The following is a 72,089-nucleotide window of genomic DNA, read 5'->3' as shown; positions in this document are numbered from 1 at the left end:
AAGGGTTGTTAAGTTAAAAAGGTGAATTACAAATTCACCTCAATTACTCTTCAAAACAGCCTAAAAACTCAAATTACTAAACTTTATTTAGTAATTATCAAAGTTTTTGTGTCCCATAAGCCAACAACCAAACTTTGGGAGGACCCACATCTATAAATAGAAGGTTTCCCTTCCACTCAACCCATCCTTCTTTTGTAAATTGTTGGAACCTAGTATAGACTTCTGTCTACACCCCTCTCCCTTGGTGCATGTCTCAGTTCTTCTTCATACAGCTAGACATCCATTAGCTTGAGGCACCCTTCCTAATAGTTGTCACCATCATTCATATCTTTTTTAGGAGCTAGCTAGCCCTGCATTTGGTGCAACCAGTTACCACCCTATTCAACCTGAGCCTTAAATGCCAACGAGTCACCACAAGAGCAACACATTGTTGTATTTACTACAACCTACTATCACCCAGCCCATTCTATCAACCCAAGAGTAGTTGCATCATGTCTACTCTACATTTTTAGTTGATGCCCTATCATTTTCCTCACATATAGGCTACCTTGTTTGCCAGTGCCTCATTCATCCTGATTGAGACACTCAAATTTTCATTTGTAGCAGCCAATCACTTTTGGAAGCTACCTACTACTTCCAATTCATCCCTGCCCTGGTCCTTTCTAGGACATGGATTCTTGCAAAGTGTCTTTACAACATTGTATGCATTCATTCATGCTTCATTATCTCTAAGTTACTCTTCACCTCTGAGTTCTACTATTATCACTTTGTGTTTTATTGGAAACTTGTGTTTAACTTCAATGCTTGAGTAATGTATTCAATACGCCTAAAGGTACTTTCCTTTTCCTTGGCACTCAAAAGAGAACGACATCAACATTGTCACTTTTGGAGTTAAACTAGCAAGATTTGTGGGCTAGCATCTGTATAATAAACAATGCATCTTTGCATTTCCATGTCCAATTCTGGGTTCAAAATCAAGAAAGTGCCATGCAAAAGTGGCCTCACATTGGCTGTTTTATTGTGGGCCTAATGAAATGCAATGCCACAAAGTAGCTACACTTCACTAACCTTTGCATTAATTCCACACAAAGTTAGCTCACAAAATTGCCATGAAAAAGTGATCTCACATCATTATCATTTTTGTGTGGAGCTAGTGAAGCATGCCACCACCACTATGTAGCTATACCTCACTCACTTCACATGTTTTGCAAATGATGCATGGTCCCTTGCCCACAAAACAATAAACCAATATGTGTGTCACATTACACACCACATCACTAGATTTACATTGACCATAAATGTGAGGCAAGACAACATCTTTTGAACTATGACCTTTCCACAAAAAAGCATATACAAAAGAGAAACAGAAATTATCAGATTCACTTCTACCCAATCTTTTGGAATCCTTTTAGTAGTGATACACATATCGAATATCGAGTTAACAATGATACAAATAGAATCACTACATGTAAGTTTTATATCATATCTCCATATACACGTAAGAAAGTGTGGGAAGGCACTCAATTACATGTGGAAAGACTCATGCATTTTATTGTATGGAGGAATGGGGCAAAGCTTCTTATACAGCATTGGCTAAGGCAAGGAAACATGGTGATAACCCATGAGGGATTCACTAGTAGTAATAAGGAGATGTCACCTATGTGCAAGAAATATATGAAAATACCCCTTATCTACCCCCTATTTATGTGACCTTACCTTATAAAATGTACATTCCTTCCCTTAAATAACCCCCCTCCCTTACACTCACATGGTACCATATGATAAACCCTAGTGGACCCCCTGGGTGATAACCATACTCTATACTAATTGTCTTACAAAAAGTGAGGTGTTTCTAAAGGAAAAGTTTTTTTTAAAAAGTAACTTTAAAAGGAGAGAAAAATATGGAATAAACACATGATAGTATTCTTTGAAGAGCTTCTCTATAAAATATGGTTGTTTGTGAGATAAACACATGATAGCATTTTTTGTAGAACTTCCCTTTAAACATATGACAAACAAAAGAACAATAAGGAAAACATTGTGCAATTATCAAATTTCCCACATGGGTGCATGTGAAGGATCAAAATTTGACTTGAAGAGGGTATCCTTAATGTGGCTACTTGGAAAGCAATTGGATGCTCAAGTTTCCTCTCAATGATAAGGTTTTTCTTTCGAAGGTTATGACAAGATCCATCTTTAACAAGGGAAGTTAAAAAAGGGGAAGATTTTAGATATTAAGTTCCAAGATGGGAATGAGGAAACATTGCCACATATCTTTTTGGAAAATGTATATATAGCACAATGCGTTCTCAAATCAAATAGAATGTCATAACTATGAGCAATAAGGAGGCAATAAGCCATAACAAACTATCTTTTAAATGTTTGGTAGCATGGACCCTAGCAATAATTATAAGTTTCTTGCTTTGAAATCTATTTGGGAGGCCATGATTAGTTTAGTTTTTAATGGGGGAAAGAAAGATTTTATCTCAGATGGAAATCGCCTAGATGGCTCTATGGTGTTGGGACATGTTTTGTGGACTAGGTGACTAGGGGCATGGGATCTGGATAGCATTTCCATCTATATAAACTAATCATGATCCATAATGTAACTTTGTATATTTATTAATTCAACTATCTTATCGCATTGAAGATATGGTTTTTTTCTACCATTTTGTTTTCCTAGCAAAACTTTTATGCGATGAGGTGCCTTAATATTTCAACCCAAGCATCTTAATGTGTAAATGTTAGACCTATACATTGGCATATCAAAAGTCTTTGAAAAGTAGTATGTTTGAATGTTTGAGAAACACACATTCCATGGAACTCATTATGTCTCTTTATGAAAGAATTGTATATAATGCATCATAATCAAATTGAAATCTTTTAAAATAGAATGTCAAAATTCAAACATAGCAATGGAAAAGTGGGCTTTGGGATTTGAAACACATACTAACATTGAGTTACAATGGGGTCCCAAATGTGAGAAAAGAAGATTAGGTTCTTATAGAGATATGAAAATGGGAGAAGAAGATTGAATCATAAGTGCTCTCAAGCCCAAGTTCTTGATAGTGTAACTTGTCAAACTAATCAACATGTGACTTTTCCATCTTTTAACATTTAAACATATAGTCAAAGATATAGAGAGTCATGTTTGATATATTTGGTAATTGCCATCATTTACAATGCCTCATCCCCCCTCACTCCAAAAAACTTGTCGAGATTGTTGAGAAAAACAAATTAATTATTCTCCATGAAGACCTTGCTCATGCTATCAATGCAACATTTTACATTGACTGTAGTTGAGTTGTCCTCTTGTTCCCTCTTGTTTATATGAGATTCTCCCCAAGCTAGTGTCCATGGCCACTATAGTTCCATTGACCATTAGGTCTAGATATTTTTGTTTTTCTATAGCCATAGATATGGGTCCAAGGGTAAAGGCTTTGTATTAGGAGGATCTTTCAACAACCCTTCCAGTTCTCCTTTATCACATACTATAACGGGAGGGGAGTCCTCATCTTCATTGAGCAATAAGACAAATATGGTTGTCCTAGAGAGGAAGTCAATGCCATGCTAATCATATTTTCCCCTGAGAAAAATGTTGTTGTAAATACATGTATATGTTAGATTCTTTGTGTTGTGAAGTGTTGTTTGTATCAAGGCCAAAATGTTTACACATGTGAGTTGGATATTTTTCATATTCATGTGCCCCACATCTTTGTGTGTATGTGCTATGTAACCATATTGTTTCACTATTTAAGACATGCAAGTTTGGGAGTTTGCATATTGTATGTGTATATATACACATACACACATATACATGCAAATGTGCACATGCATATGCATGCACACAATAAAAAGATCCACCTCCTTTTTTGGGTAGGAAAGTTGATTACTTTTCTTACATATACAATCAAATTTTGAAAATGAAAAATTGATATCTATTTAAACTTCTTTTAAATTTCCTTCTATAGTAAAACTATATCAAGGCTATTTGTCGTACTCTATCATGGTACCTTCACCAAGTAGGGATGCTTTGACTCTCTAGATCTCTAGTATATAGTGGCCCAAATAGCTCTGAGGTTTATTGTAACTCACATGTCCTATGCCATGCAACAATACATGTACAAGGGTCTAATAATGAATCTAACCTTGGTGAGGCTCATGAAAAGATCTTTGTAGTACTGCATCTTTGAGGGAAGAGGGGTGAGGGTTACCACCAAGCATCTGTGCATGTGTCTCTAATGTAGGTCTTGCTCGATGATTTTTTTCCCCTCTGTCCATATGGGAGTCCATGTCATATTGGAAAGGAGAGACAACTTGTCATGTTGATAACATATTTTGCAAGTAGCTGCTACCTGGAAGTACAATGAGCTCTCACACTCCTCATGGGGCATCTAATGGTAAGCCACTAGTGTTCTCCATGGTAACCTCTCAAGTTTCATGCTCTAAACTCTATAAAAGTGAGTGATCTAAAAGAGATTCTATACCTCCATGGGCTGTAATACAAACTCTACTACAAGAGTTTCATGTGGCACTCATCATTTGCTACATATCATTCGTGATACAACAAAATAATTTGGGGCCGCTCTATTTGTGTCCAAACTCATGTGGCTAGGCTTGATGCTAGTAAGTACATAAGAGATGGAGGGTATTAAATATCCATTACCCAGTATATGCCTCTTGTATATATGTCTAGTGAGAGAGTCTCTCTACAAGCACCAATGATGCATATTCTCTAGTGTGGCATTCCCATGCCACATGCACCAACAAAAAGTGACTTTTTGTGGTACTAAAATGACTTTCGAGTAAACAAAGGTGCTCACCACCTCCACTTGGCTACCCATCCAAAGTGAAAGATGATCTCCTACAAATATGAACCAATGTGTGAAAAATGAGAATCTTGGTTTTCCCAAGATTCATTATCAATCCTTTGTCTAGGAAAAACTATGCAAGGCCTCTAGGTATTTGGCCCTCTTGTGTCTCTAAGATTTAAAAAATGTCATTTGCATACAATATGATCTTGACATGGATACCTATGATGTTGAATCCATCCCCTCCTCCTCCTCCTCCTCCTTTAATGATGTATTCAATGTTCTCATCAGTGTATAGCCCAAATAGTGTAGGTGATAGTTAGCAACCTTGCTTAACACCAATGGGAGGAAGCATCACATTGAATTCGGACCCCTTTTGGGGAAAGTGGCATAGTGCAATGTACATGTACCATCTTGATGATAGCTTCATCCAAACCCACATGTATCGTACTTTGTGTCACATAACATGATGGAAACTCTTTCATATAGCTCTTACTGGAAGGGCACTACCAACCCCCTAATCCAAATGTAGTGCTTTGATTTTTGGTGTCCTAGGCTAACTCCCACATGTATCCTTTAATCCTAGGAAGTCCCCTCTCCTAGTGTAGGTGTGTCTTAGTGAGTAGGATCATGTCTCTCTCTGCCATAACTTCTTTCACTCATCCTAGGTGTGACCATAATGAACCATCACAACTCAATATTGCAATGCTAATGTCTATCTCATAGGCCACATGTCCATAGTTCATGGACTTGCCATCAATGATGACCCAACCACCTCTAGAAATAGCCTTCTTTCCCTCCTTGAATGCCTATATGATTTGAGGTATACATGCCTTATGACTTCCACCTACATCCATGTGAGATCATCATCTAAGTAAATGGGATCCCCTTCTCTCATACCCCATAGAATCACCCTTCTTTTCGTGAAGGATGTCCTCTCTTCATTTTTGAATTGAACTATAAGGGATATTTTTTTCTCACCTCCTTTTCCACTCTTCATGCCTTTTTAAATGGAAGTGGGTCCTTCTTCTTGTATCCCAATAGCATACAAAGACTTTTTCCATCATCCTCAAGGGAGATCTCACTTGTTTCTTCCATGCCCTTGATATGTACATTGAGGTATCAGGCTTACCTCAGCCTCTCCTCCTCAATTTTACGAGTTATTATCAAGTAATTTTCCTTATGTTTGTCTTCTTTCACCTCCTTTTTCACATGTTTCTTAACCACCTCCACCCTAGCCTTGTTCCTTGGCTTCAAGGTTACCTTTCAAATTCTTGGTCATTTCTTTCCTCAATGCAATAATGGCATCCATTATATTCCCCTCTCTTTGGGATATTTCTTTAGTGTGGAAACTTCCTCTTTTAGTTGTTGAATATCTATTGTAATTGTAGCCCCTATAGGTTGCCCCTTACTTAGTGCTTGATTTTTCATCTTCATGATTTCAACCTTGAGCTACTCCACCTCTAATGAGAGTGTTGCCCTCCTTGGCTTCAATGCCTCTATCTCCATGTTCATGTTTAGTCAATCCTTTTCCATAACTTAAATATTTCCTTCAAGTATATGTACCTTCTCATTAAGGTTGCATTGAACTATTGTGATGCTATTGTCCATTGTCCTCTTGTATTCTCAAAGCTTGTCCTTACATCATTCTTTCGATTTATGAATATTATCATCCAATCTATTGTGTCCTTATTTTGTTTTCCTGATTGTAGTCTCTCCTCATGGTGTCATGCTACTTGTAGAGCAACGATAGGATAGTTTAGGGTGAGGTCCAGGTGGGATCAAATAGGCCCAGGGTGGGAGGTGAGTAGATAGAAGGCAAGACAAGGGGTGGATAGGGTGGGAGAGGGCATGAAGCCAAGGGCAAGAGGGGATGTGCAACAAGGTGGGGGGCAGACGGTGGGAGAGGATAGGTTGCTAGCTAAGGTCAGTGTTGTGGGAGGGTGGGGATGGGGAGGGGAAGAGAGTGTGTGTTAAAGGCAATAGCAATTAGCATCCTTTAAAGCTAGAGCCTCCAAATGGCACATTAATGAGCCAATGGGTGATGAGCAATGAAGACTATCTGGCATGACACATGGGCAGAAACGTTAAAGTAGTCTCGAGTCAAGGTTTGGGGTGATGCATCCTTGTTGCTTTGGGATCTTTCCGGTTCCTCCACATCAGCAACTTGTTTTCCTTTACTAGTGAGGAGGGGACACTTGGCCATGTTTGATGTTCCTGAGTGTCCATTTTTCAAGGATCTAAAGTATGGGTAGTTTGGTTGGAGGCAGAACAATTTCCAAATTAGTATTTTTCATCTTTTAGATTGTATAGATTCCTTGATAAATTTTCTTCAAAAATTAGAAGATTTTATATAACACTTTACTAATTTAATTGACCTTGCATTTGTCTTTCGAATACTATTTACTAGATTTCTTAATATTTTATGACGAATGTCACTTTCTATACCAGCTAGATCAAATTGATTATCAAACATTAATCAAATATTCTAAAATAACTCTCTTTCCAAATCGTCCACTTGATGAATCAAACATTTTTTTCTTTTTAAATTATGAATAGACTTTAATCGATTGAGTAAAGATATATTAGACAATTGAAGGTAACTAGGGTTTCTATAGGTTTCCTCCAAGTAGATAAGACACAAAGCTCGATCCATTAGTAATAAATTGAAGACCTCTTCCCAAGTCACAAAAGAATACTTTTGTTTTGTCAAAAATTTGAATTTGTCTATTTGCTACATGATAGTTATGTAGGTACCCATGCAAATGGACAAATGAAAATCCATAGTAATAAATATATAAATATGATCTTATTATCATAAAAGTCATGGCAATAACCTTTAAAGATTTGTCATATCTCTCACTTTATCTTCTAATTAGACCCAAGGCTTGCTCTACTAGTTCAAGGGTTAGTTTGACCTTAATGGTTTTGGGATTCTCTTCATTAACAATGTGCACTATGGAAGTTATTGTATCCAACTTAAGCTCTAATGAAGGTTGGGTAGAACGGTTTTATGTATCTTGATATGGATCTAGGTTGTGTAGGGTTCTATGACAAGTCTAGGTTCATTTCTTATCTCTTGATTTGGCTTGTTGATAGTGTGGTATGCTTTTTCTTGTTTTTAACCCTTCATGTGGTCAAATCATTGTTTAGGATGCCCATGTGCCCACTTATGGCTAATAGAAACCCTAAGACAATATTGTGTCACTTTCCCACGATATGGATCTTCAACAACCCATTTTTCCTAGGCTCGATTTCTGATAACACTTTGTGGGAATGAGAGAAATTTAAATCCACCCTAGGGAATGCCATACTTAGACCTCAAGAGTTGAAGGTTGCAACCAAGTTATAGCTTCTAAACCCTTGTTTTGTTGGGTTGCAACCAACCATTAAGGTAAATGGACTTAGAGAATAGTCACATAACATAAGATCATACAAGTAGTTGAATGTAAGCGTGTTATAGCTTAAAATCTCATCACAAGTGTCAAACATTATGTTTATTTCGCTGCTAAAATATGTGTCTTCAATAATTTGCAATATCAATGTGTTAACTTAAACAGTTGCCAATATTGAACATGTCATGGTTTTTGGACTTGTCCATGTGCAAGAAAATGGATCATTGTTGGATGTGGATTTAGGTTGATATGCAACTGAATTGATAAAAAAACTAAATATATTTGCTTTGGGCTAACATGACTAGCTTAAGAGTAAGAATTTGACATTTTAATATATATATATATATATATATATATATATATATATATATATATATATATATATATATATATATATATATATATATAAGATGACAACACAAACATTATGAAAAAAATACTTTTGGTGAAATTGATATTATCAAACTCATATGTATAATCAAATGCAATAAAATCATATATTTATAACCTATAAAAATATTTTAAAATATAATTATCATTAATTATTGACTTAAAATAAAAGGTTCCTTATGATCATTATTTTTTAAATTTAATATAAATGTTTCTAAATGTTTTTTAATCAAAACATTTATTGATTTATGATTATTAACCTATATTATCTCACATCCACTCTATATATAAAATAATATCAATTTTCATGATTGAGCATAAAACTACTCCTTTGATATATATAGCTTTGTCTTTTGTAAAGGTTCTTAAAAAAATGCATTTTTAGCATATTAACCTAGTGGTCATAGAAGATCTTGTTTTCATTATGATGTAAATTGTTTATTTGGTCAATCCTATAATTAAATCAATCCAATACATATTAGACTTCAGCAAGAAGTTATATAATTAAAAGCTCTCAGACACGTGTCTTTTTGATACACAAACTTAAGAGATAACTCAATTATATGAAGCTACCAACAAAGTGTGTCATATATATATATATATATATATATATATATATATATATATATATATATATATATATATATATATATATATATATATATATATATATATATATATATATATATATCTCTTTCACACACACACACACACACACACATACATGTACACCTATATATATCTCTCCAAAACTCAAAAGTCCAAAAGTAAACAAAGACACTTAATTGTAGTAGTGGACATGACATTTTTTCATTTGGGCCACCATGCCAAACTCTAACTCAAATCTAATAAACATAATGGCAAGGCTATATTTATTACATAATGAACTTGTAAACTTTGCAAGTGTCACGAGGTAACATAGTGAACAAATAATGAGCATTGCATTCATTTGGGGTCATACTCTCCTACAAGTCAAGGTTTAAGGTATTTTCTTTTGATTAAGAAAGACAAGAGAGGGAATTCTCTCACTAAGAAAAACAAGAGACGGAATCCCCTAGAAGTGAGGAGAGAAGTGATTTTCTCTTTCTAAGGTCTAAAATGACACAAGCTTTTGTGTGAAATTCAATCTTAAGGTTGAGGCTCAAGGCTATCTAATGAACTCTCCTTATCTATGACTGAAGGTGGTTGCATGGACCACAAGTTAAGAGTAGAGTTTTAAAAGCTATTTTTTAGAAAATGCATTTTAAAAATATCTCACAATAGATAAATGATCTCTAAAAATGGGCCACGTGGGTTATCGGAAACAATGAGATCTACAACTTTCGTGTCGGACGTTTTTTCATGCAAACAACGCACAAAGAGATATTTCAAAATTAGTGTTGTAGAGTGGAACAACCACATATTGTATGAAGATCAATTCAAGTCTCTCTCCAAGAACAGAAGCTCTTGAAAGCCTATAAAAGAGAAGGCTTTCCTTGGGTGTAAGGGAGAGGTGAAGGAAGAGTCATTTTGCATGTATCTAAGAGGAGAAGAGAAGGTGCAAGTGTTGTAGAAGCCTTGCTGAAATCAAGTGCCGCGGAAGCTTTGCTGAAATCAAGTTCCAAGAGAAGAAGAGAAGGTGCAAGTGTTGCGGAAGCTCTTTTGAAATCAAGTTTCAAGAGGAGAATAGAAGGTGCGAGTGTTGGGGAAGCTCTACTGAAATCAAGCGCTAAGAGGAGAGCCCTACACATATTGTGTAGGAGAGAAGGAAACCCAAGAAGGATCAAAAGGTGCCAACTTCCAAGTTGTGCAAGTGTTAGCTGGTAGTATATCACGCAAGAACTGGCTTATGTGTAATAGAGGAGCTTGCTCCTTGTCAATAATAAAACTCCACAAGGGGGGGGATTGGCCCATCTTCCAGTCTCTAGTGTGTTGCCAATTTCTTTACCTCTCTCTCTACATCTTTTTTTTCTCTCAACTATTCTCCCTCTGTGCCAACATAATATTTGCCATATATATTTTAAATACATAAGAAAGTTGAGTGTGTATCTCAGATTCTATAATAGTGGTATCAGAGCAGGTCTCTTTGCTTTTCTCAAAGTAAAGGCGATCCTTGTAAGAAGAAGGTAAAGATAGCAACTGATGAAGCACCTACAAGTAAGCAATTATAGACTCAATTGATAGAGTATCGTAGCTTGTTGGAGATTCGTGAAGTACGTCAATTGATTGACAGCTTAAGGGCAAGGGAAGAAGCTACTTATGAAGGACCGAATCCTCCAAAAGATGGTGATACTGGAGGAAGCACCATTGCACCAGTTGATGGTGAAGATGCAAAGCATCCAATTGCTGAGAAGATTCCTAGAAGGAAGAAGGATTCTCAGGTCAAGAAGAGCAAAAAGACCTCACCTCGAGTGAGGCAGATAAAGAGGAATTCATCTCCCTCAGCAACCAACTACTCCCTTGATTACTCAAGTTCCTCCTCCTCATCTTCTAGTTTCTACTCTCTTGGTTCTAAGCCTCATGAAATCCACAAACGGACAAAGAGGGACTATAAGAGGAGCAAGCTTAAGAAGACTAAGACTTTCAAGTTCCTCCTCCTCCTCTTCATCTTCTTATTTCTACTCTCTTGGTTCTAAGCCTCGTGCAATCCGCAAATGGACAAAGAGAGACCATAAGAGGAGCAAGCTGAAGAAGACTAAGACTTTCAAGTCTGGGGATAAGGACATAAATTTTGACTCGTAATTCTATAAGAGAGATCATACTAAGGCGTTAGCCTTTGTCAGGAAATTTGAAGTTGCTTTTTTTAATGGTAATTTCTCAAAACATTCCAAGCTAAGGCATGTAGGCATGCACTTGAAAGACACCGCTAGCAATTGGTGGTTGACTCTCATTTTGGAGGGAAGGAAACTTATGACTTGGAAAAAGTTCAAGAAGAAGTTTTTTGCTCAGTTCTTGCCTCCTAATTTTGAGAATGATGTCAAGAAGGAGTGGGATTGGCTAGGCCAGAAAGAGCATGAAAAGGTCACTAGTTAAGTAGATAAGTTTTGGTCTACTCTTCTTAAGGTTACTCCTTTCATAGAGATCAACGATGAAGAGAAGAAAAGGAAGTTTAAAGCTGGTCTACTCCCTCATTTACACAGAACCATGAAGGTGTATCCACATGAAACCTTATCTCGCATGATGGAGTTTGCCATCATAGTTGAAAGTTTGCATACACTTGGTATATCTTGAAAGTTGGAGATGAGTTCTTATAGAGCTAGACAAGAGCAGCTCTATGATCAACCAAGAGACATGACTAATCAAAGAAGACCTACCTTTACCCATGACCAATATTCAATGCCAAAGGGTAACAAGAAGAAGTGCAAGTATCTCTCACCGTCTGAGATACAAAAGTACAAAGAGGAAGGAAGGTGCTTTCTTTGTGGTGAGTTAGGCCATATGCAGCCTGATTGTCCTCACAAAAGGAAGGAAGCAAATGTGGTTAAAGATCCTCCTCCACCATCCTCAAACTCTATTCTGGATGTGCAAGCTAACACTCATTCAAATGAGAAGAAAAGACAACTCTTAAAGGGTTGGGGAACACTCAACAATCAATGAGTTTTGATACTCTTTGATCCAAGGTCCACATATAATTTTGTGTCATCAGATACTATTGAAAGGCTACAAATTCCACCGGATTGATTAGGAACACCAATTGGATCAGGTTCGTCATTTGAAGGACTTACAACCAATTCTACTCCTATTCAAGGGAAGTTGAATCTTAGAATTGGGGATTACCGCGACCAAGAATCTTTTCTACTTGCACCCATAGGTAACTATGATGTTATCTTAGGCATGCCTTGGCATTACAAGATTAGACGTCTTCCTGATTTTGTTAAGAAGACCCTTGCATTTCAATTCAAGGGTTGGAACATAGTATGCATTGCTGATGTTGGAGATTGGCCTATGCCAATGGTTAGTCATGTTAGCATTTCTAAAGAAATGAAAAAAGCTATTTTTGCGTAAATGATTTTTGTGAGAGAGTCAAAAGAAACTAATGATTCAAGGGCACTTGGTACCTCTAATGAACACACAATACCAACTAATGCTTCTAAGTCTCAGACTTTAAAAGAACCCCTCTCTTTAATTGATCAAGCCAGACATGATTTTGCTAAACAATATGAAGATTGTTTTAATGATTCACTCCCAGGAGAGTTATCTCCTAAGCGCCCAGAAGATCACACAATTGATCTTATCCCAGGCAGTTCACCACATAACCAACCGCCTTACCGAGTAAGTGTAAATCAGCAAGAGGAGATCCTAACACAAGTAAACAAATTGTTGGAAAAAGGGTTAGTTCAACCTAGCTCTTCTCCATACTGCTCTCCAATCTTACTTGTTCAAAAGAAAGACGATTCTTTCCGTATGTGCATAGACTACAGATCTTTGAACAAGCTCACAATGAAAAATCATTTTCCTATCCCAAGGATAGATGATATCTTGGATAAGTTGCAAGGGGCTAGTATCTTTAGTCGCATTGATCTCAAGAGTGTCTATCACCAGATATGGATAGCACTTGAAGATGTTCATAAGACCGCTCTTCGTACGACATTTGGACTATACAAGTTCTTAGTCATGCCATTTGGTTTGACTAATACACCCGCCACATTCAATTGAATGATGGAGAGAATTTTCAGATCTCACTCAAAGTTCACAGGTGTCTTCTTTGATGACATTCTAATATTTTCACGGTCTGAAGAAGAGCATAGAAAACATATATCTATTGTTTTTGAAGAGCTTCGCAAGCATAGACTACAGGTCAATGCTAAGAAGAGTGAATTTCTCCTTTCAAAAATTCATTATTTAGGCCATATTGTTTCTCACAATCTGGTGAGAATGGATCCTGAGAAGATTCGAGCCATTGTTGAATGGCCTACACCTACTTCTGTACATGAAGTTAGAAGTTTCTTGGCTCTATGTTCATACTATAGGAGGTTCATACGAGGTTTTGCATATGTTGCATCTCCTCTACATGAGCTTCCTAAGAAGCGAATGCCTTTTTGTTGGGGATCAAGGCAACTAGAATCCTTTGAAAGAATTAAGTTTCTTGTGACTCAAGAACTAGTTCACATAGTTCCGAATCTTCAAAAACCTTTTGAAGTTCACTGCGATGCTTCTGGGGATTGCATTGGAGCTATACTTAACCAAGAGCATCATGTAGTAGCATTTGAGAGCTGACACCTCAAGGACCATGAGCTACATGCTTCAATATACGAGAAAGAGCTTATGGTGGTGGTACATGCTCTTCAAGTATGGAAACACTATTTACTTGGTGCAGATTTTGTTATTAAAACAGATCACCAAAGTCTAAGATACTTCCTCACTCAGAAGAAGCTCTCAGAGAAACAAATGCGTTGGGAAAATTTCTTATCTATGTTTCATTTTCAAATCCTTCACAAATCTGGAACTAAGAATGTGGTAGCAGATGCTCTATCACGATGACTCGAGTGAATGCAATCACAAATGTTTACCATAATGAGTTCATGGATTTACCTAAAATGTATGCAACTGATTCCGACTTCTCAACCATATGGGATCAGCTTAACTCAAGGTCAGTCGATTACACTTTACTCGATTCGAGATGGTTATTTGTATCATCATCAGGCAATTTGTGTAGCATTACCATTGCGACACAAGGTAATGGATGAAGCACATGCATCCCCATATGCTAGACATAGGGGTATTCTACCCACTACTCAAGCATTGGAAAGATATTTCTTTTGGCCCACTCTTAGAGTTGTCATTGAAAGATATGCTTGCGAGTGCAAGATATGCCAGGTAGGCATAAACCACCTAGTCTAGTGAAGCCATTACCTATTCCCAATTGGCCTTGGGAAAGTATAGCCATGGACTTTATCATGGATCTTCCTCGCGCACAAGCAAGCAATGATGCAATCTAGACTATCATTGATAGATTCAGTAAGCAAGCTCACTTTATACCTATGCGAAAGACAATCAAAGCCAATCATATGGCTAAGCTATTCATTGCTTATATTTTCAAGCATCATGGCATGCCTATGTCCATTATAAGTGATCGAGATCCCCGCATGACCAGCCTCTTTTGGCAAGCTCTCTTCGAGAACCTCGGGAATAAGTTAAAGTTTTCATCATCTTATCATCCTCAAACGAATGGGCAGAGTGAAAGTGCTAATTTTACTATTTTTGACCTTTTGAAATCCTATGTCTCTGATAATCAAAGAGAATGGAAAAGGTATTTGCCTCTAGTAGAGTTTGCATACAATAATACAATGCACTCTAGTACTGGTAAGGCACCCTTTGAGATCATCTATGGTAAGCCTCATTTACCACCCATTCTGCTTACGAAGGATAAGATATTTGCAGCAAATGAGTTTGTTAGAGACATTGATACAACTTTCACTCAAGTAGAAGATGCTATCCAAAGAACACAAGAGAAGCATAAATGCGAAGCAAATAAGCATCGTCGTAAGTTAGATCTCAAGTTGGGACTTTATGTTCTTCTTAAGTTTGCGAAGGCTCACTTGAGAAAGGAAAAATGCCAAAAGGGTAAAGTGGTTAAACTTTCTAATCGCTATTATGGCCCTTTAAAGATCATAGATAAGATTAATGATTTGACTTTTTGTTTGGATCTACCAAGTCATTGGAACATTCATAATGCTTTCCATATAAGTTTGCTACGTCCCTATATTGGAGAACCTCCAATGGAACCAATCAATGAAGATTTACCTGACATAGAAGAAACAGAAGAGTTCCTTGTGCCTAAAAGAATTTTACACCATTAGGACAATACTCTAAGGTCAGGTAAGGTATTACGGAAGTATCTGGTTAAGTTTAAGAATTATCGACCCCATTGGACGCTTAGTTTATGATTGAGAGAGAACTACAAGACTTTCCAAATCTTCTTAAGGACTATGTATCCCCTCTATAGTTGAGGTCAACTGTTTAGAAGCCAGAGGGATGTCACTAAATTGATTGCTTATTATGCATTCTCTATTTAATAAATTCATGTCAATAAATTAATGACTCACTTTTCTTTAAGTGTTGATGATGATCTAGCATGGCCATGAGACCATTTAGAGACTTGTATTCCTAGTGCATCACTTAATGGGGTGATCAGAACACTGTGACGAGGATATATAGTATAGGCAGTACAAGTTATGAAGGGGGAAAGAAGTGTCTACCAAGTGTGAGAGTGTACACAAGAACCAAGGAGTTATACATAAATGAAAATGGATTGAGTTCTAAGAAGAGGAAGTGCATTAGCATTGTGTATATGTATATATGCGTGCATCTAGGGACGCCTGGGAATGTTTACTTATGTGTAATGAGCATTGCATTCATTTGGGGTCATCCTCTCCCCTACAAGTCAAGGTTTAAGGTCTTTTCTTTTGATTAAGAAAGACAAGAGAGGGAATTCTCTCACTAAGAAAGATGAGAGACGTGATCTTTTGGAAGTGAGGAGAGAAGTGATTTTCTCTTTCTAAGGTCTAAAATGGCACAAGCTTTTGTGTGGAATTCAATCTTAAGGCTAAGACCGAAGGCAATTTAATGAACTCTCCTTATCTATGACTGAAGGTGGTTACATGGACCACAAGTTAAGAGTATAGTTTAAAAAGCTATTTTTTGGAAAATCCATTTTAAAAATATCTCGCAATAGATAAATGATCTCTAAAAATGAGCCGTGAGGGTTATGGGAAACAACTAGATCTACAACTTTTGTGTCGGATGTTTTTTCATCCAAACAACGCACAAAGAGATATCTCAAAATTAGTGTCGCAGAGTGGAACAACCACACCTTGCGTGAAGATCAACTCAACTCTCTCTCCAAGAAGAGAAGCTCTTGAAAGCCTATAAAAGAGGAGGCTCTTCTTGGGTGTAAGGGAGAGGTGAAGGAAGCATCACTTTGTATGTATCCAAGAGAAGAAGAGAAGGTGCAAGTGCTGCGGAAGCATCACTTTGCATGTATCCAAGAGTGGAACAACCACATCTTTGCGTGAAGGAAGCATTACTTTGCATGTATCCAAGAGGTAAAGGAAGCATCACTTTGCATGTATCCAAGATTGGAACAACCACATCTTGCGTGAAGATAAACTCAACTCTTTCTCCAAGAAGAGAAGCTTTTGAAAGCCTATAAAAGAGGAGGCTCTCCTTGGGTGTAAGGGAGAGGTGAAGGAAGCCTCACTTTGCATGTATCCAAGAGGAGAAGAGAATGTGCAAGTGCTGCCGAAGCCCTGTTGAAATCAAGCGTTGCGGAAGCTATGCTGAAATTAATTTCCAAGAGGAGAAGAGAAGGTGCAAGTGCTGCAGAAGCTCTATTGAAATCAAGCACCAAGAGGAGAGCCCTACACATATTGTGTAGGAGAGAAGGAGACTCAAGAAGGATCAAAAGGTGCCAACTTCCAAGTTGTGCAAGTGTTAGCCTGTTGTATATCGTGTAAGGAACCATGATCTTGTTTCCAAGATCTACAAGTAAGAACTGGCTTATGTGTAGCAGTGGAGCTTGCTCCTTGTCAATAATATAACTTCACAAGAGGGGGACTGTTAGCCCATCTTCCAGTCCCTAGTGTGTTGCCAATTTCTCTACCTCTCTCTCTACATCTTTCTTTTCTCTCATCTATTCTCCCTCTGTGCCAATATAATATTCGCCATACATATTTTAAATATATAAGAAATTCAAGCATGTATCTCGAATTCTATAACACCAAACATATTCAGGTTCACTACCATTTCATCAGAGAAATGATTCTTAGAGAGCAAATTGACTTGATTCATGTGAAGACTGAAAACCAAATAGCAGACATATTTACCAAGTCTCTTGGTAAAGAAAAGTTAATATACTTCAGATAGCTACTTGGAGTTTATCAAATGGTTTGAGCTTGAGGGGGGGGTGTTAGAATATCAAGCTCCCGTTAGTCTATCTTTATGTGTGTGACTGACATTAGCTAGATACAGTTGTACATGTGTGTGACATTCAATAAGTCGGTGTAGTCAGTGACTTAACCACAGTTAGTTTTGGTTAGTCATACCTATGTGTGTAAGTCTCTTTCAATGAGTATGATGGAAGAATAATGGAAGAAGAACAATAATGAGCCAAGGCTCATATTTTGCTCCACTCTGTCTCTCTCCCTCTCTTTCAATATACATGTGGTAGGGCTGCCACAATGTTCTTCTCTGTAATCGTTGCTATTAGCGTCGCAAATGTACTGCACGCCTCACTATTTGATGCAAATAGCAACACCGATAGCAACGGTTTTATGGCTAATACTGACGTGTTTAGCGATGACGGGGGTAATTTTTTTTGTAAACATTTTCGTCGCTTTGAATGCCGATATGAAGCCTATATCTTGTAGTGTGTGCAGATCCAAATTGTACTCTTGAATTTAAAATTTGACTTGTGTTTGTAGGCTAAAATAGATGGAAATAAACTTTAGCTTCATTACTTGAATAATAAATATACTCTAAACATATCAACTATTGAAAAAACTACAACATTGAAAGCTATATTATATTGGCCAAAATAATCATTATTTATAGACTCAACTCTCTCATCTTAAATGATTAAACATAGAAACAAGATATGTTGTAGCAACTTCAGCAAACAAAACTTTCACACTTTCATCCTATAAAAGTATTGCACCTACCTCTTCTTTAGACAAACCAATACTCGCACAATATGAGCCACTTATAGATAATCCAACCCACATATTACTGCCTTTCTCAAGAAAATATACAAGGAAATAATTATTAGCAAAAAAAAATACATGCAAAACAACCCCACATCCACAATATGGGATCTCAAAGTATATATTCTGAAAAACGACAATAAATTGTTCTATATGAACCTAATGAGCCATATGTGAACAAGCATATCAACACCACAAACAAAAACACTAATAATTTCCATACATGGATATGACCACAACATGGTGCATACAACATATCAAGCTAACTCAAATTCTCCATTACTTGGACAAGCCCTTGCCAACTAATCCTAGTTTGAGTGCTGATCGTTGGTTCAAGCTACAAGCTACCACACAACCAAACAACACTTCAAGCTTCACAACACACTTACTAAGAACTAGGTCACACCAAGCACCCCCCAAAAGGGCAATACCCGCGCGCTCGTCCACGCACTTGTGAGGTTCTCAAAGATGCGAGCCTTTATTTGCTAGAGAGTTCAGCTTGTATTTATTTATTTAATTCTGGCTTGTATTTATTTATTTAATTTTGGTTTGTTTAATATTTTTAGTCCTTAGTCTGTGCAGCAGCTTGTGTCGTGAGGTAGTGAGGAAGCCCGGCGAGCAAAGCGGCGAGTGACTGCGAGGTGGCGAAGGTCAGGACGGCACCACGGCCAGCCGCTTGGCCGAGAGCAGTTCCTATGGCGCCAGCGCCGGCGGAGGCTGCCCCTGAGAGAGCGACCTCGATCACAAACCTGGTGGCCGACACGTCGCCAACATCCTCCCGGAGCTTCCGGTCCTGAATGAGCTTGGCGACGGCCTCCTGCAGGAGCAGGCCCGCGGCTTTTCCCAGGGCACCACCGATCATGGCACCGGCGGGGCCCCCGGCCGCAAGCCCCACAGCGGAGGCTATGGTGGTGACGATGGCGTTGAGATTGATGGCGAGGGCGGCGGTGCCCTCGTCCGTCTTGCCGGCCATGTAGTAGATGCCTGCCACCACCAGGCCCACGCCGGGGACCCCTTCCAGGACCTTCGCCCCGCCGTCGATGTGGGAGCACGCCCCCTCCACCACCGCGTTCGCCACCTTGGCGGCCTCCTCGCCGAACGTCTTCGCCGCGTCCGACACCCACCCGGCCGCCCCCTTTATCCAGTCCCACGCGTCGTCCCACCACGACGCGTAGCACACCATGGACGCCAGCGTTGACGAGCTGTGGAGCGCCCTCACAAACTCCTGCCCGCGCCTCTCCTTCAGAGCCTGCGTCACGTCCGCCGGGGAGCTCATGCCGCTCACCTCCGCCAGGAAGCGCAGGGCGGACATGTCGCTACTGTTGCCGGCCAGCGGCGGTGGGAGGATATCCTGGGCTGGCAGCACGCGCTGCCGGAAGGCATGCAAGGACGCCGTTGACGACGGCGACAACCCGGACTTCGGGCCGTCGCCGCCGCTTGTCACCTTCTGCATGAAGACGACGTCCGGACCGCTCACCAGCCCATACAATGCCTTCATGCTTGCGCCAGCATTAGCGTTGAAGAACTGCAGCTTCTGATCCTTGTAGCTGATGTCGGTTGCTTGCAGGTGCGCTGCTCCGGCCGCAAATAGGCAAGTTAGCTGCGGGAAAACCTCCACAAAATAACCCGCGTTAGTCTGCCCGACCGACGCTGTCAACAGCTTCTCCACGTGATTAACACTCCCTTCACCGAATTCCTTCAAGGTTAAGGACATCGAAGGTAATGCTGCCAATGTGAGGGAAGCCATCTTCTTCTCTCGCAGGCACTATCCCAGCCACCAAGTCTAGCAGTCAGTCGTTCAGAATGTATGCGATCGTCTTTCGATAATCGAAGTTCTGCATAACTTCTGTGTTTATAGCCAGTGCGCAACGAAAAGCCGGAGATGTAGAGGTCGTTATCGGTCCCCCGGCCGATGTGGAAAGGCCGATTGGGGGGGACCCATATGTATCTCTATCCCGATTCCCCAGCCGTGTGAAAATGGTGGCCACCGACCTATACGTATGAGAGCGTCATGTGGGCCGTACACGATCGCAGGACATTAGCAGATCGAATCATCACTTTCGTGAGTCCTCTTGAGTAGTGAACACTCAACAAGTCCTCTTGCGTAGTGAACACTCGAGAGTCGAGAGTGTGAACACCATGGACTCTAAAGAGATGCCATCACTTAACGGATCGGACCTTGACGGATTAACGGGTGCACATCCGCCCTAGAATTGTCGGATGTTGTCCGATTTATGGGCACACATATTGATAAGGTTGCGTTATGTAGCGTGACTGAGAGTCCACCTATTTGAACCAAAATCGAAATAGGGGCATATGTCTATCAGAATGCACATGCTCATCTCCAAATCTATTACGTAAACCAAAATACACGTTTAATGACATTTGGGATCTGAACCATGACCCCGACACAATGTCAACTAATAAGGGCCTTCGCTACCTAAACTACACATATGCTATCATATGAGGAATGATTGAGGATAATCCTCTCACACAACCCCAAAGACATAAGAGAAAAGGAGCACTAGTCTAAGTTTGTGGCATGATACTACCCTCTAATTACTTAAAATCTCTCTAGAACAATTTGAGTAGCTTCCTCTAAGATTCAAAAGAACATAACAATTTAAAACTTATTTCCCCTACACCACTACCCCGCCACCCACACAAAGGATCACAATTTTCTATCTTTTAGAAAATTCATATAACATCTCTTTTAGAAAGAGACAAACACTATATATGATGAACCATCAAGGTATAAAGAACATCTCCATAACCTACTGACTACAAGGTGAAATGATGCCATGTTGAATCTTAAAAGTAATGATATTGAGAAGTGCCTTTTCTTGTAACTATAAAAACCAAATTCCACTAGCTCAATCTCCCTAGTTTCCACGAATTGTTTGATGAGTTGCCTTGATGTAGAAGTTAACTTGATCAATAGACTTGTTGCAGCCAACAAATCATACCACCTCTTCACAAAACTATTGTCATAGCAATCTGATTTGCCACATATGGAAATGAAATGTTTTCTTAGTTCTTTATAACCCTCACTATAAGCAACAATGTCTCCTCACTTCTCAATCACACTAACTCCTTAACTGTGTAGCCACTTTTCTTTTCTACCTAGTTGGATCAGAGCATGAGGCCAGCAAAGATATCAATGGAAGCGGTTCTCAACCAATGCTACTACTTCTACAAATCTATTGTCCATTGATCTCCCCAAACAAGAGCTTCATGACACATTCCAACAGCCTTAAATTTTTTTGATAATGTCTTGAAGATTACACATAGACTCCTCTAAAGCATGGAATGACCCTATTATAGTCAGCACTATCTTTTGACATCATGACAATCAAATACCTTATTCACTCGCCACCCCTGATGATACTCTCCAACCCTGCATAAAATGTAACACTTTGCTTATGTTGATCCTCATTGGCATCCTCCACAAAACAAGCTGCAAATACCCATTGTTTTGTAGGAAAAATCCAAGAGAAAGGGGCTCCATGTTGATAGATGCCAACCTATTTGGCGTTGAACCTTCTCTTCTCTACTCCTCTCCTAATCAATGCTACCCCATCATGGCGACACAATGAGCAAGTCCCCCTTAATCAATCGGGGAGATACGTAAAAAAAACACACAGACGCCAAAAGGATCTTGAACACCCAAACAACTCTAGCCTTCTCATCCTGCTCATCAACCCCCTCCTAAAATCATAGGCTCATGCCCTTCTTGAGATCGAACACCAATGCTCAGATAACTCACCGCAATTCTTTCATGATGATATACTCATAGCTCAAAAAGATTTTTCCTTGAGAATGCCTAGTCAATAGTCATGCATTGTTTGTCGTTCCCCCTAGCTACCTTGTTCCACTTGCTTTTGAAGACTCATCAAAGCCTTAGCTTTTCAAACCACTAAGCTTTTCCTTACAGCTTTTCTATGCATTGTTCTTTAGCCTTAATTTTCCTTTTTAATATCTTATGCATATTGTAATTGCAATAGTTCTTTTAGAATGAGGCCTAAAGCATTGGGTATGCTTTTGTACCTAATGATCTTTTAGACATTCGAGCATGTCTATGTTGGGATTAGTCAGATTATCCAACATTAGTACGGTCTATGTAGTGCCCACCATATTCCAAAATCAAACTTGAGACCATTAAAGCTCTCACGCTATGCCAATGTAAACTCACACTATTCTCTAGAAGAAGTTTTCAGACTTATTTAGGGTGGATCGGGATTTCACAAAAACCTACAATAATTCTTACTAACACATAAAGCAAGCAAGTGCTCTCATATGCCCACACAAGCAAACATGTAAGTACATAGCCTAGATAGGCAATACACACAATAGAGGATCACACAAATGACCAAACATTTAAAAAGAAACTAATCATATACTAAAACACATGCAAATAACACAAGCAATTGACTCATTTTTTGAAAAACATGCCTCAAAGGAAGGTGTTGTTGGGGCTAAAGGTGCCTAGCCACCCATGTATTAGTTACACTAAAAGTATGCACACAGTGTATTCCTTACCCGCACACTTGTACACTTTAGGTGGCAAGCACCCATCATTGTAACTTTATTCTTTATTCTTTCAGTTACATTTGAATAAAGGGAAGGTCGGTCACACATTGTAACTATTGGAGTTCCCACATCTTATGTCTCTCTCTCTTGCTCTTACTCCTTCTACCATAGCTCTTGCTTTTGCTCTATGACGTTTCCACTTCAGGGCTCACACCCTTCAACTAGTTTCAAAGCCTTCTTCTCCACGATCTTGATATGCCATCATTGCTTTAGGTTCCATTCGAGCTGCCTATAGCATGGATTCACCATTGGCTACCATTGCTTCATCTCTTAAGGTTTTTATCATTTATCTATTGCTTTGGCACTTATCATGGCTTTTTAGAGCTTAGTCAAGGGATCGCTAAGCCTGTGTTGAGATCATCTGAGAGCTCATTTTTAGCTCAATAATTTAGTTAGCAGAGTAGCCATAGCCATAACTTCATGCCTCAACCATTGATTGAGTCCATACCAAGGCTTCACTTGGTAGTTCTTGTGTTCCCCTATCCTCCCAAACTCTGAAGCAGCACCATGTGGAGCTTCATCATCTCACAAAAATAAACTTGTGTGGAGTTTCAACATGGCGCATGTTTCTTGTTTGGTTACCATATTAACAACTCTCATTGGCTTTTAAGGCTCATTTATAGCCTTCCTACTCACTTGACTACTTAAGCATTGATCTTTGGACCTGACTTAACTTGGATCAACTCATACTTTAGCTTCATTGGATATACAGTTTATAGGCTATAATACAAGACAACCCCTTGTCATTGATGCCTCTTGCTCAGTGGTAATGCATATATGATGCCCATTCATGCTTGGTTGATGCCCATACATTTGGAGACGCTCACCCATTGGAGATAATTTTAGAGCTGATTTGAGTATTACTCTTGCTCAATTTCATAGAAATTTGGCTTCTATAATAAGCAAGGCCGATAACTAAATTTTGAAGCCATTGTTTGAGCGTAAAAGTGGTGTGGGAGGTGTAAAATAGCAAATTTTCGTGGAAAATGAATCAAGAGAAGATCAAGGAGCTAAAGTTTATCTAGAAAAATTTTGACATCGAGAATCCAATACAAGTCTCCTTTTGTCAATTGGAGGGCATTTGACCCCCTATTTAATGGTTGCAAGATATGGTGATGTGTGAATCATCTATCACATCTTGGAGCCAAAAAGTGCATAACGGATGCCAAATTGCTAGATTTTGATGCCACAAAGCTAGTTGTCTAGTCAGATCAGAATTTGGAGGTTGTTTACCTCTCCAACGAGGCCAAAACCACTTATTAGAAAGTGTGAACGGGCGAAACTCCGAACCATTTAATTTAATGTTTAATGTTTTAGCCTTAAAATCTTAATTAAAACCTGCAATGAGTATGAAGAGGGAGGGGTCACAGTTTTTTGATACCCCCTTGATTTGCATCAAGATACCTCTTTGTGCTGGGGAAATTTATTTGTGATGGAAGACAAGGTTTCAATCTACAAGTGTGGGGTTCTCTGTTTTGGCCATATGCATGCAATACATGATGCAAGGAATGGAACTCTCAGTTTTCAGTATTTCTCTCTCGTCTTTGCACCTTTCTCCCATGTCAATTCTATGTGAGAGAGGGGGTAGATTGAGATGACAGTTTTGAAATGTGTGATGATGTTAAAGTGTTATTGAGCATAAATTGAAGGTTGAGGATGCATTGGAAAACATAGAAGAGTATCACTGGCTTCATGACTTTGAAATGCGTGTGGATTTGTATGAAATTAATCACATAAGTGCTCGATTTTGATGTTCATGATGATTCTTTCGTGCATATTATGGTTTAAAATGATTGAATATGATTTTTATTACTTGAAAAATAAGAATTATTAGTTGATTATTAGTGTTCATATAATTAAAATAAAAACCAAGAAAATTCGCAATGCGGGATTTGCGGGATTTGAAAAGAATTGAGGGTTTTATGAGTTTTCATGGTTTTTATGGTGTTCATATGGGATCAAATAGGATATAATATTGGTTCTTAATTCATACAAACTCCACATGTTTGAAAATTAAAAAAATCAGCAATAAGTAATAAGATAAATCATTTAAAAATCAAAAGAAATGAGAAAAAATAGATTTTATGCATAGAAAAATTATGAATATATTCGTGAATGAATGTTGGGGCTAGGGCATGAGGTTTAGCCTTAGCTTATCTGCGTTCCTTATGACATAATGCGTACTAATTGCTTTGTACATAAGAAAACCACATAAAAAATACTATTTACACCTACCACAATCAACAAAACTTTAAATGGCAAGGGGAAGGGTTGTGGAAAGTTGAGACTAATGTGGAATGTTGATTTTATGTATAATTTGACATAGAAAAATCGTTTGATTTAAGATTTTAAAAGGGACAATAGCACGCCGGATTGTTTGGAGTTGCCCTGGCAAATGACAAACTATATTAGGATGAAGTCATGAAAAGAATTGTTCGTGCACATCCACACTATTTGATCTATAAGTTTACTTGCTTCTGCAGTCTATGCATTCACTTTGCATCCACACTTTCATGCACGGTATTAAGTGTATTATCTCCTAGATGCATAGCACTTGTTTTCAAGCAATTGCTGCACATTGAGTGTGAGGTTTTCCTAAGCTGTAGGCCTAGTATTCTTGGGGGATTTATGTAGCAAGGATTATATGATCTCCTTAAACGTATATTAAAACAGAGGACTATCTTGCGTATGTGCTTTATCTTGAAACAACGTACCTTAGGGATAATCGTTAGGATGATGTAGGAGAGGTGTGGTGGGGCCACAACAATAGGCCTAGGAGTGCTCCCTTCGTTTGTGTTAGGAGGTGCTAGGTATTGTTATGTTTAGATATTCCAATTGCTTGGAGTTCTAAAGGGCAACATGTTGGACTAAGATTCAGAGATTATATCTACAAAATTATTCTTTGGATAAATTAATTTATAGTGTCTATATGCTCGCGGCCACGAGGCCATTGGGTTGTTTAGGTGAGGTTAGGAGGCTTGGCTAAATCCCTAGAGCTACTATCGAGTCCATTTTTAGTCTTGACAGATGGAGCTATTAATAAGTAGTGGTTTTTGAATCTTGGTTAATTAGAAACTAGTTGTAGAGGCAATCAACTGCCGAGACCCACAGACCACTTATTGTTTTAAGCATTCCAAGCCAATCACTAATGGATACCTCTCACATAGCCGACGCGCTATCCATCTCTACAAGTGTAGTGAGCTTACCTGCATGCTTGATCAAGTTGCCTCCTTTCTCGAGCACTCCGGTAGCTCCATGATCCAAGTGCAAGCTTCAAGAAAGCTCCATCCTCAAGCTCCATGCTCCAAGCTTCATTGTCGTGAGCAAGACAAGAGAAGAGAATAAGAGAGCAAAAGATGGATAGCTTCTCCACCACGGTCCCTCACCCTCACACATTCACTTTCTCACACTCTCACACTCCCTCTCTCAAGCACAAGCTCAAGCAAGCAAGAAGAAGAATAAGAATAAGAGAAGAGCTACTTTTGGCCACACACAAGAATAAGCTTCTCATTTACTTTTCAACTTTATATACAAAAACCTAAATCCCTTTTGGGTGATCATCCTCTTATTCCTTTTTTTACATGGCCGGCTGTGGCCTAGGCCCTTTTTCCCATTGTCCTCCTATCTTCCTAGCTTCCTTCCTACTACCCATCTACCTTTACAATTTGCATAGGTGAGAGCCCAACACTCTTAAAATAAATCATGGTGCGTCTTACGCTTTTTACAAAAGTGTTGATATGTGCTTTTTCATGTGCACCTTTTTTCTTTATTAAGGACTTTTCTACACTTCTTGTGTTTCTAGATTCTTCTTGGCGTGCCTTCATCTTCCGTTTTACTTTTTCCTTGGCCTTGTCTTCTGCTTTAGATTTTCTAGATTTTCCACCTTGTTCGTCTGAGGGTTAATATTACCCCCTCTCCTAGACGAGTGCTAGTCCCATGGCATTCACTGACATAGGTAGCAGGCTTTGGCATGCACCAAAGACATGGTTGAAAGTCTCGTGGAAGGGACATTTGTGGTTGCCTTGGAGGAGTTCTGGTGGTGGGGCATATGAAGGTTGTTGGGGCCACGTTGTTGGTGTGGGTGGTTGGTGGTAGGGTTGTTGGAGTTGTGGATAGATCTATTCATTGTTGGGAATCACACTGGTGGTTGACACAAGTGGTGATTTGTGGGGATTCTGCATAGGATGGTGTGCTTGTATGAAGGGAATGGATAAGAGTTCAGAGTTGAGTGTTGATGAAGAGCTAACGACACTTTTGTTGGAGTCTTCAATACTTGCAATTGAAAACCTTGTAGATGTGGTTTCTCCCTGGGGGTAGTGCTAGTCTTCTTATTGTGCCCAAGACATAGTTGGATTAGTTTGAAAGGATGGCAGGAATGTATCTGCATATGTACATACCTATGCTCACAAGATAGAATTCTTTGGAGTGACTCAATATGTATGCAGCCGGTATTTTTTACGTGTTACTATTCATGAACTGAAAGTACGGATTATTGAATTATGCTTCCAGGATGCAAACTGGGTAGCCTTCAGGAAGACACTCAGGGAAGAATTTTAAATTGAGGACACTAGTTTGATTATGCACAAGACTTTTCAACAGTGGGTTTTACAACCCAATAAGGGCCTTATGGCTACGAAATTGTTAAGAGAATTTGAAAGTCCATTTGAGTAGCTGGATCTTGCAAACTAGAAAGCTCTTGTAAGTCAAAAAATTGAATTGTTTCTACAGGCAGCTGATCTTGAGCTTCAAGAGAAGCTTGATGATTTGCTGGAGGATCAGACTACAGAGACAGGTTTGAAAACAGAGTGGAGACATGTCAAGGAAGCTATTACTGCACTTGTGAAGAAGTATAGAAGAAGAGAAAGATTGCATGTCTCTAGCTTGCCCATTGTTATGGGCAAGACAGTTGAAGTATCCAGTAAGCCACCCGCTTCTGTGGCTAACCCTATGGTTGTACTTGCTATTGTTCCCTCTGTTAGGGAAGATGTCTTGGATGAATTGGTCAAAGAGATGCGGGATCTTCAATTGAAGGTTGCAAAATTGGACAAAAAAGGATAAGAGGAAAGGGGACAGGTAGCAGCCCCTAAGCCTGGAAAAAGATGTATGTGGTGTGACAATTTGCAGCACGAGAGAAAGAATTGTATTGCCTATCAGGAGGCCTTAGCACAACAGCTTATCTTTTGGAAAGATGGAAAGATCCATGCACAAGAAACATGATTGCCTCTTGCTTTGAATTTTGTAAAGGGAGCTGATATGTAGAAGTTGTTGGAAGACTTGGCTGTCCAAAATGCTTATGCATTGGTACATGCTTCTACTTTTGGTCTACAGTTGGATAGAATGCATGGCCAAGTGATGGTTGGTCCAAAGGTGAAATATGGACTTATGATTTACATGCAGTTGAAAAGAGAAAGGTCACTGATAGTGAAATGTCTCATGTAGGGCAAGACATTTGTGGCATAACTGGTTAGGAATCACTGGTAGATGCATATTCAATATATGTATATTTAGCAAAGGTACAAAACACGGATGTAATTGTGGAAGAAAAACGAAAAAGAGAAGAAGATATTGCAAGGACATCTAAAAGAATGACAAGAAGAAGTATGGATCAGCCTAAGGCTCCAAATCAGCCACCTCTTAAGCATGTTATGGAAGAGGTCAGTCAAGAGCAAAAACAGGATAACAAACAAGAGGGCAAAAAGAAGAGCGAGCAGCTAGGATATAAGTTGCAATCTGACATTAAGAAAGACACAGATCTTAAGAAGGTTCTTGAAGAACGGATCTTAAACAGTTGGGTGGAATTCACCTTGGGAGAGGTGCTTCACATTGCCAAGCAAGAATTTCATTATGAGATCATTGACATAATTAAGAGGAAGCGTCAGTTTCTTGGTGATACCACTAGTGCATTGCTACAATTTGAAGAGGAAACTCGTTTGTTGGGTATTCGGGCTGAATATGAGCATGAAGTAAGTACTGGATTATCTATGCAGGATGCTACTAATCAGTGACATCATGTGGAAAATAGAAAAAAGTGGCTGAAAATGCATTGTCTTGTAGCAATATGCATGGTGGAGTAAGGCAAATGCAACAATATGGAGAAGAGACTCTAAGATTTATTCCTCGAAGTCACTACACAAGAAATTATTGGGCTAGAGCTACCACTGAAACGGTAGTGAAAATAGGGGAATGTGAAACTCCTTGTGTTGCTTTACTTGACCATGGGTCTGAGATAAATGTCATTGAGCAAGGATTGTATGAAAATAGTGCATGGCTTGTGGACACTGATCATGGTTGGTGTATGAGGGCTACAAATAATTCTTCAAGGGAGCTCTATACTACATGTCATAATGTAAAAGTGATGATTGGTGATGTATAGGAAGAGCAACACTTCTTTGTGCAAAATAATTCCTCATATACAGTGATTTTGGGACAGCCCTACATTACAAGTGTACGTATGGAAACAAAGGTGCTTGATGATGGTTCTGCTTATGCAAGAGTTTAAAGCAAGGATCACTACAAGATATAGACCTTATACCGACGTTTAAAGCGATGAAAATACAAACAATAAAATTTGTCCCTGTCGTCGCAAAAAGCGTTGTTATTGACGACGCCATAGAAACATCGCTATATGCGTCGCATTTAGCGACGCAATCAGTAAATTTGCAACGCACATAGCGATGCCAATAGCGACGCAACCAGTAAATTTGCGATGTAAATAGCGACGGTAACAAGGAAAAAAAATTGTGGTAGGGTAGCAAGATGCCCTGCCACATATAGCACTGTGTGCTGTATGAGAGCCATACAAAATAGTTTCTGCACTACTGCATACAAAGCGCTTGCAAACAAAAAGAATGTATACTGAAATCATAAAACTGATACATGAAATAAATACATGATCGCATAAAATGCGATTGGTACAATCATGAAAGGATATCACTAATACATAGAAAATGTCTACATAGATCAGGCGGCTAAAAACTAAAGGTGTGTGAGCTCCAAGGATCCAAGGGCGAGCTACAAATCCTCGTCCCCCGAAAGCTCATCCCGCCGCAAAGGAGCATCGAACGGATTTTGCAGAAAAAGAAACAACACATCAATCCACCATACAATAATGCATTCAAATATCTCATGGTAACTAGGGACAAGAAAGATGAGTGACTTACAGGGCCGCCGCGTCTATACAATCGGTCGATCAATGCATTGAGACTGTGCCTCTCTGCATATCGAGTCTCAAGGCCTTGCGGATCGCGATTTGTAATGGAGTGCTGCAAAGAAAACAAAATGCTAACTGTTAGAAACATGATTGTCAGTACAAAGAATATTTCAAAAAAACAAACAAGCAAAACAAAAGAGAAACTTACAAAGTCCTCCAAATATGTCCTGTGGCCACCACTCCCAAGATGATGGACCACTCCGACCTCGAGTCGTACCCTCGCCGCCTCCCGGTGTTGACTCCAACGTCCTGGCGAATCTGTAGCCTCCTCTCTCAGTCGGCGTGCCAGTCGTCTGCATCTAACCACTCGGGCTTTGCAACCCTACTCTTGATTGCCTTGTGTGAGTTGGATCGTCTATGTGACATGTATGCACACATGCAATCCATCATCCAGCCCATAGAGAATCTATCTACTGCGGCTGGCACCGGAAACTCCTCATACAAGGATGCTACTATGTAGTCCTTGCTCCCCTCCGGTATGTTCTTCCAATGATCCAGGACGTTGTGCCGAAAAACTTGTTTGCACAACTCTCTCATGCGAGCCATCACCCTCCTCCCCTCATCATTCATGGTGATGGCTCTTGACCTACTATCAACTACATATCCATAACCCCTAGGAGTCTGCCTAAGATGGGTCCTCTCCCATCTCCATCCACGCTCGTGGGCATATCCAAGAGACCCCTCTACATCCAGTGTATCGACGGGGGTAACCTCTCTCGCAGTGCCACTCAAAGGGGTGCCACCTACTGACGGCTGCACAAAAGCCGGAGTAACTGGAGTAGACATCTCCACAGGTGTGACAAATCCTGGAGGTGACGAAACTCCAACTGAACGACGAGACGGAGACACCACATCCGTGTCTCCACAGCAGCATCCCCCTGATCCCGATGCAACCCCTCCCTTTGGCCCAAGTCGTGAGCGTCGATATTGTCTGCTCGAAGTTGAAGCATCTGATCGAGTTGAAGCAAATCTAGTAGAGCACCCTAACGAAGAACAAGACAACTCCTGGTCTGCCATCTCTCTGAAGCTCGCGAGCTGGTCTGGAGACATGCGTGCCATCATGTCCTGAAACTCCTCATCGCTCATCCCTCGACTCATCCTGAAAATGCCACCTGCACAGATTAAAAATGGTGTTAGAATAATCAATTTAAACTATACAAAGCATAGTAATATAAATCATTTTTAAAAAATTCCTCTTAAAATGCATATCTTATGTACCTTTATGGAAGATCTAAACAACGAATTGAGTAATAAAATTCTCCAAGAATGAAGTATCCTATGGTCCCATGTTAATCTCCTGACACAACTCTGCATATACTGGAAGGTCGATAGACATGTCACCACAAAAGAATGAGTCTGCCTTGTTCTTAAAAAATTCTTGGACTCCTGTATTTCCATCATTGTTAGCTGATGCGGGCTTCAAGCTTGCGGCGGCCTCCACCCCTTGGAATATCGACCCCTCTATTTGCATATTATCTTCATCTATGCTCGGAACATCGCTTTGATCATATACTCTCGCACTTCGAGGAGTTGAAGATATAACATATCACCATCGAGGTTGTCGGGGTTTTGGATAGAAGATTATCTGTTCACAAACACGTACAAAGCGAGTTCAAACCATTGTGACATAAACCATGTCATATTACAATTAGCAAGCAAATGACTCTATGCACTTGTTCACAATGGGCCGGCAACACAAAGGTGTCACGCAAATCCGTCCTTTTTTTTTCGGAATCTATTTCGAGAAATCCAGATGGACCTCGTCGAACTGTTGCTCCAGCTCCTCCGAGTACCACTTTGAACCACTGCACATCGAATAGTATCATGGAGAAGCTACGGTAATCCACCGTAATAATACTTTGCAAGTTCCCAAAATACTCCATCTCATCCACAACCGTGTTCGGATCCGTTGCTCGTCACCGGCTCTCTTGCTCAAACCTTGCCATGACACCACAGTCCATTGTGGAGTGCATTTTGTCAATACGCTCCACACGAAAATGCTGTCCGCGCGACCACACTGCACTATATATTTTGTACTGTACATTGAAATACTCAAATTAGATGTCGCATATAAAATTTAGATACGATATATTCTAAACCCCTCATCACCTTTGGACTACATCCCCTCGAGAACTCCCACTCCTCCATTGAGACCTCTGTCCCTTCGCTGGATGCTGTGGTCAAGGCTGCATGCAACCATCGTGTTGACATAAACCACGGCATCTCCTCCATGCCTTTGGGATATCGAATAGATCGATGACACATACTGTGTCGGAATTCAACTCGCGAAATCGTCGATCTCAGATTGAAACTCGCCAAATCGTCGTACGTGTTCTATAGACAATCGGCGTTTTCGTCTAATTGCCAACTTGCATTGAGAGCAAGGACATGGGATACGCTGATCAAGATACGTCTCACGATCTTGAACAATAAGACCTTCTTCATTTTCCATCTTATCTACATTACAGCAAATGAGGCTTAAATGGATACCTTTATGGAGATGTACGTCAAGTTGCAAGTTGACCATAAATCTTGCATTGTACATAGTAGTTGAGAGATTTATTGATGTTATAGGATCGCATCTTAGAAATGTGGTTTTTTTGTCCTAGGATCGCGTATTAAAATTAATGCCATCTATGAAATTTATCAACTATAGTAATAAAATTTATTTCAATCAATTCTATTCATAGTCATAAGACCTGAGAGAAAATATGCTATACTCAATTGAAGAGATTCTTCTTCTATAACAATACTTTTGGGTTCATTTTGATGAAGTACCGTAATGACCATTAGCTAGGGTATCATTTTCTTTTAGTCCTTCCGTTGAGTAGTTGGCATGATTTCTAATTTGTTATGCCTATAAAGTTAATACAAAAACAATGAATTATGCATATCACAATTAGATCCCCTACTTGGACATTATGAAGGACATGACCAATTTTAAGCCATCTTAAAGAGTCACCAATGTACGTGGCCCATGGCAAAGCACATTGCATACCATTATCGATAAGTCTATTATCGTGCATCTTAAATATCCTAATTAGACTTTATAAACAGTATGACTAATTTTTAGCCGTCTTAAGGAGTCGATGTAATGGTACCCATAAAAAAAGTAAAGTGGATACCATTACCATAATCATGGATATGCTATCATTCCAATATATGTTATCTTTCTCTTTCTCTCCCTCTCCCTCCCTCTCTTTCTCTTTCTCTCGTATTTCCTCTCCCTCTCGCAATATATCTTAACACTCTCCAAAAGCAAAAGGGAGAGGGAGAGAGAGAATGCACTCTCCCTCGCTCTCCCTCTCCCTCTCCCGCTCTTTCTCTTTCTCTCCCTCTCATTTCCTCCCTCTCCCTCTCCCTCTCCCTCTCCCTCTCCCTCTCCCTCTCTTTCTCTCTCTCTCCCTCTCTTTCTCTCCTTCTCTCTCATTTCCTCTCCTAAACAAGCAAAAAAGAAAGTGATTTAAACCTTTAAGAAGCAAAAGGAAGAGGGAGAGAGAGAATGCACTCTCCCTCCCTCTCCCTCTCCCTCTCCCTCTCGCTCTCTTTCTCTTTCTCTCCCTCTCTCATTTCCTTCCCCTCCCTCTCCCTCTCTTTCTCTCCCTCTCTCTCCCTCTCCCTCTCTTTCTCTCTTTCTCTCTCATTTCCCCTCCTAAACAAGAAAAAAAGAAACTCTTTCTCTCTTTCTCTTTCATTTTCTCTCCTAAACAAGCAAAAAACAAAGTGATTCAAACATTAAACAAGCAAAAGGGAGAGGGAGAGAGAGAATTCACTCTCCCTCCCTCTCCCTCTCCCTCTCCCTCTCTTTCTCTTTCTCTCCCTCTCTCATTTCCTTCCCCTCCCTCTCCCTCTCTTTCTCTTTCTCTCTTTCTCTCTTTCTCTCTCATTTCCTCTCCTAAACAAGCAAAAAAGAAAGTGATTCAAACATTAAACAAGCAAAAGGAGAGGGAGAGAGAGAATGCACTCTCCCTCCCTCTCCCTCTCCCTCTCTTTCTCTTTCTCTCCCTCTCTCATTTCCTCCCTCTCCCTCTCCCTCTCCCTCTCTCTCCCTCTCATTTCCTCTCCTAAACAAGCAAAAGAGAAAGTGATTTAAACCTTAAACAAGCAAAAGAAAGAGAGAGGGAGACTCACCGATGAGATATGGCGAGCATGGGGTGGCTCCTCTTTGCGATGAAGGCTCCTCCTCTCCCTCGTGAACAACGGCGGCGGCAAGTCTTCTTCCTCTCCTTCTCTCACGACGATCGCTCTCTCCCTCGCTCTCGCTCTCAAAACACACAAGTCGTAAACGCGAAATGAAAACCGCACTTGGTTTCGGCCGCTTTTTTTTCCTGGGGAGCATTGCTATTTGCGTCGCTATTTGTGTCGAAAATGCGACGCAAATAGCGACGCCAATAGCGACGCCGCTATCTGCCGTCGCTAATCGGCGTCGCTACTAGCCCAAATCCTTGTAATGGATGGGTGAAAAGCAGACTGATTTCTCATTGTTTGTGTTAATCATCCTAGAAATTGTGATATGCTTTGAGAGTCTCCTTTGGTTCCAAATGCAAGTGAATTCAAAGACCTTGATTTTCATCAAGTACTGCGGTAATTCGGGGCTACAGTAGTGATGTTCAGAGAGTACTCATCTCTTGATGAAATGAAGCATGTATTTACTATTGGTAATTCTTAGTTTACAGCAAATAGTTCATGATGGTTTAAGCCTATGGAAGCTATGTGTAGGGTTGAATGCATATCTATGAAATAGGCTATTAAGAAACTAAGAGCATTGAGGCTGTTAGCTAAAAATGATGGCATTTCAAGCATCTTTTATGGGTTGAATATTACTGACACTATGGCTAAAATTTCAACAACTATACATGCCAAAAATGAGGCTGAAAATAGAGTGTTGTCAGTATATTCTTTGGATATGTATGATGTTATAGCATTGTTTTCTTAACATGAAGGATTACAATGGGTTGAAGCAGTTGTGGAGACAAAGTACAAGACAGTTGCAAAAAGGTGAAACCAATTGCTTTGTCACTTCCACCAAAGAGTGAGGGTATGTATGAAAAAGTGTTAAGGCAGCCAAGCTTACGGGATCCTAAAGATATAGGTCATCAATTTAGATCTGAAACATTAGAGGAACTAAAAGTTGGTGCAGAAGGGTTTCTTTTGGCTATTGAGAGAGACTGTTTTATGCAGATGTTGGCTAGACATGGGAAGGCATTTGAATTTCAGCCAAGTGAAATAGGTTGTGTGGATCCAAACGTTATCTCTCCTATGGTCATATTTACTATGCCACATGTACCATGGAACTTGAGGCCTATTCTAGTGCCTAAAGCTTACTTGCCAAAGCAGATGGATTTGCTAAATGAAAAGATTCACATGAAGATCTTAGAGCCTTCTTCAACCCCGTACTCAAATCGTTGGTTTACTGTGCCTAAAAAGAATGGGGCTTTGAGGTTTATTCAAGACATGCAACCGGTCAATAAAGTGACCATAAGAAATGTGGGTGTAGGTCCTGTGGTTGATGAATTTGTAGAGGCTTTAGCAATCTATTCTTTGGGTGATCTTTACTCGGGTTATGATCAGTTTCATCTTGCAATTGAAAGCACGGATATCACAACCATGAAGACTCCTTTGGGGTTAGTACGAATGTGTACTCTCCCACAGGGTGCAACAAACTCAGTGGCACACATGAAAAATACTATGAATAGGGTACTCAAGGATTTTATACCACAATTGACTATGCCCTTCTTGGATGACGTTCCAATCAAAGGATGTGCAATGGATGAAAAGAATAAAGAGATGGATGCTCATGGATGCATACAGTTTGTTGCAGACCATATTGTGGATTGTGAGAGGATTTTGACACGTCTAGAAGAGGTGCATTTAACTCTTTCTGGACAAGAATAAAGAATAAAGAGATGAAAAGAATAAAGAGATGGATGCTCATGGATGCAGACAGTTTGTTACAGACCATATTGTAGATTGTGAGAGGATTTTGACACGTCTAGAAGAGGTGCATTTAACTCTTTCTGGACAAGAATAAAGAATAAAGAGATGAAAAGAATAAAGAGATGGATGCTTATGGATGCAGACAGTTTGTTGTAAACCATATTGTGGATTGTGAGAGGATTTGAAGAGGTTTTGATTGTTGGGCACATGTGTGGGCCTTATGGGGAAAGGCCATCACCAGAAAAAATAGATGGGATTAATAGAATGCAAGATGTATGCACGAATGTATCAGAGGTGCGTAGATTCTTGGGTGCATGTGTATTCTATTTGATATAGATTCCTCACTTTGCACATGTAGCCGATGCTCTTTATCAGCTTCTAAGGAAAGGTAAAAAATTTCATTAGGAAAGGAAGCATAAAAAAGAAATGAAGAAATTTAAGCAACTCTTAAAATCTGCTCCTACGTTGAGAAAGGCTGACTATTCACATGGAAAGCCTATCATTATTACTATTGATACAATCCCAATCGAGATTGGATGGGCAATTGGGAAAAATGATGAGGAAGAGCAAAGATATGAAATACGCTTTGGTGCAAAAGTATTGACTGAACGATAGAGAAGATATCCACATGTAAAAAGAGAATTATGGGAAATTGTGACAGCCCTTAAATGTGATAAGGAGTATTTTATGGGTGCTCATGTAGTCATTGAGACTGATTGTTTGCCGGTATTGGGTATGATTACTAATTGTGCTACCCCGGACATTGCTATGCTCTGGTGGATTGCGTACATCAAATCTTTGAACCTTGAATTTCAACATATTGCAGGAAGAGATAACCCAGTGGCAGATATGTTATCTCGAGTACGCTATGAGAATGAAGATGGGATGATGGATGAGGAGGAAGAAGATGACTTTCTTATGGCTGAAAATGATGTTGCAAGAGTGAATTTAGCAATGCAAGGTGTTGCTACAACATTTACAGAAGCTTGGACAACAAAGAGAGGACACTTTAGATGTTTTGCATCTTGTGTAGAAGTATTTCTGGAAGACAAATATGCAGGAGAGTGGCTAAGAATTGGTCAATAACTTAGTACATTAACAAAGAGAGATGAATGGTTAGATGAGGAGTTTAAGAAGATCAAGAGGAAAGTCTATGGATTTTTCTTAAAAGATGGATACTTATGGAAACATGCTAAAAAGAAATAGGGTATGCCATTACGAGTTTTGGGTGACAGAGCTTCACAAGTAAAAGTAATGCAAGAATATCATGAAAGCTTGTTGGTTGGTCATAGAGGTGTTTGGGGTACTTTTACAAAGATCAAATAAAGATATTGGTGACAGGGTATGTATAAGGATGTTGCTCACTTTGTGGAAACATGCACGACATGTCAAATGTATTCAAGTGTGAGACATAGGGATGGATTGCAACCCACATATCCATTGTCTCTTCATTTTAAGTTGGTGGTGGAATTGGTCACAATGCCTACAGGTCTTTGGCAAATGAGGTATCTTTTGCTTGCTCATGAAGACTTGACTAATCAAGTGGAAGGGAGAGCTCTATGTACTAAGACGAAAAATGCCGTATGTACTTTTCTCTTAGAAGAGATCTTTTGTCGGTATGGCCGTGTGGGAAAAATTACAGCAGATAGGGGTGAGTTGGATGTAGATGAAGCTCATGATTTCTTTGCACGATTGGGGATAAAGCTTGCTTTAACTTCAGCCTATAACCCTGAAAGAAATGTCAAAAGTGAAAGAGGTCATCCACCTATTGTGAAGGCATTGGCAAAAGCATATGGAGAGGAGGTAAAAGAGTGGCCGCGATTGCTCCCTTATGCTTTGTAGGCTGACAGAATAACTCGTAGTGCTGTTATAGGATATATGCCTGTAGAATTGATGTATGGTCAAAAACCTATTATGTCGATAGAAGAGATGACGGTCACATGGAGTGTGTTACCTTGGGAGGAGGAGTTGAATCAAGAAGAGTGGTTGGCCTTACGCATTAGACAGTTGGAAAGAAAGTCACAAGACATAGAAGCAGCAACTGCAAAGTTAAGGGCAACAAGGATACATAACAAGAAACGGTTTGACAAAAGACATAGACTAAGACCAAGAACCATACAAGATGGGGATTGAGTATTGGTTTATGATAGCAGTTTATATACCTAGCATAGTGCCATGCGTAAAGTTTCCAAAAGATGGTTTGGACCCTATGTGGTAAGATAGGTGTTTGATAATGCTACTTATGCATTAAATGAGCTGGATGGAATAGCTATCAAACTTTTGGTAGTAGGGAAAATAATCAAATTATTCAAAAGGCAAGAATCTACTACCTATGAGTTGCCAGGATTGCAAGAAATTAGTGGTCCCGATACAAGGGCTAGCGAGGAAGATATGAAAGATGAAGTAAAGGATATGGTTGCAGAGGATGAGGAGGACTCAGAATTTGATGACAACTAGGATTTTGGCACATACCGGAGGGTGTGCAGGTTCAAAGGGGGTGGATGTCGTGATGTTGTGCAGACATAGTGTGAAAAAGTATGGAATGCATCATCATCCAACTTCTTTATTGATCTAGAGAGTCAATGTGATTTGAGTCATTAGTATTAGTGTGAGTTGCATGGATTATCCAAAAATACTAGATTTTTGGATAATTTTAGCCTATATTTGATATTATTTATTGTAAAATTTTGAAAAAGTTCAAAAATTTGCTAGATTAGGATGGCATACAAAAAGCAAGTGGCTTTTTCATCCAGTTAGGAGAATTTTCATAAAAAAGGATAGATTGATGAAATCGTACGTGTCACGATCATTGTAAATAGGCTAAAAATTGCAGATTGAACAGAAAGAAGGAGTGACCTGGGAGATCTGTGACCAGGTGTCATAGGATTTTACCCCCCTTTCGGAGCCAACGAAGCCATCAGATTTGGGTTCCAAGCAACAAAGAAGGAGGTGTAATGTTTATGCATATTTTGTTCTATGAAGAAGCTCCGGAGATCTAATGCCTGGAGATTACTTTTGAGTAGTGCAACGATTCTAGGTTCTTTCAATACATATTGATTCAATTCATTGTGATTTATCTTTGTAGTGTTTACCACTTGGGTATTCTCTATCTTCTCTTCCATCTCCTATCTCTACTTCCTTCTACTTCTAATCCCCGGTGGATTCCATCTTTCGACAAAAACCCCTCTCACAGCGTAAGTCGTTAGTTTCCTCATCAGAGATGAGTTGCATGCATTTATGTAGAAGCTTGTCATAGTGCTTGTCAAGATATTCTTACTCTTTCCAGGATAGAGGATATGTTAAGTATTTCCTGAATTGCTTGCAAGCAACCATTGATGGTAATGGTTGCTTTGACTTATCAGAACACATGGATGCTTTTGAGTTTTCATTGCTATTAGGAGAGATGGCAATGGATTCGTTGGTGGATGGGCTCGATGTTTTATTCATCATCTCTTTAGTGCTCTTGGTCTCGATACTCTTGGTGTCTACCGCCACTTGCAACTGCCGTTGTTTTCTCCTCTTTTTCTTGGGCAATTGAGGTGTATCCTTAAAATACTTATGACCCTGAACTCCATCAACCATTGATGTGCTTGGTTGGGGCTCAGTATTCTCTTTTTTTGGTGTGTTCTCATGGGACATAGGAGCGGCCATCTAAACAGTTTCTCTAGGTTGTGAGGATACAACTATCTCTCTTTTTGGAGATTCCAGCTCATCAACTAATTCCCCTCCATTTAGCCTCTCATATGATTGCATTGAGAGTTGCTCATGGTCAAGTGTCTGCTCTAGACTCTTGTCCTTACCCATTGGAACATGCCTCCATTGCTTCTTATTAGAGTAGTTGTGTTTAGAGCTGCTTTTCTCTTGCTCTGGAGGTTTGGGTGACTCTAGTGTAGAACCAAGAGACAGTTTAGGGCTCCTATTATATAGACTTGGACGAAACCAGTTGAAGAAGTTAGGGTTGTATTGATGGGAAGCATAGAGATCTAGGATTGCATGATCTTGAGGGAGGTAGAAGACATATGCGCTAACATCAAGTACCATGCTCCCTACTCCTAGCCTATTAGCCACATGTAGATCTTCTTCTGGAAGCACTTTATTATACAAGGGATGTTTTTGGACAGTGGTAGAAAGCTGGACCTAATGGACCATTGCCAACACTATTAATGAGGTTGGGACAATGTACATGGGATCATGTATTCATGTCCAAAGGGCTTTCCTTTGCTCGGTGAGTGTCATTAGCCGGTGGAAAATTTTGGTTGCCAGCCTTTGATTGGAGTACCATTTCTATACAAAGTTACCTTGTCCTTTCCCTTTTTTTTTGACTGCTTTGAACTCTTCCTTGTTTGTCTCACATTGAGCAGTATAACGTGAGGGTATCAAGCACAATTCTCTAGCCGTGGCCTTTGGAATGTCATCTATAGCTTCCTCAGCAACATCTACATAGCGAGAGCAAATATGTTATTTCATCCCAAGTCAAGGGTTTGGCTATGAGCTTTGTGTACTCTGGTGTTGGCCTTCCAATGTCCCCATGGACATACTCACGTGTGATGGTTGTCAGCTTGTGATCAAGCTTCATCAAGCACTTCATCTTTGGTTCATTGGTCAGATGAACCATCTCCTTTGCCAAATCTTCAAGAGATTTCTCCTCAAGCCTAGGCTTTAGGTTCTTTGGCAATGCTGGAGGCATCATGGATGCTGGTTCCAACACCTCTTCTGCATGTGAATTGCTAAGGACACATTCCACAAGAAGGGGCATCATCACGGCCAAAGGCGATGATTGCTGTGATTCCTGATTGGAAGTAGTAGTGGCTAGTTCAATGGACAGACTACTATTGGTAGATTGTAGTGTCAAGTCCTTAGGTAGATCGGAAGTGGTCATCTTTTGTTTCCCTTTGCGCATTCACTTGTGTGGATCGAGCATCAGTTGAGCTAGTTACAATGGATTGCACAACCATATCCTTAGGCTGAGAGCTAAGGGTGGTGTCATGCCCCACCTCTTGGACATTTGGAAGCTTAAATGGAGATCGAGATTGGAATTGAGCACCTACACTTGACAATTGCTGTGTGCTTCCTATGTCTGTTTAGGGAAGAGGGTGTAGGAGACTTGGGACTCTTAAGTGGATTTGACACTGACTCGAAGATTTGCTCGTGGCTATTAGATGATTCTTCCATTTGCTTTGTTGAGAAATTGACCTTACCATGACCAATGTTGCACCTATGATGCTCGTTATCCTCTTGGGAAATCAAAGGCTCCTTGGGCACTAGTGGCTTTTGTGTACACTCGATGGTTACATCTAATGTCCGCTTGCTAAGCATGCTAGGCTGAGGATCTACCCTTTGAATAGTCCCATTTGGTTTCTTGATTTCAATCATGAGGGGCTCAATCACTCCAGTCTTGTTGAGTGAAGACTTGGATTTTTATCTAGATTTTCTCCCGCGCTTCTTTGCTTTTGATACGATCTAGCCTTCAGCTGATGACGAAGATGGTTTAGCAGGGTTTTTGGCACCCAAATCCATCGGTTACATGTGTAATACCCTTGAGCATATAGCACTGCTTTGGATATCCATTGCGGCATTGTGCTGGCTCACCATCAATACCTTTGTCTATAAGGCTTGGGCTTCTTTTGTGGTCTTCTATGATATTTGTAAGTCCAAAGCCTATCCTTGGCATTGTCACCTGACCTTCTTGTTTCAAGCATGGCCTTGTTCAATGGTTCTCTCTATTCAACATGCGCTTCTATCACCTCTTTCCACAAGTCCTTGCTCTTGTTACTAGGCTTTCCTAGCATGTCAGAATGTTCATTGTCTTTCCCTCGAAGTTTGATGAGGTCACCCTTACTAAAGTTTGTGATTATCCTCACACCCGGTAGTGTAACGTGTATCCTCTATGCTACATAGTCAGCCTCACACTTCGTCACCCTTTTGAAGGGTCATCCCTAGGAGGGTTTCCTTTCCACAATTAGTATTATTTGGAGGAACATGGAATAAGATAGGCAAGCTTTCAGTTTCAATAGTTACAAGGATTTTGCACTTCCCTATAAGTGCTTGTAGGTGTCTCCCATAAGGATTAAGAGTTGCATCAGTTGGTGTGAGTTCTAGTTGGCCTAGTAGGGTCCATGCTTCATAGGTCAAGATATTAAAATTAGCTCCTTCATCGATGAGAGCATCGACACAGTGCCCCCTTTTTGTGGTGAGTTTGACCCAAAGATAAGCAAGCGGTATTATGTCTTCATCTTCTGGATCTTGGCTTGTAAATTCAAACCTTTTGATACAAGCCCTTGAGTCCCCAACTATACAGCTAGATTTGGATTCTCTATTGATATCTTGGGTCATTTGTACAATGTTTTTTAGGGTGCATCTATCATCAGGATTGTCATGTCTAGTCATCTTCACAGTGTAGCTTGATGTTGTTGCATTTCGCTTTGACTAGATATAGTTTGAATGTAGCATGTGGTGTGGCCTTTTTGCCCTTGTTGGCTAGATTGCCCATTGAGGTTCTAGGGTCTCTATTTGTCTTTATTTGGGTATGGGATTTTGGTTGTTGTTTTACAAGTGATAATCTATGCTTATGTAGAGCCATTACTACACTAAGATCTAATTTGGAGAACCTCTCAACAACACATGTTTTCTCTCCAATCTACTTGGGAGGAGATGCGGAGGGGATAGAGCCCCCTCTGTGGGGGTTCGGGGAGGCAATCCCCCCAGTCCGCAAGGCTGTTACGTTAAACACCATGCGTGATCTAAAGGACCATTTGTAGCCAAGTTTTGAACCACTTGCTCTAGATTTCAGCCAAGTGATAGATCTATAATGTGCTTTTGTCTCTATATGGTCTCTGGGTCTGTACTTTCTTGTTCTAGCTTGTTGGTCCAATTCCTAGAATCGAGCTCTCCAATTTTGGCTGGTCTAATTCTCAGAGTCGGATGGTCCGACTGGGCTAGTCCTACTCCGAAGGATGGTACGATTGGTAGTTGGGTTCGAGTCCCATGGTTGGTCTATAGAGTGATCCGATTATTGTGCGTTTCCGACTAGACAAATGGGGTGTTTGATTGGATGGGTGGTTCGGTTGGGAAAGATTGTGCGATTCGATGGTTGGATATCCAATCGGACGGTTGGTCCGGTTTTTGTGTATCCTATTCTGGGAATCGAACATTCGATTTGACAAGTGTCCGATTTTGGAATGGTTTGATTTTGAAAATTGGAGCGGTTATGAGAGATTGAACAAGGCTGCTGATCTAATTTTGTGATCCAAGTATCGCGATCGAATGGGTCAAGCGTCCAATCGGATGATTTGTGTGTCTAATTATGGGTTGTCTATTTTCAAAATCGGATAGGGTGTCCGATCGGACCAGGCACGTTTGCTCGAGTGGTCCAATTCTAGGAATCAAATAGGTCATTCGGTTTGACTCTAGAAATCAGACAGGTCACTCGGTCCAATTTTGGAAATCAGACACTGTGGGGGACGTTCGATTCTGCCGATCAAAACAATTGTCGATCACTTCTTTGCCCAAAAAATCTAGGATAGATGTCGCTAGTGGCTACCAAAACCTCCAAGAATCAAAGAGAGGTGTGGACCAAGGGCATTCCATACCGAAATTCACTGAAAGTCCTGATATGCCCCGATTGATTTGGTGTAGGCCTAGACTTGCAAGCTCTCTCTCTCTCTCTTTCTCTCTCTCTCTCTCTCTCAAGCTCTCTTAACATTTCAAATGCAAAATAAAGTTTTCCTTGCCACTCTTGGCCTCTTATTGCCCTGCCTAGGTCTGCACTCACCTTAGTATTGATTCTCTTACTAGCATTTAGCCTATAATTTTATTTTTTGCCCTTCTTTTCCCTATTTCAGCTTGTTATACAGTAGCAAAAACCCTAATGTGTGCTCAAAGTGTTTTTCTCTTATCCTACCTAAATATAAATAGAAATCATAAAGGGAATACCTATACTACTCCACCTACTTTTCCAAAGCTAAAAAACCAAAAAGCTACTTGCTAAGGAGATCAAGTACCTCTTCAAACTCCCTTACTTCCTACATATCTACCTCAAGCATGGGTTCGGGGAAAACCCTACTTCAATGCTCGATTTGAAGCTTGCAAGCGCTCAAGGCTTGAATCTGTTGGTCCCGACAACGGAACCAAAATGTGGAGGCGATCGAGACCCACGGACCACTTATTGTTTCAAGAGTTCCAAGCCAATCACTAATGACTACCTCTCACATGGCCGACACACTATCCATCTCTACGAGTATAGTGAGCTTACCTCCATGCCCAATCGAGTTGGATCCTCTCATGAGCACTCCGGTAGCTCCACGATCCAAGTGCAAGCTCCACGCTCCAAGCTCCATTTCCGCGAGCAAGACAAGAGAAGAGAAAAGAAAAGAAGAAGAGCTTCTCCACCACGGTCCCTCACCGTCGCACAGTCACTCCCTCACACTCTCACACTCCCCCTCTCAAGCACAAGCTCAAGCAAGCAAGAAGAAGAAGAAGAAGAGAAGAGCTACTTTTTGCCACACAAAAGAATGAGCTTCTCATTCAATTTTCAACTTTATATACAAAATCCTAAATCCCTTTTGGGCGGTCATCCCCTTATTCTCTTTTTTACATGGCTGGGGCTGTGGCCTAGGCCCTTTTCTTCCATTGTCCTCCTATCTTCCTAGCTTCCTTTCTACTACCCATCTACCTTTACAATTTGCATGGGCAAAAGCCCAGCACTCTTAAAATAAATCATGGTGCGCCTTCTGCTCCTTAAAATAAATCATGGTGCGCCTTCTGCTCCTTTACAAAATAGATCAAGCGCTAAGAGGAGAGCCCTGCACATATTGTGTAGGAGAGAAGGAAACCCAAGAAGGATCAAAAGGTGCCAACTTCCAAGTTGTGCAAGTGTTAGCTGGTAGTATATCACGCAAGAACTGGCTTATGTGTAACAGAGGAGCTTGCTCCTTGTCAATAATAAAACTCCACAAGGGGGGGGATTGGCCCATCTTCCAGTCTCTAGTGTGTTGCCAATTTCTTTACCTCTCTCTCTACATCTTTTTTTTCTCTCAACTATTCTCCTTGTGTGCCAACATAATATTTGCCATATATATTTTAAATACATAAGAAAGTTGAGCGTGTATCTCAGATTCTATAATAGTGGTATCAGAGCAGGTCTCTTTGCTTTTCTCAAAGTAAAGGCGATCCTTGTAAGAAGAAGGTAAAGATAGCAACTGATGAAGCACCTACAAGTAAGCAATTATAGACTCAATTGATAGAGTATCGTAGCTTGTTGGAGATTCATGAAGTACGTCAATTGATTGACAGCTTAAGGGCAAGGGAAGAAGCTACTTATGAAGGACCGAATCCTCCAAAAGATGGTGATACTGGAGGAAGCACCATTGCACCAGTTGATGGTGAAGATGCAAAGCATCCAATTGCTGAGAAGATTCCTAGAAGGAAGAAGGATTCTCAGGTCAAGAAGAGCAAAAAGACCTCACCTCGAGTGAGGCAGATAAAGAGGAATTCATCTCCCTCAGCAACCAACTACTCCCTTGATTACTCAAGTTCCTCCTCCTCATCTTCTAGTTTCTACTCTCTTGGTTCTAAGCCTCATGAAATCCACAAACGGACAAAGAGGGACTATAAGAGGAGCAAGCTTAAGAAGACTAAAACTTTCAAGTTCCTCCTCCTCCTCTTCATCTTCTTATTTCTACTCTCTTGGTTCTAAGCCTCGTGCAATCCGCAAATGGACAAAGAGAGACCATAAGAGGAGCAAGCTGAAGAATACTAAGACTTTCAAGTCTGGGGATAAGGACATAAATTTTGACTCGTAATTCTATAAGAGAGATCATACTAAGGCGTTAAACCTTTGTCAGGAAATTTGAAGTTGCTTTTTTTAATGGTAATTTCTCAAAACATTCCAAGCTAAGGCATGTAGGCATGCACTTGAAAGACACCGCTAGCAATTGGTGGTTGACTCTCATTTTGGAGGGAAGGAAACTTATGACTTGGAAAAAGTTCAATAAGAAGTTTTTTGCTCAGTTCTTGCCTCCTAATTTTGAGAATGATGTCAAGAAGGAGTGGGATTGGCTAGGCCAGAAAGAGCATGAAATGGTCACTAGTTAAGTAGATAAGTTTTGGTCTACTCTTCTTAAGGTTACTCCTTTCATAGAGATCAACGATGAAGAGAAGAAAAGGAAGTTTAAAGCTGGTCTACTCCCTCATTTACACAGAACCATGAAGGTGTATCCACATGAAACCTTATCTCGCATGATGGAGTTTGCCATCATAGTTGAAAGTTTGCATACACTTGGTATATCTTGAAAGTTGGAGATGAGTTCTTATAGAGCGAGACAAGAGCAGCTCTATTATCAACCAAGAGACATGACTAATCAAAGAAGACCTACCTTTACCCATGACCAATATTCAAAGCCAAAGGGTAACAAGAAGAAGTGCAAGTATCTCTCACCGTCTGAGATACAAAAGTACAAAGAGGAAGGAAGGTGCTTTCTTTGTGGTGAGTTAGGGCATATGCAGCCTGATTGTCCTCACAAAAGGAAGGAAGCAAATATGGTTAAAGATCCTCCTCCGCCATCCTCAAACTCTATTCTGGATGTGCAAGCTAACACTCATTCAAATGAGAAGAAAAGACAACTCTTAAAGGGTTGGGGAACACTCAACAATGAATGAGTTTTGATACTCTTTGATCCAAGGTCCACATATAATTTTGTGTCATCAGATACTATTGAAAGGCTACAAATTCCACCGGATTGATTAGGAACACCAATTGGATCAGGTTCATCATTTGAAGGACTTACAACCAATTCTACTCCTATTCAAGGGAAGTTGAATCTTAGAATTGGGGATTACCGCGACCAAGAATCTTTTCTACTTGCACCCATAGGTAACTATGATGTTATCTTAGGCATGCCTTGGCATTACAAGATTAGACGTCTTCCTGATTTTGTTAAGAAGACCCTTGCATTTCAATTCAAGGGTTGGAACATAGTATGCATTGCTGATGTTGGAGATTGGCCTGTGCCAATGGTTAGTCATGTTAGCATTTCTAAAGAAATGAAAAAATCTATTTTTGCGTAAATGATTTTTGTGAGAGAGTCAAAAGAAACTAATGATTCAAGGGCACTTGGTACCTCTAATGAACACACAATACCAACTAATGCTTCTAAGTCTCAGACTTTAAAAGAACCCCTCTCTCTAATTGATCAAGCCAGACATGATTTTGCTAAACAATATGAAGATTGTTTTAATGATTCACTCCCAGGAGAGTTACCTCCTAAGTGCCCAGAAGATCACACAATTGATCTTATCCTAGGCAGTTCACAACATAACCAACCGCCTTACGGAGTAAGTGTAAATCAGCAAGAGGAGATCCTAACACAAGTAAACAAATTGTTGGAAAAAGGGTTAGTTCAACCTAGCTCTTCTCCATACTGCTCTCCAATCTTAGTTGTTCAAAAGAAAGACGATTCTTTTCGTATGTGCATAGACTACAGATCTTTGAACAAGCTCACAATGAAAAATCTTTTTCCTATCCCAAGGATAGATGATATCTTGGATAAGTTGCAAGGGGCTAGTATCTTTAGTCGCATTGATCTCAAGAGTGTCTATCACCAGATATGGATAGCACTTGAAGATGTTCATAAGACCGCTCTTCGTACGACATTTGGACTGTACAAGTTCTTAGTCATGCCATTTGGTTTGACTAATACACCCGCCACATTCAATTGAATGATGGAGAGAATTTTCAGATCTCACTCAAAGTTCACAGGTGTCTTCTTTGATGACATTCTAATATTTTCACGGTCTGAAGAAGAGCATAGAAAACATATATCTATTGTTTTTGAAGAGCTTCGCAAGCATAGACTACAGGTCAATGCTAAGAAGAGTGAATATCTCCTTTCAAAAATTCATTATTTAGGCCATATTGTTTCTCACAATTTGGTGAGAATGGATCCTGAGAAGATTCGAGCCATTGTTGAATGGCCTACACCTACTTCTGTAAATGAAGTTAGAAGTTTCTTGGCTCTATGTTCATACTATAGGAGGTTCATATGAGGTTTTGCATATGTTGCATCTCCTCTACATGAGCTTCCTAAGAAGCGAATGCCTTTTTGTTGGGGATCAAGGCAACTAGAATCCTTTGAAAGAATTAAGTTTCTTGTGACTCAAGAACTAGTTCACATAGTTCCGGATCTTCAAAAACCTTTTGAAGTTCACTGCGATGCTTCTGGGGATTGCATTGGAGCTATACTTAACCAAGAGCATCATGTAGTAGCATTTGAGAGCTGACACCTCAAGGACCATGAGCTACATGCTTCAATATACGAGAAAGAGCTTATGGTGGTGGTACATGCTCTTCAAGTATGGAAACACTATTTACTTGGTGCAGATTTTGTTATTAAAACAGATCACCAAAGTCTAAGATACTTCCTCACTCAGAAGAAGCTCTCAGAGAAACAAATGCGTTGGGAAAATTTCTTATCTATGTTTCATTTTCAAATCCTTCACAAATCTGGAACTAAGAATGTGGTAGCAGATGCTCTATCACGATGACTCGAGTGAATGCAATCACAAATGTTTACCATAACGAGTTCATGGATTTACCTAAAATGTATGCAACTGATTCCGACTTCTCAACCATATGGGATCAGCTTAACTCAAGGTTAGTCGATTACACTTTACTCGATTCGAGATGGTTATTTGTATCATCATCAGGCAATTTGTGTAGCATTACCATTGCGACACAAGGTAATGGATGAAGCACATGCATCCCCATATGCTAGACATAGGGGTATTCTACCCACTACTCAAGCATTGGAAAGATATTTCTTTTGGCCCACTCTTAGAGTTGTCATTGAAAGATATGCTTGAGAGTGCAAGATATGCCAGGCAGGCATAAACCACCTAGTCTAGTGAAGCCATTACCTATTCCCAATGGGCCTTGGGAAAGTATAGCCATGGACTTTATCATGGATCTTCCTCGCGCACAAGCAGGCAATGATGCAATCTAGACTATCATTGATAGATTCAGTAAGCAAGCTCACTTTATACCTATGCGAAAGACAATCAAAGCCAATCATATGGCTAAGCTATTCATTGCTTATATTTTCAAGCATCATGGCATGCCTATGTCCATTATAAGTGATCGAGATCCCCGCATGACCAGCCTCTTTTGGCAAGCTCTCTTCGAGAACCTTGGGAATAAGTTAAAGTTTTCATCATCTTATCATCCTCAAACGAATGGGCAGAGTGAAAGTGCTAATTTTACTATTTTTGACCTTTTGAAATCCTATGTCTCTGATAATCAAAGAGAATGGAAAAGGTATTTGCCTCTAGTAGAGTTTGCATACAATAATACAATGCACTCTAGTACTGGTAAGGCACCCTTTGAGATCATCTATGGTAAGCCTCATTTACCACCCATTCTGCTTACGAAGGATAAGATATTTGCAGCAAATGAGTTTGTTAGAGACATTGATACAACTTTCACTCAAGTAGAAGATGCTATCCAAAGAACACAAGAGAAGCATAAATGCGAAGCAAATAAGCATCATCGTAAGTTAGATCTCAAGTTGGGACTTTATGTTCTTCTTAAGTTTGCGAAGGCTCACTTGAGGAAGGAAAAATGTCAAAAGGGTAAAGTGGTTAAACTTTCTAATCGCTATTATGGCCCTTTAAAGATCATAGATAAGATTAATGATTTGACTTTTTGTTTGGATCTACCAAGTCATTGGAACATTCATAATGCTTTCCATATAAGTTTGCTACGTCCCTATATTGGAGAACCTCCAATGGAACCAATCAATGAAGATTTACCTGACATAGAAGAAACAGAAGAGTTCCTTGTGCCTAAAAGAATTTTACACCATTAGGACAATACTCTAAGGTCAGGTAAGGTATTACGGAAGTATCTGGTTAAGTTTAAGAATTATCGACCCCATTGGACGCTTAGTTTATGATTGAGAGAGAACTACAAGACTTTCCAAATCTTCTTAAGGACTATGTATCCCCTCTATAGTTGAGGTCAACTGTTTAGAAGCCAGAGGGATGTCACTAAATTGATTGCTTATTATGCATTCTCTATTTAATAAATTCATGTCAATAAATTAATGACTCACTTTTCTTTAAGTGTTGATGATGATCTAGCATGGCCATGAGACCATTTAGAGACTTGTATTCCTAGTGCATCACTTAATGGGGTGATCAGAACACAGTGACGAGGATATATGGTATAGGCAGTACAAGTTATGAAGGGGGAAAGAAGTGTCTACCAAGTGTGAGAGTGTACACAAGAACCAAGGAGTTATACATAAATGAAAATGGATTGAGTTCTAAGAAGAGGAAGTGCATTAGCATTGTGTATATGTATATATACGTACATCCAGGGACGCCTGGGAATGTTTACTTATGTGTAATGAGCATTGCATTCATTTGGGGTCATCCTCTCCCCTACAAGTCAAGGTTTAAGGTCTTTTCTTTTGATTAAGAAAGACAAGAGAGGAAATTCTCTCACTAAGAAAGATGAGAGACGTGATCTTTTGGAAGTGAGGAGAGAAGTGATTTTCTCTTTCTAAGGTCTAAAATGGCACAAGCTTTTGTGTGGAATTCAATCTTAAGGCTAAGACCGAAGGCAATTTAATGAACTCTCCTTATCTATGACTGAAGGTGGTTACATGGACCACAAGTTAAGAGTATAGTTTAAAAAGCTATTTTTTGGAAAATCCATTTTAAAAATATCTCGCAATAGATAAATGATCTCTAAAAATGAGCCGTATGGGTTATGGGAAACAACTAGATCTACAACTTTTGTGTCGGATGTTTTTTCATCCAAACAATGCACAAAGAGATATCTCAAAATTAGTGTCGCAGAGTGGAACAACCACATCTTGCGTGAAGATCAACTCAACTCTCTCTCCAAGAAGAGAAGCTCTTGAAAGCCTATAAAAGAGAAGGCTCTTCTTGGGTGTAAGGGAGAGGTGAAGGAAGCATCACTTTGTATGTATCCAAGAGAAGAAGAGAAGGTGCAAGTGCTGCGGAAGCATCACTTTGCATGTATCCAAGAGTGTGAAGGAAGCATCACTTTGCATGTATCCAAGAGTGTGAAGGAAGCATCACTTTGCATGTATCCAAGAGTGGAACAACCACATCTTTGCGTGAAGGAAGCATTACTTTGCATGTATCCAAGAGGTGAAGGAAGCATCACTTTGCATGTATCCAAGATTGGAACAACCACATCTTGCGTGAAGATAAACTCAACTCTTTCTCCAAGAAGAGAAGCTTTTGAAAGCCTATAAAAGAGGAGGCTCTCCTTGGGTGTAAGGGAGAGGTGAAGGAAGCCTCACTTTGCATGTATCCAAGAGGAGAAGAGAAGATGCAAGTGCTGCCGAAGCCCTGTTGAAATCAAGCGTTGCGGAAGCTATGCTGAAATTAATTTCTAAGAGGAGAAGAGAAGGTGCAAGTGCTGCGGAAGCTCTATTGAAATCAAGCACCAAGAGGAGAGAAGGAGACTCAAGAAGGATCAAAAGGTGCCAACTTCCAAGTTGTGCAAGTGTTAGCCTGTTGTATATCGTGCAAGGAACCATGATCTTGTTTCCAAGATCTACAAGTAAGAACTGGCTTATGTGTAGCAGTGGAGCTTGCTCCTTGTCAATAATATAACTTCACAAGAGGGGGACTGTTAGCCCATCTTCCAGTCCCTAGTGTGTTGCCAATTTCTCTACCTCTCTCTCTACATCTTTCTTTTCTCTCATCTATTCTCCCTCTGTGCCAATATAATATTCGCCATACATATTTTAAATATATATGAAATTCAAGCGTGTATCTCGAATTCTATAACACCAAACATATTCAGGTTCACTACCATTTCATCAGAGAAATGATTCTTAGAGAGCAAATTGACTTGATTCATGTGAAGATTGAAAACCAAATAGCAGACATATTTACCAAGTCTCTTGGTAAAGAAAAGTTAATATACTTCAGATAGCTACTTGGAGTTTATCAAATGGTTTGAGCTTGAGGGGGGGGTGTTAGAATATCAAGCTCCCGTTAGTCTATCTTTATGTGTGTGACTGACATTAGCTAGATACAGTTGTACATGTGTGTGACATTCAATAAGTCGGTGTAGTCAGTGACTTAACCACAGTTAGTTTTGGTTAGTCATACCTATGTGTGTAAGTCTCTTTTAATGAGTATGATGGAAGAATAATGGAAGAAGAACAATAATGAGCCAAGGCTCATATTCTACTCCACTCTGTCTCTCTCCCTCTCTTCCAATATACATGTGGTAGGGCTGCCACAATTTTTTTCTCTGTAATCGTTGCTATTAGCATTGCAAATGTACTGCACGCCTCACTATTTGATGCAAATAGCAACACCAATAGCAACGGTTTTATGGCTAATATTGACGTGTTTAGCGATGACGGGGGTAATTTTTTTGGTAAACATTTTCGTCGCTTTGAATGCCGGTATGAAGCCTATATCTTGTAGTGTGTGCAGATCCAAATTGTACTCTTGAATTTAAAATTTGACTTGTGTTTGTAGGCTAAAATAGATGGAAATAAACTTCAGCTTCATTACTTGAATAATAAATATACTCTAAACATATCAACTATTGAAAAAACTACAACATTGAAAGCTATATTATATTGGCCAAAATAATCATTATTTATAGACTCAACTCTCTCATCTTAAATGATTAAACATAGAAACAAGATATGTTGTAGCAACTTCAGCAAACAAAACTTTCACACTTTCATCCTATAAAAGTATTGCACCTACCTCTTCTTTAGACAAACCAATACTCGCACAATATGAGCCACTTATAGATAATCCAACCCACATATTACTGCCTTTCTCAAGAAAATATACAAGGAAATAATTATTAGCAAAAAAAAAACATGCAAAACAACCCCACATCCACAATATGGGATCTCAAAGTATATATTCTGAAAAACGACAATAAATTGTTCTATATGAACCTAATGAGCCATATGTGAACAAGCATATCAACACCACAAACAAAAACACTAATAATTTCCATACATGGATATGACCACAACATGGTGCATACAACATATCAAGCTAACTCAAATTCTCCATTACTTGGACAAGCCCTTGCCAACTAATCCTAGTTTGAGTGCTGATCGTTGGTTCAAGCTACAAGCTACCACACAACCAAACAACACTTCAAGCTTCACAACACACTTACTAAGAACTAGGTCACACCAAGCACCCCCCAAAAGGGCAATACCCGCGCGCTCGTCCACGCACTTGTGAGGTTCTCAAAGATGCGAGCCTTTATTTGCTAGAGAGTTCAGCTTGTATTTATTTATTTAATTCTGGCTTGTATTTATTTATTTAATTTTGGTTTGTTTAATATTTTTAGTCCTTAGTCTGTGCAGCAGCTTGTGTCGTGAGGTAGTGGGGAAGCCCGGCGAGCAAAGCGGCGAGTGACTGCGAGGTGGCGAAGGTCAGGACGGCACCACGGCCAGCCGCTTGGCCGAGAGCAGTTCCTATGGCGCCAGCGCCGGCGGAGGCTGCCCCTGAGAGAGCGACCTCGATCACAAACCTGGTGGCCGACACGTCGCCAACATCCTCCCGGAGCTTCCGGTCCTGAATGAGCTTGGCGACGGCCTCCTGCAGGAGCAGGCCCGCGGCTTTTCCCAGGGCACCACCGATCATGGCACCGGCGGGGCCCCCGGCCGCAAGCCCCACAGCGGAGGCTATGGTGGTGACGATGGCGTTGAGATTGATGGCGAGGGCGGCGGTGCCCTCGTCCGTCTTGCCGGCCATGTAGTAGATGCCTGCCACCACCAGGCCCACGCCGGGGACCCCTTCCAGGACCTTCGCCCCGCCGTCGATGTGGGAGCACGCCCCCTCCACCACCGCGTTCGCCACCTTGGCGGCCTCCTCGCCGAACGTCTTCGCCGCGTCCGACACCCACCCGGCCGCCCCCTTTATCCAGTCCCACGCGTCGTCCCACCACGACGCGTAGCACACCATGGACGCCAGCGTTGACGAGCTGTGGAGCGCCCTCACAAACTCCTGCCCGCGCCTCTCCTTCAGAGCCTGCGTCACGTCCGCCGGGGAGCTCATGCCGCTCACCTCCGCCAGGAAGCGCAGGGCGGACATGTCGCTACTGTTGCCGGCCAGCGGCGGTGGGAGGATATCCTGGGCTGCCAGCACGCGCTGCCGGAAGGCATGCAAGGACGCCGTTGACGACGGCGACAACCCGGACTTCGGGCCGTCGCCGCCGCTTGTCACCTTCTGCATGAAGACGACGTCCGGACCGCTCACCAGCCCATACAATGCCTTCATGCTTGCGCCAGCATTAGCGTTGAAGAACTGCAGCTTCTGATCCTTGTAGCTGATGTCGGTAGCTTGCAGGTGCGCTGCTCCGGCCGCAAATAGGCAAGTTAGCTGCGGGAAAACCTCCACAAAATAACCCGCGTTAGTCTGCCCGACCGACGCTGTCAACAGCTTCTCCACGTGATTAACACTCCCTTCACCGAATTCCTTCAAGGTTAAGGACATCGAAGGTAATGCCGCCAATGTGAGGGAAGCCATCTTCTTCTCTCGCAGGCACTATACCCAGCCACCAAGTCTAGCAGTCAGTAGTTCAGAATGTATGCGATCGTCTTTCGATAATCGAAGTTCTGCATAACTGCTGTGTTTATAGCCAGTGCGCAACGAAAAGCCGGAGATGTAGAGGTCGTTATCGGTCCCCCGGCCGATGTGGAAAGGCCGATTGGGGGGGACCCATATGTATCTCTATCCCGATTCCCCAGCCGTGTGAAAATGGTGGCCACCGACCTATACGTATGAGAGCGTCATGTGGGCCGTACACGATCGCAGGACATTAGCAGATCGAATCATCACTTTCGTGAGTCCTCTTGAGTAGTGAACACTCAACAAGTCCTCTTGCGTAGTGAACACTCGAGAGTCGAGAGTGTGAACACCATGGACTCTAAAGAGATGCCATCACTTAACGGATCGGACCTTGACGGATTAACGGGTGCACATCCGCCCTAGAATTGTCGGATGTTGTCCGATTTATGGGCACACATATTGATAAGGTTGCGTTATGTAGCGTGACTGAGAGTCCACCTATTTGAACCAAAATCGAAATAGGGGCATATGTCTATCAGAATGCACATGCTCATCTCCAAATCTATTACGTAAACCAAAATACAGGTTTAATGACCTTTGGGATCTGAAGCATGACCCCGACACAATGTCAACTAATAAGGGCCTTCGCTACCTAAACTACACATATGCTATCATATGAGGAATGATTGAGGATAATCCTCTCACACAACCCCAAAGACATAAGAGAAAAGGAGCACTAGTCTAAGTTTGTGGCATGATACTACCCTCTAATTACTTAAAATCTCTCTAGAACAATTTGAGTAGCTTCCTCTAAGATTCAAAAGAACATAACAATTTAAAACTTATTTCCCCTACACCACTACCCCGCCACCCACACAAAGGATCACAATTTTCTATCTTTTAGAAAATTCATATAACATCTCTTTTAGAAAGAGACAAACACTATATATGATGAACCATCAAGGTATAAAGAACATCTCCATAACCTACTGACTACAAGGTGAAATGATGCCATGTTGAATCTTAAAAGTAATGATATTGAGAAGTGCCTTTTCTTGTAACTATAAAAACCAAATTCCACTAGCTCAATCTCCCTAGTTTCCACGAATTGTTTGATGAGTTGCCTTGATGTAGAAGTTAACTTGATCAATAGACTTGTTGCAGCCAACAAATCATACCACCTCTTCACAAAACTATTGTCATAGCAATCTGATTTGCCACATATGGAAATGAAATGTTTTCTTAGTTCTTTATAACCCTCACTATAAGCAACAATGTCTCCTCACTTCTCAATCACACTAACTCCTTAACTGTGTAGCCACTTTTCTTTTCTACCTAGTTGGATCAGAGCATGAGGCCAGCAAAGATATCAATGGAAGCGGTTCTCAACCAATGCTACTACTTCTACAAATCTATTGTCCATTGATCTCCCCAAACAAGAGCTTCATGACACATTCCAACAGCCTTAAATTTTTTTGATAATGTCTTGAAGATTACACATAGACTCCTCTAAAGCATGGAATGACCCTATTATAATCAGCACTATCTTTTGACATCATGACAATCAAATACCTTATTCACTCGCCACCCCTGATGATACTCTCCAACCCTGCATAAAATGTAACACTTTGCTTATGTTGATCCTCATTGGCATCCTCCACAAAACAAGCTGCAAATACCCATTGTTTTGTAGGAAAAATCCAAGAGAAAGGGGCTCCATGTTGATAGATGCCAACCTATTTGGCGTTGAACCTTCTCTTCTCTACTCCTCTCCTAATCAATGCTACCCCATCATGGCAACACAATGAGCAAGTCCCCCTTAATCAATCGGGGAGATACGTAAAAAAAACACACAGACGCCAAAAGGATCTTGAACACCCAAACAACTCTAGCCTTCTCATCCTGCTCATCAACCCCCTCCTAAAATCATAGGCTCATGCCCTTCTTGAGATCGAACACCAATGCTCAGATAACTCACCGCAATTCTTTCATGATGATATACTCATAGCTCAAAAAGATTTTTCCTTGAGAATGCCTAGTCAATAGTCATGCATTGTTTGTTGTTCCCCCTAGCTACCTTGTTCCACTTGCTTTTGAAGACTCATCAAAGCCTTAGCTTTTCAAACCACTAAGCTTTTCCTTACAGCTTTTCTATGCATTGTTCTTTAGCCTTAATTTTCCTTTTTAATATCTTATGCATATTGTAATTGCAATAGTTCTTTTAGAATGAGGCCTAAAGCATTGGGTATGCTTTTGTACCTAATGATCTTTTAGACATTCGAGCATGTCTATGTTGGGATTAGTCAGATTATCCAACATTAGTACGGTCTATGTAGTGCCCACCATATTCCAAAATCAAACTTGAGACCATTAAAGCTCTCACGCTATGCCAATGTAAACTCACACTATTCTCTAGAAGAAGTTTTCAGACTTATTTAGGGTGGATCGGGATTTCACAAAAACCTACAATAATTCTTACTAACACATAAAGCAAGCAAGTGCTCTCATATGCCCACACAAGCAAACATGTAAGTACATAGCCTAGATAGGCAATACACACAATAGAGGATCACACAAATGACCAAACATTTAAAAAGAAACTAATCATATACTAAAACACATGCAAATAACACAAGCAATTGACTCATTTTTTGAAAAACATGCCTCAAAGGAAGGTGTTGTTGGGGCTAAAGGTGCCTAGCCACCCATGTATTAGTTACACTAAAAGTATGCACACAGTGTATTCCTTACCCGCACACTTGTACACTTTAGTTGGCAAGCACCCATCATTGTAACTTTATTCTTTATTCTTCCAGTTACATTTGAATAAAGGGAAGGTCGGTCACACATTGTAACTATTGGAGTTCCCACATATTATGTCTCTCTCTCTTGCTCTTACTCCTTCTACCATAGCTCTTGCTTTTGCTCTATGACGTTTCCACTTCAGGGCTCACACCCTTCAACTAGTTTCAAAGCCTTCTTCTCCACGATCTTGATATGCCATCATTGCTTTAGGTTCCATTTGAGCTGCCTATAGCATGGATTCACCATTGGCTACCATTGCTTCATCTCTTAAGGTTTTTATCATTTATCTATTGCTTTGGCACTTATCATGGCTTTTTAGAGCTTAGTCAAGGGATCGCTAAGCCTGTGTTGAGATCATCTGAGAGCTCATTTTTAGCTCAATAATTTAGTTAGCAGAGTAGCCATAGCCATAACTTCATGCCTCAACCATTGATTGAGTCCATACCAAGGCTTCACTTGGTAGTTCTTGTGTTCCCCTATCCTCCCAAACTCTGAAGCAGCACCATGTGGAGCTTCATTATCTCACAAAAATAAACTTGTGTGGAGTTTCAACATTGCGCATGTTTCTTGTTTGGTTACCATATTAACAACTCTCCTTGGCTTTTAAGGCTCATTTATAGCCTTCCTACTCACTTGACTACTTAAGCATCGATCTTTGGACCTGACTTAACTTGGATCAACTCATACTTTAGCTTCATTGGATATACAGTTTATAGGCTATAATACAAGACAACCCCTTGTCATTGATGCCTCTTGCTCAGTGGTAATGCATATATGATGCCCATTCATGCTTGGTTGATGCCCATACATTTGGAGACGCTCACCCATTGGAGATAATTTTAGAGCTGATTTGAGTACTACTCTTGCTCAATTTCATAGAAATTTGGCTTCTATAATAAGCAAGGCTGATAACTAAATTTTGAAGCCATTGTTTGAGCGTAAAAGTGGTGTGGGAGGTGTAAAATAGCAAATTTTCGTGGAAAATGAATCAAGAGAAGATCACGGAGCTAAAGTTTATCTAGAAAAATTTTGACATCGAGAATCCAATACAAGTCTCCTTTTGTCAATTGGAGGGCATTTGACCCCCTATTTAATGGTTGCAAGATATGGTGATGTGTGAATCATCTATCACATCTTGGAGCCAAAAAGTGCATAACGGATGCCAAATTGCTAGATTTTGATGCCACAAAGCTAGTTGTCTAGTCAGATCAGAATTTGGAGGTTGTTTACCTCTCCAACGAGACCAAAACCACTTATTAGAAAGTGTGAACGGGCGAAACTCCGAACCATTTAATTTAATGTTTAATGTTTTAGCCTTAAAAGCTTAATTAAAACCTGCAATGAGTATGAAGAGGGAGGGGTCACAGTTTTTTGATACCCCCTTGATTTGCATCAAGATACCTCTTTGTGTTGGGGAAATTTATTTGTGATGGAAGACAAGGTTTCAATCTACAAGTGTGGGGTTCTCTGTTTTGGCCATATGCATGCAATACATGATGCAAGGAATGGAACTCTCAGTTTTCAGTATTTCTCTCTCGTCTTTGCACCTTTCTCCCATGTCAATTCTATGTGAGAGAGGGGGTAGATCGAGATGACAGTTTTGAAATGTGTGATGATGTTAAAGTGTTATTGAGCATAAATTGAAGGTTGAGGATGCATTGGAAAACATAGAAGGGTATCACTGGCTTCATGACTTTGAAATGCATGTGGATTTGTATGAAATTAATCACATAAGTGCTCGATTTTGATGTTCATGATGATTCTTTCGTGCATATTATGGTTTAAAATGATTGAATATGATTTTTATTACTTGAAAAATAAGAATTATTAGTTGATTATTAGTGTTCATATAATTAAAATAAAAACCGAGAAAATTCGCAATGCGGGATTTGCGGGATTTGAAAAGAATTGAGGGTTTTATGAGTTTTCATGGTTTTTATGGTGTTCATATGGGATCAAATAGGATATAATATTGGTTCTTAATTCATACAAACTCCACATGTTTGAAAATTAAAAAAATCAGCAATAAGTAATAAGATAAATCATTAAAAAGTCAATAGAAATGAGAAAAAATAGATTTTATGCATAGAAAAATTATGAATATATTCGTGAATGAATGTTGGGGCTAGGGCATGAGGTTTAGCCTTAGCTTATCTGTGTTCCTTATGACATAATGCGTACTAATTGCTTTGTACATAAGAAAACCACATAAAAAATACTATTTACACCTACCACAATCAACAAAACTTTAAATGGCAAGGGGAAGGGTTGTGGAAAGTTGAGACTAATGTGGAATGTTGATTTTATGTATAATTTGACATAGAAAAATCGTTTGATTTAAGATTTTAAAAGGGACAATAGCACGCCGGATTGTTTGGAGTTGCCCTGGCAAACGACAAACTATATTAGGATGAAGTCATGAAAAGAATTGTTCGTGCACATCCACACTATTTGATCTATAAGTTTACTTGCTTCTGTAGTCTATGCATTCACTTTGTATCCACACTTTCATGCACGGTATTAAGTGTATTATCTCCTAGATGCATAGCACTTGTTTTCAAGCAATTGCTGCACATTGAGTGTGAGGTTTTCCTAAGCTGTAGGCCTAGTATTCTTGGGGGATTTATGTAGCAAGGATTATATGATCTCCTTAAACGTATATTAAAACAGAGGACTATCTTGCGTATGTGCTTTATCTTGAAACAACGTACCTTAGGGATAATCGTTAGGATGATGTAGGAGAGGTGTAGTGGGGCCACAACAATTGGCCTAGGAGTGCTCCCTTCGTTTGTGTTAGGAGGTGCTAGGTATTGTTATGTTTAGATATTCCAATTGCTTGGAGTTCTAAAGGGCAACATGTTGGACTAAGATTCAGAGATTATATCTACAAAATTATTCTTTGGATAAATTAATTTATAGTGTCTATATGCTCGCGGCCACGAGGCCATTGGGTTGTTTAGGTGAGGTTAGGAGGCTTGGCTAAATCCCTAGAGCTACTATCGAGTCCATTTTTAGTCTTGACAGATGGAGCTATTAATAAGTAGTGGTTTTTGAATCTTGGTTAATTAGAAACTAGTTGTAGAGGCAATCAACTACCGAGACCCACAGACCACTTATTGTTTTAAGCATTCCAAGCCAATCACTAATGGATACCTCTCACATAGCCGACGCGCTATCCATCTCTACGAGTGTAGTGAGCTTACCTGCATGCTCGATCAAGTTGCCTCCTTTCCCGAGCACTCCGATAGCTCCATGATCCAAGTGCAAGCTTCAAGAAAGCTCCATCCTCAAGCTCCATGCTCCAAGCTTCATTGTCATGAGCAAGACAAGAGAAGAGAATAAGAGAGCAGAAGATGGATAGCTTCTCCACCACGGTCCCTCACCCTCACACATTCACTTTCTCACACTCTCACACTCCCTCTCTCAAGCACAAGCTCAAGCAAGCAAGAAGAAGAATAAGAATAAGAGAAGAGCTACTTTTGGCCACACACAAGAATAAGCTTCTCATTTACTTTTCAACTTTATATACAAAAACCTAAATCCCTTTTGGGTGATCATCCTCTTATTCCTTTTTTTACATGGCCGGCTATGGCCTAGGCCCTTTTTCCCATTGTCCTCCTATCTTCCTAGCTTCCTTCCTACTACCCATCTACTTTTACAATTTGCATAGGTGAGAGCCCAACACTCTTAAAATAAGTCATGGTGCGTCTTACGCTTTTTACAAAAGTGTTGATATGTGCTTTTTCATGTGCACATTTTTTCTTTATTAAGGACTTTTCTACACTTCTTGTGTTTCTAGATTCTTCTTGGCGTGCCTTCATCTTCCGTTTTACTTTTTCCTTGGCCTTGTCTTCTGCTTTAGATTTTCTAGATTTTCCACCTTGTTCGTCTGAGGGTTAATATTACCCCCTCTCCTAGACGAGTGCTAGTCCCATGGCATTCATTGACATAGGTAGCAGGCTTTGGCATGCACCAAAGACATGGTTGAAAGTCTCGTGGAAGGGACATTTGTGGTTGCCTTGGAGGAGTTCTGGTGGTGGGGCATATGAAGGTTGTTGGGGCCACGTTGTTGGTGTGGGTGGTTGGTGGTAGGGTTGTTGGAGTTGTGGATAGATCTATTCATTGTTGGGAATCACACTGGTGGTTGACACAGGTGGTGATTTGTGGGGATTCTGCATAGGATGGTGTGCTTGTATGAAGGGAATGGATAAGAGTTCAGAGTTGAGTGTTGATGAAGAGCTAACGACACTTTTGTTGGATTCTTCAATACTTGCAATTGAAAACCTTGTAGATGTGGTTTCTCCCTGGGGGTAGTGCTAGTCTTCTTATTGTGCCCAAGACATAGTTGGATTAGTTTGAAAGACATGTCAAATTCCCAGCAAGCTAAGAGTAATGTCCTACACTTGAGGACCCAAACTGTGTATAGAATGTGGTTTAGATAGTATGTGAGTGCTTGTGCATACTTAAATATTACGTAGCTAGAAGACTATGGGTTTGGTGCCTTGTAGTAATGTATGGATGAAGTAAGGATTCAGTGGAGTGGAAAAAGTTGTCAATGTTGAGGAGAAGTACACAAGAAGGTATATGAGAGATCATTTGTGCTATGACAACACAATGTAGTATGATTGAGCTCATCGACATCTTAACTTGTTTTAGTTGGTGGCTACTTGTATTGCTCGACAAGTATGGTGTACTTTCCATGGTCTTTCGTGCGTTGCTTACCACAATCGATTGCAATGATACTGAGGTGGGATGCAAAAAAGGAATTGTGCAAATTGATCAGGGTGACAGGTCTAACCATAGGTGAGACAAGCTCCCTAGGTATGTCCTACCCTTGATGTGCCCTGAACAATTGTGGGGGATGTGTAAAGTGCTAGGGACTAGGGACATAGCCAACCAACCAAGGTCACTAGATGTACCCAATTTGAGGACCCCTAGGTGTTGTGTTGTGATTGTGAGTGATTTTTTTTTCCTTTGTTTCCTTGTTTCTTTATTTTATTTTATTTTTTCTTTAAAAAAAAACGTGAATAGGGCTATTCTATTTGTATGAGGTAGGGTGAGTTTAGGTGACTAGGTGATTGGGCCGTTGCCAGTGGGGGGCTTCTATCGAGTCGAGCAAGGGAGATATTGGCTGGGACCCAAATGGTGTAGTCCCTGGCCACTGCCATATCAAGAATGCTCTAAAATGGTTCAACAATCTCATTCTTGAGTCTAGCTTTCTTTTCTTCTTTTGAGCACCTGATGCATGAGCCTCTCGGGAGGGCTTGCACGACAGGGGTCGCTACCCCCCTAGGCGTTCCCTTGAGCCTTCCTCTTCCGAGCTTGGGAAGTGTTCGACCTTCATCCTGGGCGGTGTCACTTTGGGCCTTGTCTCGATGCTTACCTCTTTAGGGTAGGCACATAGTGTTCTGGTGGTAGAGCTTGTGCCGTATGCTTCCTTCTATGGAGGAGAGATTCTTTGCAGGCTAGTTGCATGGGGTGCTCCATGTCGGGTTACTATGGAGGAACCTGCAAAATGTGAACCAAGGGTTAGGCCTTGAGGTAGGATAGAGCTATTTGCATGAAAGGGATTAAATAGTGGATTATCAAGCGCATATGAGGAGGAGGGGTGAGACGAGGCATGCAATAGTTGTTGTAGAGGGATGGCCCCTATGATGACATTTGTCCTACTTCAAATGTGGGGTAGATTTTGGAGTAGCAGATCTTTTCTTATGTCAAGTTGCATGGACTGGTTGCGATGGAATGGAGCAAGGCTCATCCCCAGAAGGAGGGGATGGTGCCCCATCTACACTCTCAGAGGTGTTGGCTAGGGCTTTCCCATGGTGGCGATGAGGGCTGCAAGCCCTCCACCTGGAAGCAAAAATGGTCATGACTTTTAGACACGTGGTGAGGGGAGGACCTGAGGAGCTCAGCCTATTAAACCCAAACTTTTCTTCCTGTGCTGCTTGACTATCATTTCTTGTGTGTGTTGGTATTATTTATACATAGTCACAAAACTCATTGTTTATTTATGTGCAATTTATGCATCCATGTCACTTCCTGAGGATAAAAACCAATTGTAGAACTCAAGATTGTACTGGAGTGTGGCATACGTATTAAATACTCATGGGAGCTTACTCAATAACAACATATATTTTGCAACATCGAGTAGCACGGTACCTTGTCCTAGTCTACTCACAACATGTAGCTCCTCAGTGAAAATCTTATCAATCAGAGAGTTTTCTTAGCTTGTTCCGGCTAAGTCCATACTCGGAATGGTAGTTAGTACTCAAAAGAAAGTTGGCACCACATAGGTTGGATCTCTTTGAAATCACCATTTGGCCAATCACTCCTCTGAGACGGTCATAATCTGGGCTCCAAGTTTAGCCATTGTAGCATTGTTTTCAAACCAATATTTTTCAAATTGACTTTGACCTTCTGATTGTCGCTTTAGTTGCTCTATCTCTAAGAGATTTGGTTGGCAAAGCACACCGTTGAATATCACACCTAAGTGTTGTCGTGATGTTATGAGAACATAGTGTGAAAACGTATGGAATGCATCATCATCCGACTTTTTTATTGATCTAGAGAGTCAATGTGATCTGAGTCATTAGTATTAGTGTGAGTTGCATGGATTATCCAAAAATACTAGATTTTTGGATCATTTTAGCCTATATTTGATATTATTTATTGTAAAAATCCAAAAAAGTAAGAAAAGCTTCTAGATTAGGATGGCATGCAAAAAGCAAGTGGCTTTTTCAACCAGTTAGGAGATTTTTCATAAAAAAGGGCAGATTGATGAAATCGCACGCGTCACGATCGTTGTAAATAGGCTGAAATCTATAGATTGAATGGAAAGAAGAGGGAGTGATCTGGGAGATCCGTGACTAGTTGACTTGGTGTTTTACCCCCCTTTCGAAGCCAACGGAGCCATCAGATTTGGGTTCCGAGCAGCAGAGAAGGAGGTGTAATTTTTATGCACGTTTTGTTCTACGAAGAAGCTCCAGGAGATCTAATGCCTGGAGATTGCTTCTGAGCAGTGCAACAATTCTAGATTCTTTCAATACATATTGATTCAATTCATTGTGATTTGTCTTTGTAGTGTTTACCACTTGGGTATTCTCTATCTTCTCTTCCATCTCCTATCTCTACTTCCTTCTACTTCTGATTCCTAGTGGATTCGACCTTTAGACAAAAACCCCTCTGACATTGGTGAACCTGACGTGAAAGGTCGTCAAAAGAAGGAAAGACAAGATGGAAGAATCTTCGAATACATTATCTAGTGATGTTTTACAACAATTGGTGTAAAATATGAATATGCTTATATAAGTACAACAACAGGTGATGCAAGCTTTTGCTCAAACAGAAAGTGTTGTGATGAATGCTTTGCAAGCAATTGAGCGTAAGGTGAAGTTATTCAATGGCAGAAATGTATCTGCATATGTACATACCTATGCTCACAAGATAGAATTCTTTGGAGTGACTCAATATGTATGGAGCCGGTATTTTTTACGTGTTACTATTCATGAACTGAAAGTACGGATTATTGAATTATACTTCCAGGATGCAAACTGGGTAGCCTTCAGGAAGACACTCAGGGAAGAATTTTAAATTGAGGACACCAGTTTGATTATGCACAAGACTTTTCAACAGTGGGTTTTACAACCCAATAAGGGCCTTATGGCTACGAAATTGTTAAGAGAATTTGAAAGTCCATTTGAGTAGCTGGATCTTGCAAACCAGAAAGCTCTTGTAAGTCAGAAAATTGAATTGTTTCTACAGGCAGCTGATCTTGAGCTTCAAGAGAAGCTTGATGATTTGCTGGAGGATCAGACTACAGAGACAGGTTTGAAAACAGAGTGGAGACATGTCAAGGAAGCTATTACTGCACTTGTGAAGAAGTATAGAAGAAGAGAAAGATTGCATGTCTCTAGCTTGCCCATTGTTACGGGCAAGACAGTTGAAGTATCCAGTAAGCCACCCGCTTCTGTGGCTAACTCTATGGTTGTACTTCCTATTGTTCCTTCTGTTAGGGAAGATGTCTTGGATGAATTGGTCAAAGGCATGTGGGATCTTCAATTGAAGGTTGCAAAATTGGACAAAAAAGGATAAGAGGAAAGGGGACGGGTAGCAGCCTCTAAGCCTAGAAAAAGATGTATGTGGTGTGACAATTTGCAGCACGAGAGAAAGAATTGTATTGCCTATCAGGAGGCCTTAGCACAACAGCTTATCTTTTGGAAAGATGGAAAGATCCATGCACAAGAAACGTGATTGCCTCTTGCTTTGAATTTTTGAAAGGGAGCTGATATGTAGAAGTTGTTGGAAGACTTGGCTGTCCAAAATGCTTATGCAGTGGTACATGCTTCTACTTTTGGTCTACAGTTGGATAGAATGCATGGCCAAGTGATGGTTGGTCCAAAGGTGAAATATGGACTTATGATTTACATGCAGCTGAAAAGAGAAAGGTCACTGATAGTGAAATGTCTCATGTAGGGCAAGACATTTGTGGCATAACTGGTTAGGAATCACCGGTAGAAGCATATTCAATATATGTATATTTAGCAAAGGTACAAAACACGGATGTAATTGTGGAAGAAAAACAAAAAAGAGAAGAAGATATTGCAAGGACATCTAAAAGAATGACAAGAAGAAGTATGGATTAGCCTAAGGCTCCAAATCAGCCACCTCTTAAGCATGTTATGGAAGAGATCAGTCAAGAGCAAAAACAGGATAACAAACAAGAGGGCAAAAAGAAGAGCGAGCAGCTAGGATATAAGTTGCAATCTGACATTAAGAAAGACACTGATCTTAAGAAGGTTCTTGAAGAACGGATCTTAAACAGTTGGGTGGAATTCACCTTGGGAGATGTGCTTCACATTGCCAAGCAAGAATTTCATTATGAGATCATTGACATAATTAAGAGGAAGTGTCAGTTTCTTGGTGATACCACTAGTGCATTGCTACAATTTGAAGAGGAAACTCATTTGTTGGGTATTCGGGCTGAATATGAGCATGAAGTAAGTACTGGATTATCTATGCAGGATGCTACTAATCAGTGACATCATGTGGAAAATAGAAGAAAGTGGCTGAAAATGCATTGTCTTGTAGCAATATGCATGGTGGAGTAAGGCAAATGCAACAATATGGAGAAGAGACTCTAAGATTTATTCCTCGAAGTCACTACACAAGAAATTATTGGGCTAGAGCTACCACTGAAACGGTAGTGAAAATAGGGGAATGTGAAACTCCTTGTGTTGCTTTACTTGACCATGGGTCCGAGATAAATGTCATTGAGCAAGGATTGTATGAAAATAGTGCATGGCCTGTGGACACTGATCATGGTTGCTGTATGAGGGCTACAAATAATTCTTCAAGGGAGCTCTATACTACATGTCCTAATGTAAAAGTGATGATTAGTGATGTATAGGAAGAGCACCACTTCTTTATGCAAAATAATTCCTCATATACAGTGATTTTGGGACAGCCCTACATTACAAGTGTACGTATGGAAACAAAGGTGCTTGATGATGGTTCTGCTTATGCAAGAGTCTAAAGCAAGGATCACTACAAGATATAGACCTTATACCGACGTTTAAAGTGACGAAAATACAAACAATAAAATTTGTCCCCGTCGTCGCAAAAAGCGTTGTTATTGATGACGCCATAGAAACGTCGCTATATGCGTTGCATTTAGCGACGCAATCAGTAAATTTACGACGCACATAGCGATGCCAATAGCAACGCAACCAGTAAATTTGCGATGCAAATAGCGACGATAACAAGAAAAAAAAAATTGTGGTAGGGTAGCAAGATGCCCTGCCACATATAGCACTGTGTGTTGTATGAGAGCCATACAAAATAGTTTCTGCACTACTGCATACAAACAAAAATAATGTATACTAAAATCATAAAACTGATACATGAAATAAATACATGATCGCATAAAATGCGATTGGTACAATCATGAAAGGATATCACTAATACATAGAAAATGCCTACATAGATCAGGCGGCTAAAAACTAAAGGTGTGTGAGCTCCAAGGATCCAAGGGCGAGCTACAAATCCTCGTCCCTCGAAAGCTCATCCTGCCGCAAAGGAGCATCGAACGGATTCTGCAGAAAAAGAAACAACACATCAATCGACCATACAATAATGCATTCAAATATCTCATGGTAACTACGGACAAGAAAGATGAGTGACTTACAGGGCCGCCGCGTCTATACAATCGGTCGATCAATGCATTGAGATCGTGGCTCTCTGCATATCGAGTCTCAAGGCCTTGCAGATCGCGATTTGTAATGGAGTGCTGCAAAGAAAACAAAATGCTAACTGTTAGAAACATGATTGTCAGTACAAAGAATATTTCAAAAAAACAAACAAGCAAAACAAAAGAGAAACTTACAAAGTCCTCCAAATATGTCCTGTGGCCACCACTCCCAAGATGATGGACCACTCCGACCTCGAGTCGTACCCTCGCCGCCTCCCGCTGTTGACTCCAACGTCCTGGCGAATCTGTAGCCTCCTCTCTCAGTCGGCGTGCCAGTCGTCTGCATCTAACCACTCGGGCTTTGCAGCCCCACTCTTGATTGCCTTGTGTGAGTTGGATCGTCTATGTGACATGTATGCACGCATGCAATCCATCATCCAGCCCGTAGAGAATCTATCTACTGCGACTGGTACCGGAAACTCCTCGTACAAGGATGCTACTATGTAGTCCTTGCTCCCCTCCGGTATGTTCTTCCAATGATCGAGGACGTTGTGCCGAAAAACTTGTTTGCACAACTCTCTCATGCGAGCCATCACCCTCCTCCCCTCATCATTCATGGTGATGGCTCTTGACCTACTATCAACTACATATCCATAACCCCTAGGAGTCTGCCTAAGATGGGTCCTCTCCCATCTCCATCCACGCTCCTGGGCATATCCAAGAGACCCCTCTACATCCAGTGTATCGACGGGGGTAACCTCTCTCGCAGTGCCACTCAAAGGGGTGCCACCTCTACTGACGGCTGCACAAAAGCCGGAGTAACTAGAGTAGACATCTCCACAGGTGTGACAAATCCTGGAGGTGACGCAGCTCCAACTGAACGACGAGATGGAGACACCACATCCGTGTCTCCACAACAGCATCCCCCTGATCCCGATGCAACCCCTCCCTTTGGCCCAAGTCGTGAGCGTCGAGATTGTCTGCTCGAAGTTGAAGCATCTGATCGAGTTGAAGCAGATCTAGTAGAGCACCCTAACGAAGAACAAGACAACTCCTGGTGTGCCATCTCTCTGAAGCTCGCGAGCTGGTCTGGAGACATCCGTGCCATCATGTCCTGAAACTCCTCATCGCTCATCCCTCGACTCATCCTGAAAATGCCACCTGCACAGATTAAAAATGGTGTTAGAATAATCAATTTAAACTATACAAAGTATAGTAATATAAATCATTTTTAAAAAATTCCTCTTAAAATGCAAATCTTATGTACCTTTATGGAAGATCTAAACAACGAATTGAGTAATAAAATTCTCCAAGAATGAAGTATCCTATGGTCCCATGTTAATCTCCTGACACAACTCTGCATATACTGGAAGGTTGATAGACATGTCACCACAAAAGAATGAGTCTGCCTCGTTCTTAAAAAATTGTTGGACTCCTGTATTTCCATCATTGTTAGCTGATGCGGGCTTCAAGCTTGCGGCGGCCTCCACCCCTTGGAATATCGACCCCTCTATTTGCATATTATCTTCATCTATGCTCGGAACATCGCTTTAATCATCTACTCTCGCACTTCGAGGAGTTGAAGATATAACATATCACCATCGAGATTGTCGGGGTTTTGGATAGAAGATTATCTGTTCACAAACACGTACAAAGCGAGTTCAAACCATTGTGACATAAACCATGTCGTATTACAATTAGCAAGCAAATGACTCTATGCACTTGTTCACAATGGGCTGGCAACACAAAGGTGTCACGCAAATCCGTCCATTTTTTTTCGGAATCTATTTCGAGAAATCCAGATGGACCTCGTCAAACTGTTGCTCCAGCTCCTCCGAGTACCACTTTGAACCACTGCACATCGAATAGTATCATGGAGAAGCTACGGTAATCCACCGTAATAATACTTTGCAAGTTCCCAAAATACTCCATCTCATCCACAACCGTGTTGGGATCCGTTGCTCGTCACCGGCTCTCTTGCTCAAACCTTGCCATGACACCACAGTCCATTGTGGAGCGCATTTTGTCAATACGCTCCACGTTAAAATGCCATCCGCGCGACCACACTGCACTATATATTTTGTACTGTACATTGAAATACTCAAATTAGATGTCGCATATAAAATTTAGATACGATATATTCTAAACCCCTCATCACCTTTGGACTACATCCCCTCGAGAACTCCCACTCCTCCATTGAGACATCTGTCCCTTCGCTGGATGCTGCGGTCAAGGCTCCATGCAACCATCGTGTTGACATAAACCGCGGCATCTCCTCCATGCCTTTGGGATATCAAATCGATCGATGACGCATACTGCGTCGGAATTCAACTCGCGAAATCGTCGATCTCAGATTGAAACTCGCCAAATCGTCGTACGTGTTCTATAGACAATCGGCGTTTTCGTCTAATTGCCAACTTGCATTGAGAGCAAGGACATGGGACACGCTGATTAAGATACGTCTCACGATCTTGAACAATAAGACCTTCTTCATTTTCCATCTTATCTACATTACAACAAATGAGGCTTAAATGGATACCTTTATGGAGATGTACGTCAAGTTGCAAGTTGACCATAAATCTTGCATTGTACATAGTAGTTGAGAGATTTATTGATGTTATAGGATCGCATCTTAGAAATGTGGTTTTTTTGTCCTAGGATCGCGTATTAAAATTAATGCCATCTATGAAATTTATCAACTATAGTAATAAAATTTATTTCAATCAATTCTATTCATAGTCATAAGACCTGAGAGAAAATATACTGTACTCAATTGAAGAGATTCTTCTTCTATAACAATACTTTTGGGTTCATTTTGATGAAGTACCGTAATGACCATTAGTTAGGGTATCATTTTCTTTTAGTCCTTCCGTTGACTAGTTGGCATGATTTCTAATTTGTTATGTCTATAAAGTTAATACAAAAACAATGAATTATGCATATCACAATTAGATCCCCTACTTGGACATTATGAAGGACATGACCAATTTTAAGCCATCTTAAAGAGTCACCAATGTACGTGGCCCATGGCAAAGCACATTGCATACCATTATCGATAAGTCTATTATCGTGCATCTTAAATATCCTAATTAGACTTTATAAACAGTATGACTAATTTTTAGCCGTCTTAAGGAGTCGATGTAATGGTACCCATAAAAAAAGTAAAGTGGATACCATTACCATAATCATGGATATGCTATCATTCCAATATATGTTATCTTTCTCTTTCTCTCCCTCTCCCTCCCTCTCTTTCTCTTTCTCTCGTATTTCCTCTCCCTCTCGCAATATATCTTAACACTCTCCAAAAGCAAAAGGGAGAGGGAGAGAGAGAATGCACTCTCCCTCGCTCTCCCTCTCCCTCTCCTGCTCTTTCTCTTTCTCTCCCTCTCTCATTTCCTCCCTCTCCCTCTCCCTCTCCCTCTCCCTCTCTTTCTCTCTCTCTCCCTCTCTTTCTCTCCTTCTCTCTCATTTCCTCTCCTAAACAAGCAAAAAAGAAAGTGATTTAAACCTTTAAGAAGCAAAAGGAAGAGGGAGAGAGAGAATGCACTCTCTCTCCCTCTCCCTCTCCCTCTCCCTCTCTTTCTCTTTCTCTCCCTCTCTCATTTCCTTCCCCTCCCTCTCCCTCTCTTTCTCTCCCTCTCTCTCCCTCTCCCTCTCTTTCTCTCTTTCTCTCTCATTTCCTCTCCTAAACAAGAAAAAAAGAAACTCTTTCTCTCTTTCTCTTTCATTTCCTCTCCTAAACAAGAAAAAAACAAAGTGATTCAAACATTAAACAAGCAAAAGGGAGAGGGAGAGAGAGAATTCACTCTCCCTCCCTCTCCCTCTCCCTCTCTTTCTCTTTCTCTCCCTCTCTCATTTCCTTCCCCTCCCTCTCCCTCTCTTTCTCTCTCTCTCTTTCTCTCTTTCTCTCTTTCTCTTTCATTTCCTCTCCTAAACAAGCAAAAAAGAAAGTGATTCAAACATTAAACAAGCAAAAGGAGAGGGAGAGAGAGAATGCACTCTCCCTCCCTCTCCCTCTCCCTCTCTTTCTCTTTCTCTCCCTCTCTCATTTCCTCCCTCTCCCTCTTCCTCTCCCTCTCTCTCCCTCTCATTTCCTCTCCTAAACAAGCAAAAGAGAAAGTGATTTAAACCTTAAACAAGCAAAAGAAAGAGAGAGGGAGACTCACCGATGAGATATGGCGAGCATGGGGTGGCTCCTCTTTGCGATGAAGGCTCCTCCTCTCCCTCGCAAACAACGGCAGCGGCAGCGGCGGCAAGTCTTCTTCCTCTCCTTCTCTCACGACGGTCGCTCTCTCCCTCGCTCTCGCTCTCAAAACACACAAGTCGTAAACGCGAAATGAAAACCGCGCTCGGTTTCGGCCGCTTTTTTTCCCTGGGGAGCATCGCTATTTGCGTCGCTATTACGCAAATAGCGACGCAAATAGCGACGCCGCTATCTGCCGTCGCTAATCGGCGTCGCTACTAGCCCAAATCCTTGTAATGGATGGGAGA

Source organism: Lygodium microphyllum, chromosome 21, assembly GCF_053477565.2.
Source record: "Lygodium microphyllum isolate KBCC chromosome 21, Lygodium_microphyllum_v1.1.10, whole genome shotgun sequence".
Lineage (NCBI taxonomy): Eukaryota > Viridiplantae > Streptophyta > Polypodiopsida > Schizaeales > Lygodiaceae > Lygodium > Lygodium microphyllum.
This window is presented reverse-complemented; position numbering follows the sequence as displayed.